The sequence below is a fragment of the Mytilus galloprovincialis genome, chromosome 12 (genome assembly GCF_965363235.1).
Source record: "Mytilus galloprovincialis chromosome 12, xbMytGall1.hap1.1, whole genome shotgun sequence".
Classification (NCBI taxonomy): Eukaryota; Metazoa; Mollusca; class Bivalvia; order Mytilida; family Mytilidae; genus Mytilus; species Mytilus galloprovincialis.
The window spans coordinates 15,361,105-15,433,193 of NC_134849.1; the positions used below are offsets into that span (position 1 = coordinate 15,361,105).

Sequence of the window (72,089 nt, forward strand, 5' to 3'; positions counted from 1 at the left end):
ATTGTTTTGCATGAAACTGATATTTAATAGTAAATATCATAATTTTAAGCATACATTCGCCAGTTTGTTTTCAAGTTGTTGACAAGTAAATTTCAACTTATGCGTTTCTTCTATTGTTTTGTCAAAAAACACAGATTTGAATATATACATGATATTACATATTCCCTTGATGAAGTCGCCTTGTGACGTTACATCGATACATTTCATCTTTAAATGTCGTGTTAAAAGATTTCAAGCGATCGAAATGTTAATTCTGATGGTTGTTTCAATAGAGAATAATACATGGCAAAATCCGTATCATATGCCGTGTCATCCCGATATACCAATATCAGCCAGAGGGTCTTTAGGCCTGAGGAATAATATTGGTCGAGGGTGATACGGCATGTGATACAGATTTTACCATGTTTCATACGCTTTATCATAATAAACAAAATATTTTTAAAATAACAGCATGCAAATACTAAGGTAACCCAGGTGCTTTGGATGAGTAATTGAGCAGTTCTTTTAAAGCTTTTAAAACAAGACAAAACAAGAAATGAAGTTACATAACTTGGATCACGTGACACCCGACATCGTTTGTTTATTAACAACAAGATGGACGGCGCCAGATTCAATGCCTTTAAAGTTCCTCAGTTGCAGGAATATCTCAAAGAACGGGGTATAAGTGTTACTAATATTAACAAACTGAAACTAACCAAGTTATGTGAGGCCGTGGATAAGCTAAATTTACCATTGGATCCAGATATGAGGAAAAATGAATCAGTAACCAGTGTTAAGCATAATTTAAAACAATTGTTCGGGTTTTGTGATCCTTTTAGCCTTGACGGGTATACGTCAGACTTATCGTTTATTCCAAGCTTTAGCTTGTATGACCTTTTTAACTATCTGATTCATAGTACTGCTAGCTATGACCGACGAAAATTAAAGGCCTACAAATCCAGTAAGGACTACAGACTTTATTTTGATCGGTATGTAGAGGAGTTACAATATACAGAAGTGCCAAGTCAGGACATCTGTGTTTTCAAAGCCAAAGTGAAACCTACACAGAAAGACAAGACATATCTGAACAAGGCAACATATGATGTGTGGGTCATCATGGACAAGAAAAATGGAGAGGTTAAAACTGCTTACTGTACATGCATTGGCGGGTAACTATACATATATATTATTAGGAGAAAAATATAGCATTTGTTTTGGAACCTGATTGTTTGTAAAAAGTTGACAACTTAATATTTATAATTGTTGATCTCTCCCTAATTAATGATTGACTCTAGCATGTTTAGGGTTTAAACAGACAAAAAATGACAAATTTTAATGTACTTGCATAACTCAGTTATTTTGTACATGTACAATGTATGTACTAATTATATATATAATGAACATGCATGTACAGACAAACCTATGCACCTGGGATTTTTTAACATGGCCTCTGACTACATGAAATTTGTATTTCAAGCAAAACACTGATTCTATAAGATTCTATAAGAGGAAACATTATAATTTCTTGCAAACTTTTCATTAGTGCACATATTGTGTGAGCAAAACCAGAAAAGGAATAAGCAAGTGCTATGAAATTACAACGACAATATTTGGAAATCTCTTAGTTTTCTAGGCTTAACTTTGACTCTTAAATATTACAAAGTGACCTCATTACTAGTTGGTCAGAGAGAAGCTGGACTTTGCTAGTGTATGTATAATGTATATAGTGCTAGACAAAGAACTAAAGAACAAGAAATCACAAATTCAAAAAACATAACAACAAAAAAATAAGACTTAAAATTACCCTTTAAGAAATTGAATACTTATAATACACATGTACAATGTATACATAATCATTGCATAAAAATTAACATGTTTTAATATCACATTGTGATTAATCCTTATTATAACTTTTAGGGCAGATGGTGCTTGTAGGCATGTTGGAGCCACTTTGTATGAAATAGAAGCATTTGAGGTTAAATCTGTAACAGATGGAGAAAACCAATGGAAGAAAAGGCCAAGAAGCCATGACTGTCCAGTCCCAATTAAATAATGAAAGCAAGGTATGCGTCATAAATTTTAGGGGTTGAAGTTAGACAAATATTATATGATTTTTCATTTCATGAACCCATTTTACTGGAATTTATATATTGATCCCTAAAAAAAATTACATTGAAATAGTGAACCATTGTGAAGGACAAAAGACCTAAATAATTAATAATGTCCATTATTTATTAAATCTATTTTGTTTTATCATCAGTTTATGGAAAAATGATAAAAAATGTAACCTGAATTACCTAATGAGTTTAATATTGTGGCTTTGATGGACAATTTTCTCCTTTGCACTCAAACCGCATCTTATTTATATTGATCAACATATTTTCAGTATCAAATTCTTAACTAGAATTGTTTATAGTTTGCTTTTTTTTAATTACAGGTACAATGAAGAACCTACCATGGATTTCAGTGGCCTACAAAACTTTGACCCCAGAAGTGTGGATCAGAGGGCAACGTAGATACTAGTATCTTGTCTTAGGGAGGGATAAATCCTACTTTGTAAAGAATCACTCTGATTCAAACAAAAAATTCTCTGAAACTGATATTATCAAGATGCTTGATTTCTTGATTGACAACATATTTGTTACGTTCGGAGGACGTGTTTTTCAACAGACTGTCGGCATTCCAATGGGAACAAACTGTGCCCCTCTACTCGCCGACTTGTTTCTTTATTATTATGAGGCTGACTTCATGCAGGAACTTCTTAGGAAGAAAGATAAGAAGTTAGCAATATCCTTTAACTCTACTTTCCGCTATATAGATGATGTTCTTTCACTAAACAATTCAAAATTTGGTGACTATGTGGAAAGCATCTATCCAATCGAACTAGAGATAAAGGATACTACAGATACAGTTAAGTCGGCTTCATATCTTGACTTACATCTAGAAATTAACAATGAGGGTCGGTTGAAAACAAAACTTTACGACAAAAGAGATGATTTCAGCTTTCCAATTGTGAACTTTCCATTTCTAAGTAGCAACATTCCAGCAGCACCTGCATACGGGGTATATATCTCCCAATTGATACGATATTCCCGTGCTTGCATTTCCTATCATGATTTTCTTGATAGAGGTTTGCTGCTCACAAGGAAGCTATTAAACCAAGAGTTCCAAATGGTGAAGTTGAAATCATCCCTTCGTAAATTTTACGGACGCCATCACGAGTTGGTTGACCGTTATGGAATAACCGTTTCACAAATGATATCGGATATGTTCCTTACGTCGTAACTACAATCCCCTTCCCTTTCATGAATATGACCTACCGAATTAGACTATTTACTGGATTTGTAATCACTTAAGCAACACGACGGGTGCCACATGTGGAGCAGGATCTGCTTACCCTTCCGGAGCACCTGAGATCACCCCTAGTTTTTGGTGGGGTTCGTGTTGTTTATTCTTTAGTTTTCTATGTTGTGTCGTGTGTACTATTGTTTTTCTGTTTGTCTTTTTTATTTTTAGCCATGGCGTTGTCAGTTTGTTTTAGATTTATGAGTTTGACTATCTCTTTGGTATCTTTCGTCCCTCTTTTATTACCACTGGGTCGATGTCTCTGCTGGTGGACATTTTGTCCCCGAGGACATCATCCGCCCAGTAGCAAAACTACAATTGCATGAACTTACGAAGATTAAACAGGAAACTGGCTCGGACGTCGCCCAGTATAAAAAGGTCCGAAACAGACGTCACCATGGACACGGTGTCGTCTGATACGGCAGGTGTCCCCTCATCACCAGACATGACAAATATCTCAAACACGACTCATTCAGATCATCGTCCTAGTGACAATAGCAATATTACACATATACAGCCATGTTCAGTTCTCCTTAAAGACATTTTGGTGTTTGATGACACAGTACAACACTGTCGCATTTCAAAATGTGAGACCAAAGGCTGCAAAACTTGTGCTATTTTAATTACAGATGCTGAATTCACTAGCAATTTGACCAAGAAGTCATATTTTACCAGAAGTTACGATGATCTGAATTGTAAATCGATAAATGTCGTCTACGGATTAGAGTGCAACCTTTGCGGATTGGTATACGTCGGTGAAACGAAAGGAAGGCTTAACAAACGTATGTGCGGGCATAGATCAGACATTAACCTTAATGCTAACGACATTCTATACCAGCATTTCAATCAGCCCGATCATTCCATCGTTTCTATGACAGTTCGCATTATCGAAAAGATATACCATAGCTCTAACAATCCTAATCTTTCAACGACTCTCCGTAGACAAAAAGAAGACTACTGGATTAGACAATTGGGAACTGCAACACCTTATGGCTGCAATGACAAAATTGATGGTATAGGTATTCTATCTAGTCCTTCGTGTAACTCGGTGAATGTGATGAATATTTTCAACTCGACTCCTCGACGTAGACGCAGTCATGGTCATCGTCATTATACATCACCTTCTCTGCATGATGTCTCTATTAATGACTTGCTGCCATTCATACAAAAGCCGTTAGGTATTCATCACATTCGCACGAAACTTTATTCATTACCCCTTTCGAAACTTCAGTCTCTGTTCAATTTATGTTTGGAATCCACTGTTACAAACCCTCATTCAAACCAATACAAACTTGAAGCTATAATTTCGGATATTGCAAGTCACAGACTTTTCAAGCCAGTTCGCATTGGAAAAGATGAAAAAGAGAAAAGATCTTTTCTTAATCTTTGCTTTGCCAACAAAGGTCTCGATGGCGTTAACCTAGGCAATATCCTTCATCATAAATTAGTGCAATCGAAAATACCTCCTTATTTCAAAGACCAGTCTGTACCAATAATTTCTTATATCTATACCAAACCTATTGCAACTAAAATTTTCAATTACAAACGCGTTTTGCAGGATCTCGATATTGACGACTTCAAGTCTAAACCTCCTGATTGCACTTGTGCTAGTTCCAAATTCACATATAATCCTGCTGGCCACGTTATTACCGGTGACCTTAACATTGTTAATAACACTTCTCTACGAAATGTGTTATCGAAAGGTCCCAAATATCGTGAGCCTAAATCCATCAATTGGAAATACAACTTTAAAATTTTGATGGATTCAGTCGAGGATTATGCCAGGCAATGGGCTAAGCGCGAGAAGGAAGACGTAGACACTCTTTCCGAATGGATTAAGGCAGTGAGGTCGTTGATACAAATCAGAATTAAGAAACTGAATGGGTCCATCAATGCCCATGCTACGTCAATCTTTAAAGACCCAAATGTTGCAAAACACCTATCCGACCTCCATGACAAATATGTTGTTGTCCCTGCAGATAAAGCCCCAAATAACATCGTTTTTGTGTGTAAAAGTCACTACATCAACTGCTTGATAAACGAATTAGGTATTGACAATTCACTTGGTAACTCAACATATACCCTCACGACACTTACCAAAGAGGAAATCCTGGATAATCATAGGTCTGTTCTATGGTCATTTGGAATTTCAACCAAAGATGAAGAACTGGATCTTCCATCACTGTATTGGATACCTCAACTACATAAGTGTCCTTACAAACAACGGTATATTGCTGGGTCTTCCAAGTGCTCCACGAAACCTCTTTCTAAATTATTAACATCTATTTTATCAGCAATCAAAGACGGGCTTCAAAGTTATTGTGAAACTGCCTATTCTAGAGGTGGCGTGAATCAGATGTGGATACTTAAAAATTCAAAAGATCTTTTAGAGTACATACAATCTAACTCTCTTTCATCTTGTAACAGTATTAAAACATTTGACTTTTCTACCCTGTACACAAGTATTCCACATTCCAAACTAAAAGACAAATTGAAAGAGTTGATATTACTTTGCTTCATAAAAAAGAATGGCCAACGTAGATACAAGTATCTTGTCTTAGGGAGGGATAAATCCTACTTTGTAAAGAATCACTCTGATTCAAACAAAAAATTCTCTGAAACTGATATTATCAAGATGCTTGATTTCTTGATTGACAACATATTTGTTACGTTCGGAGGACGTGTTTTTCAACAGACTGTCGGCATTCCAATGGGAACAAACTGTGCCCCTCTACTCGCCGACTTGTTTCTTTATTATTATGAGGCTGACTTCATGCAGGAACTTCTTAGGAAGAAAGATAAGAAGTTAGCAATATCCTTTAACTCTACTTTCCGCTATATAGATGATGTTCTTTCACTAAACAATTCAAAATTTGGTGACTATGTGGAACGCATCTATCCAATCGAACTAGAGATAAAGGATACTACAGATACAGTTAAGTCGGCTTCATATCTTGACTTACATCTAGAAATTGACAATGAGGGTCGGTTGAAAACAAAACTTTACGACAAAAGAGATGATTTCAGCTTTCCAATTGTGAACTTTCCATTTCTAAGTAGCAACATTCCAGCAGCACCTGCATACGGGGTATATATCTCCCAACTGATACGATATTCCCGTGCTTGCATTTCCTATCATGATTTTCTTGATAGAGGTTTGCTGCTCACAAGGAAGCTATTAAACCAAGAGTTCCAAATGGTGAAGTTGAAATCATCCCTTCGTACATTTTACGGACGCCATCACGAGTTGGTTGACCGTTATGGAATAACCGTTTCACAAATGATATCGGATATGTTCCTTACGTCGTAACTACAATCTCCTTCCCTTTCATGAATATGACCTACCGAATTAGACTATTTACCGGATTTGTAATCACTTAAGCAACACGACGGGTGCCACACGTGGAGCAGGATCTGCTTACCCTTCCGGAGCACCTGAGATCACCCCTAGTTTTTGGTGGGGTTCGTGTTGTTTATTCTTTAGTTTTCTATGTTGTGTCGTGTGTACTATTGTTTTTCTGTTTGTCTTTTTTATTTTTAGCCATGGCGTTGTCAGTTTGTTTTAGATTTATGAGTTTGACTATCCCTTTGGTATCTTTCGTCCCTCTTTTACAACTTGGAAAGAATACAAGCTATAGCAAGAGACCTTAAAAAGGTATACACTGCTAGCGCTCGTCACTTTCGTAATTTACGAAAGGGTTTTCTCATTGACGAAAGTATTTTAAATCAATTTCGTCACTTAAATTTTGAATGAAAAAATATTCTCGCATTAAAAACTATAAATCTACCTGTCTTTTTGTTTTTGACAAGTTTATGACCCCAGGTAATTAACATTTTCAACAGGTGTAACAAGTTGTGATTACAACTAATCTGTTTTTCGCCATCCGATGGGTCACTAATCCGTTAATTATTAATAAATCCTCATAATTGACCATTATAATTATTTCCCCAGGAAAATCAGTCAGTTGGCATTTCAACAACCAGGAGTATAGTTTCCTCATTTGATCGAACTAATTTGTTCACCCCGGACAGTTCGCATTTCAATTTCATTATTTCTCAAACGATCACAATTTGAAGTTCGTTTGTCGTAGATTCGTCATTTGAACTTGTAACTTGTATTGCATAACTTCCTCCAATGAAGCTAAAGGAGCACCTCAATCAATGAGTATTCCACCACCAGTTCAAAAGTACATATATCTGAAATTTTAAAATATAAAAGTCCCACAGGTAGTGATACTTAAGTAAAATTGAACTTGATCATGCATCTCAAATCCACTTATGCATATCTAGGAGCTTATGGTACAATTGTCGCACATATTGTCACAATTATTACATATATTTCAATGGGTGTGTGGGGTCCACTTTTATTAATCAAGCATTAGAATACGCATTCATTACGGGCTTGAGATGTCCACATACGTTGAAACGGTACTCGATGTGTCAGGGGAGGGAAAAAGAGTAATCATGTCTCAAAGTGCCAATTTTAAATTTCAAAATCTCATTTTCCAATATTAAAATTTCTCACATACTTATACATTTATATATAAAGACTTTTTAAAAAGTAAAATATGAAAAGTCTATTAGGACTAAAGGAGGTAATATACCCAAGGACTGAGAGTTTCGTATAAAAAACTAGGGGTGTTTCCTCGATAAAATCTAATAATAGCACTAACTAATAGGATATCTGTATTATGGAGCGCCCGAATACCGAAAACGGCCAACACGTTATGATCGAATTTTGAACCCTTGAATCCCCTAATTACAGGTATATCCTATATATCCTAAGAAAGGTAATAGAAGGGGGAACAAAACCTATATAGTGAATATAGTGCACAGATGCGGTTTAAGGGAGTATGGAGGTCCCGAATGTCAAAAACGGCTGATTTGAAGAAAACATGCTTCCCCCAGGACCTTATGATCGAATTTTGAACCCTTGAATCCCCTAATTACAGGTATATCCTATATATCCTAAGAAAGGTAATAGAAGGTAATAATTAGGGGATTCGAGGGTTCAAAACTTGATCGCAACGTCCTTTGGAAGTAATTTTTCTTGATTTTGACCGTTTGTTATTTTCGGGCGCCCCAATACTCCTTAAACCGAATCTGTGCACTATATTCACTATATAGCTTGTGTTTCTTATTATATAAGCTTTCTTATGGTATATAGGATATACCTGCAATTAGGGGATTCGAGGGTTCAAAACTTGATCGCAACGTCCTTTGAAAGTAATTTTTCTTAATTTTGGCCGTTTTTTATTTTCGGGCGCCTCGATACCCCTTAAACCGAATCTGTGCACTATATTCACTATATAGCTTATGTTCCTTATTTTATAAGCTTTCTTGTGGTATATAGGATATACCTGCAATTAGGGGATTCGAGGTTTTAAAACTCGATCGTGACATGTCCTTTGGAATTATTTTTCTTGATTTTGGCCGTTTTTTATTTTTGAGCGCCGTAATATCCCTTAAACCAAATCCGTGCACTATATTCATAAAATAGCTTGTGTTCCTCATTTTATAAGCTTTCTTATGGCATATAGGATATACCTGAAATTAGGGGATTCGAGGGTTCAAAACTCGATCGTAACGTCCTTTGGAAGTATTTTTTCTTGTTTTATGATTCAAGGGTTTACGGTATCCTCTTTTTTAGTGCGACTATTAGATTTTTCTCTGAGAAAATACCCCTTGTTTTTTATACGAAACTTTTGTTACCTGTATATATATATTTATAGTTTTTATATTTTCCATGTTTTATGCATAAATGTGAAAAAATGAGATTAGAGTATTTATATTAAATTGGATAATGAGATTTAGAAAAGAATTATTGGCACTTTGAGACATTATAATTAGTTTGCCCTCCCCGGTGGTTGTTATGTTACAACTTAAGTGCGACAATTGTACCGTAAGCTTGTAGATATGCATAGAATGTATTATACATGTATCAGTAGCTGCGAGTACTCTCAGAACTGTACTTAGTGTCTATGAGTTTAGTTTAGCCTTACACAAATCATTTTAGAAGGTCGTTCTTATGTTGCACTGTTTCACCACTGTCCTAGGTTAGGGTGGGGGGGGGGGGGGTCACGCTAATATATTTAACCCCCGCCACATTCTGTATACATGTATGTACCTGTCCCAATTATGGAGTGTGTAATCAAGTGGTTGTCGTTTTTTGCTGTGTTAAATACTTTATTGTTTTTCGTGAATTTTTTGTACATTAATAAGGCCGTTCTTATTCGGTGACTAACTATGGTGTATGAGCTTTTCTTATAGTTGAAGGCTGTACAATGACCTGTAGCTGTTAATTGCTGTGTAATTTAGTCTCTTGTGAAGTTTTGTCTCATTGGCAATCATACAACATCTTCTTTTTATATATCCAGGACATACAAGAAGATATTAAAGTTATTCAATAATAAACTTGAATAGTGAATAGTGCACAAAAACACAATTCACTATTCATGAATTTTGAATAGTGAAAAGTGAATAGTGAATAGTGAACGTACTTCAGCCCGGTCAATTAATAAGGGTATTTACAATAATGTTATAAGGCATTGTTGGAGTATTGACAAAGATGACCAATCTTATTTAAAAAGATTTAATTCACATAACGCCTTGAACTCAGAACAGTGATTATTCGCAGTAAAGAAACAAAAGTTATATAGATGTCAGGGTATATTGAATTTGTCTGTAATTTTTTATCTTTACGTTGGATGTTTTCATATTAGAATAGTGGAAATATTATTCTGCATTATCTTAACTACTAAACAGCAACTAGCATTATGTGTTACTATTGTTTAAATTTATGTAGTCTTAATGCATGAACTATGGTAACAGATAAACGTTTACTTTGAGAAAAATGCACCCTATAAATTAAGACAATATTTCTTAAAAATAAAACATATATTGAATATTTTAAAATATGCAGCCAGACAAATACTATTTTCTTTTTTGAGACGCTTCTTTTAAAAGTTTCATCAATAAATAGAAGAAGGATGAGCACTTTTGGTTCAACTAGGAAGGCCTATTGTTTATCTTGAAACAGGATATCTGTGTCTACAGTGGCCGAAGCTTGTTTGCCATCTGAATTCCTTATTATATTCACTTACTGTTTTTATTTATATACAAGGAATTATATTTTGATAAACAAGCCACGAAATATAAATAAATATACTTAAGCAGTGAGAAGATGCTTAGGCTCTTTGAAAAAGGGACTAACGACTTGTTTCCTGTTTTCGACAGCTTCCATGCAAAATCCTGCATTATAGACCATTACATTCCAATTGAAAAAAGCAGCTCTTCGAACAAACATGTATTATTATTCCTTTTCTTCGGAAAGAAAATATAAAATTAACTTTTAAAAATGCAAACCTCTCAAAGATATACATTGCGGAATACTCTATTTTTAATCATACTAGAACACACCCGCGAAATCGCGGGCATATACAGCTTGTAAACTGTTGTAGGATGATTTTTTGTAAAAAGATATTATTAATGGAGAATTTCATAAAAGGTATCAAAAGACCTCTCCCTTTTTCCAAAGTCCTATATTTGTTTCCCTTCTGTTAAAATCAATTATTTTCGTGTTTCTGGCCTCAGACCACAATTATTCTTCTACTTTGCTACAATGCATCTTTTGTTATAAGTCAAATTAAATTAAAAATTTGCACCGCTTCAAACATAAAATAAACCTAACTGCTTATATATAGACCATTATTAGTCTAATAAAATATGCTTCTAGGACAATCAATCAGTGTTTTTTTTTCTTTTGAGAGCCTTATTAACATGCCAATGGTAGGATATGAATCTTATATAAATGACTAAGACCGATTAAGGCTAATTTGAGGGGTGGTCGGAGGGGTCCTGATCCCGAAATCCCGGGCTAAAAAATATGAAATCCCAAGATGATATCCAAGATGCAGAATTTAAAGAAACTCGTATCCCGAAATACCGAAATCAAAAATTATATTCCCGGATCCCGTAAGGATCAATCCCCAAATCCCGAGCTTAAAAACACCCGATCCCGACGTCCCGAAAAAGGTCTTGCCTCCCTCTAATCGCTACCCTACTTTCATTTTGCCAAATCACTACTTTCACTTTCAACAATAAATTTGTATGCCCCGTTTATGGGCATTTCTAGTCTGTGAATCCGTTGGTTCGTTCGTTCGTTCGTTCGTCCGTCCGTCTGTCCCGCTTCAGGTTAAAGTTTTTGGTCGAGGTATTTTTTGATGAAGTTGAAGTCCAATCAACTCGAAACTTAATAAATATAGTGCCGATACTATGGACACATTCTTGTTTCCACATGTTTTGATATATGCAACTGGTATGACCGCTTAAATAGTAAACATTTCAAAGAAAACAGTAGACAGTATAATAGTAGTTTACATGTAGTTAAACGCGAAAAATAATTGTCCTCTCTTAGAAGGTATAATTGTTGTGGTTCTTGCGATCTAAAAACCATGATATAGAGAACGCTCCGATTGGCTCATTTATTTTTCATTTTGGTTATCTATCATACGATTGGTTGTACTTGTGCAGGTTTTAAACCGGAAGTCTTATATATGACTAAAATTCAGTCTGATGACGGAATCAATATCCGGACTCCTTTTTTTGTCGTTTTTCTCCAAAAATAACTCAATCTGAATAATCATAAGAATGGATGACAAATGCGACTATGCATGTTACCTATATAACACAGAGACATGATGATTAATTTATCTTGGAAGGAAGAGAAGCGACACACAAAATGAGGTCTTCTCGTTTAATAGACAAAGTATAGATATTTTGTGATTGGAAAAGAAGCAATATTTTCGTCAAATCTAAAAAAAATCTTTTCAACGGAATATATCCTCTGGTTTATATGATTCGTTCATCCTATATTGACTCAAGAGTCGATCTGAAATTGAGGGTAAATTATATGGCCTTCCAGATACCGTTTCGATCCCTAACATCACTGAAGAGACATATATTGTCGAAATCTAGATCTGGTGTACAAAAAAAATATTGACACCTTCTGTTTGTGGCATGACATCTTGGTCACAAGTTTATCGTTTTCTGTTTAGTATTAAATTTATATTAAGATCTATTTTGTTACATCTCGTGATCAATTTTATTTGACAATCGCCGATGGCAGTCAGCAGGGTTTAAGAACATCAGTTGTTCGACCTGTTAGTCAAATGCGTTTTGTTTAAATATACTTTTTCACTTTTTTGGTCTTTTGGAAAATGTTGTTTGTGCTGTTTTTAGACCCTTCTACAACGAAATTTGTTTTACATGCACACGTATAAAAATTGCGGTTTTTATCCAACGCAATCATAGGTTTGAACGTAGTTTTCAATTGAGACTCGTATATATATAATGAAAAAACATAGAAGAGTCACTCTTTTTCCCTACCATCACTTATTTCCTGCCATTACTTGTGTCCAGTAACTCCGGCTTCCGTACTGGACTCTTACACTTGCCAGGAATTTTTGAATTATACTAGTTTTAATTACAGTTGTCAGGGATGTGTAAATACGCAGCCACGTTCTATTACTTAACCTTAGTAAAAATTTATTACTCATTTTTCTTATCATCTAATTACTATAATTTTTTGGATGTTTAAATACGCAGTCTCTGTTGCAATTGCTCTACCGTTGTCATATTTTAAATATTATACCAGCTTAGATCGGTCAGGACTGTTTATTGGGACTGTATTTCCACGCAGTTGTTTAACATCTCAACTATCACCACCTTTGAGAATTTAGACTTGTGCCAGTTCACATCGTAAATAACTATTTTTATTTTGGCATATCTTTGTAGTCTTTGCGCCGTGTTTGGAAATTTTAAAATTGTTCCAGCGTTCGCTCAATTTGTATAAATTTCAAGATTTTGATAGAGTCTTAATTTGAATTGACATGATTCATTTGTCATCGTGCAATTACCGAGGAAGGATATCTGTTATCCGAAATATCTAACATATTGTTCGTTTTATTGTGTTTTTGGTGATGTTGTACCCTTTTAGACTTGTTATATATTATATTTTGTAGTGTACTGAATCATGATTATATGATCCATCGCCCCGTAAGATTTATCGTTGACTATTTATTCATTCATTTAATATATATATATATATATATATATATATATATATATATATATATATATATATATATATATATATAATAGTTAATCCAATGATAACGTAATATCGCTTATATAACAAAGTAACACAACGATATTTATTTTGCAAATATTTTAGACATGGCACAAGTATTGGCAGTACCAGGTGATGTTAGACATAGCTTTTCTTATATCGGCAAATTCAACCATGACTTCGGCCGGATTACTGGGATAGCAGCTACAATTAAGGGGAACATTTTGTTATGTGACTATGATAAAAAGAATCTGATATTAGTTGATCCACTTGGAAATTATTTAAAGAAGCTTAACGTAGACAGTGAACCATACGATGTGGCTATAACGAGTCAAAATATAGGCTATATTACACAACCAAAATCTAGATCCGTCCTACAAGTTGACCCTGATAGAATGGTAGAACTTTTCCAAGCAACATGCAACGACCTTTGCACTACCGTATTTTGTGTTTCAGCAGTACCAAGTACAGGACGGGATTTTTCGGCGAAAGTTCCATGTTTTCTTGGCGTTAAAAGACAAGGTTATTCGTATGCATTTCCTGTCAATCACAATCAAATGTAAGTTTATTCATGATAAATATGTAGATTTTCTCAAACAATATTATATAAAAAGTATAAAGAATGTTGAGAACTTCCAATTAAATAACTAAGCAATAGTTCATCCTTTGGTGTAATTGTTTGATTGAGTTAAGCCATTCTAATTGATATTTAATAGTGTGCCTTTCTATGTTGTGAAGTTACATTATTATTTCATATAAGGGAGAAGGTTTGATACCATTAAAAAGTTTAAACCTGCTGCAATTGTGTGCACCTGTCAAAGTCAGCAGTCTGATGTTCAGTAGTTGACGTTTTTCGTTTCTTGTTTTTTATATAGATTAGACCGTTGGTTTTACAGTTTGAATGGTTTTACACTAGTAATTTTTCAAATGAGCCCTTTACAGCTTGCTGCTTAGTGTGAGCCAAGTTCCGTGTTGAAGCCCGTACCTCGGATCATATTGGTTTACTTTTATAAATTGTGACTTAAATGGAGAGTTGTCTTATTGGCACTAAAATGCAATTTTCCAATATGACAACATATAAGGAAGAATTAAAACACAAGGTTGTCCTGTCAATTCCAATGCAATGTAAGCTTATTTTCTCAAACAATATCATAGAACATGTAAAAAAATGTATAGAACTCCCAATTAAATAACTAAGCAATAAGTTATCCTTTTAAATGGTGTAAGGAAGAATTAAAGAGGCATGAACCAAATGAGTTGAAATGGCTTATCCTTACACATTGTTACACGATTACTAGGACATTTATAAGGTTCACTTAGAAATATAGAAATGATCCACTCAAAGACTAGAAAATTTGGTAAAACCTATGTTTCTTGCTAAAAGTTAGGAAGCAGTCATTCGACGAATTGTCATTCTCACCTGTTTCTTCCTGTCCCAAGCCAGGAGCCTGTAGTTCCTTTGTTACCGTTGGTTTATGTCCCTAATACATTTTTTTCGTAAATTCTTTCGATATAAATTACGCCAATTAAATTGATTCTTATCGTTCGTGTCAGGGCCTTTTATAGCCGACTATACTGTATTGGGTTTTTTTTCATCATCATAAGACAAATGGTTGCATATAATTTGGTACATCCACTTCACTTATACTTTGGTGGATAGTTGCCTACTTGGCAATCTTACAACATCTTCTTATTGTTATAAAGATACATGGATTGAATGTTGTATATCGGACGGGCCTTATGTCTATTTAATGCCGGCGTCACAAATTACCGTATAGACCGATGTTCACCAGACAAACATAGAAAGTTTACCAAGTCCGAATATGTTAGGTGCACGCAAGATGAACACTAAGCAATCGTTAGACGCGCGTTCAATAAGTTAAGAGTACGCCGAAATGCAAAGGTATACACTTGGTGAAGTCCAGAAAATGTTAATGCAGCATAACAATTTTCATATAGATGTAGTTTCTTCAAGCGTATAGCTGTTCGCTAAACGCACATACGTTGGAACACGCTACAGATAAGTTTGAGATATGTTTAGGGCACGTTTTATACGCTTCAAGATCGTTCGACTACTATACCGGCGTCACACATTGGCGTATAGACCGACGTGCACCAGACGTACATAGAAACTTTAAAAAGTCCGTATACGTTAGGTGCACGAAGGAGTAACGCTAAACAATCGTTAGACGCGCGTTGCATAAGTTTGAAGAACGTCCAAATGCGTGGTACACGTTTGGTGAACTATAACTCCAGGAAATGTTATGCCGCAAAAAAAATTCATTTAGCTCTAGCGTGTGTCAAGCGTTTACGTGTTCCCTACACGTATGTGATACATGCGTTACAAGCGCGTTTGAAAACGCTACAGATAAGTTTGAGACCCGTTTATGGTACGTTCTATACGCCCAAAGAACGTTTAATTTTTACTTGAACGTATGCGGGGTGTGTTTGTTACATACACCTGCCGTAATTTCAGCGCATTGTGGACGTACAAAACGCACCCGTTGCGTATTAAAAACGTATTCTGACATTAAACGAATCTTGCTCTGATATTTATAGCGGCATATGTCCGTGAATTTACAAGACCATGTATATTCAGAATGGTTTACTTTTATAAATTAACACCTTGATGGTGAGTTGTGAGTTGTTGTATTGACACTTCTACCATATCTTCCTATATCTATAAAGGTAGCACTACATATATAGAAAATTACAATGAATTCTACCACCAAATGTTTTATCATCTTCCGTTCCTGTTTTTCTAATACATAAACCCAATTGTTTTTGTCATACATGTGCATTTGTATGTTATCAGTAGCTTCCATAGATTAGATTTTCAAAAAGTAAAATTGTGTAAAAATAAATCGGTTTTTTTTGTATCCATGGTAACATTCTGCATCAAATTTTGCAAAAAGAGGCATGAACATGTCATATGTTCATCAACAATTTAGGGTTAACTAGAAATGCAATGCCCTTGAGTGATACCTTTTCTGAAACTGTTAACATTTATCTACCAATTGATCAAATAAAAATTAGGTATCTTTTGCTTCATTATTTCGTAAAATTTAATCACAATGTTCGTACGACAATAAATTTAAAAAACAAATTTACAACAATTTCCGCATCAATTTCTAGTATGTCTTACAAAAAACCCCGCATAATACATAAATAACACAATCTTGATGTTTCTATAAACCCACCATGGAGGCTATATTAATCCTCAGCTATCAAAAAATCAATTGTATTGCACACTAGCTCTCATATTTAAAAAATCCATGAGGGTAATTACGCGAAACTTCACGCCTATCTGTGGAGTATTACCCAAACAACCCATAACTACATGTATAAAACACGCCGAAAGCATGGATAATCGAACAAGACGCGCCTTAGATACGTTCAAGGGACTTTTTTTGTTTTTTCTAGCGTGCATTTCACTTACGTAATACAAACGCCAGACATACGCCAACATACTTTAGTTGAACGCCCGATAAAAACTAATATAAGCTTCTGGTACGCCTTAAACACGCACAAAGCTAGTTGTGCACACGATACAGATGTGATTGAAAATTTGAATGCGTCCAAAATTACCAGCTTATTAGCAGCGTACATAGCTTTTGACCACATCGGCGTACGCCAGTATTATACGTATGCATATGACGTATGCGGGGCGTGATTTTAACATACGCCTAGTGTTGTTTCAGCACTCCGTTAACGTATAAATCGCACCCTTGGTGTATCAAAAACGCATTCTGTCATTGAAGAAACTTGCTCTGACATGTATATAGCGGCATGTGTTCGTTAATTTACAATAATTATCAAATGTTCTAGGCTTATAAATTGATGCACCAAGACGTGCGATTCATCTTCATAAGAATCATCAGTGATGCTCAGGTCAAAATAAGTAGAAAGCCAATTTACAATTATAAAGATTTATAACGTGGTGAAAACAAATTCAAAAATGTTGTACAAAATACGACAAAGGTAATTTATGCCTGGGATAAGAAAATCCTTAGTGTTTCGAATAATTCATACTTTTGCAAACAGTTAAATTAAAAAAAAATACCATGTGTATCATATACATAGTAGTGAAAACAATAAAATTGAGAATGAAAATGGGGAATTTGTCAAAAAGACAACAACCCGATCAAAAAGCACATTAGAGCCGAAGGACACCTATGGGTCTTCAATGTAGGGAGAAAATCCCCAGCCCATGAGGTGGTCCTCAGTTGGCCCTGAATAAAAATGTGCACTAGTTTAATGACACACCCGAGAATTACATGTCCCATACATGCCTAAAGCACGGAATATCCAAAAGGCGTCTCAAGTACGTTCAAGGGAAGGTTTTTCTTCGTAGCGTACATTGCATTTACGTTAGACAAACGCCAGACATATGGTTAAAAACGTTACTTGATTGGTCGATAAACGCTTATTGTACGCCCTAAACACTAAAGCTCGCTGTGCACACAATACAATTATAATTTACAAGTTGAATGGGTCCAAAATTACTAGCGTATTAGTGGGTTTTGTTTTATGTTTTTGGCCATGCCCGGTGTACGTCATTGATGATTTTGACGCCGGTATAATACTCATGAGTAACACTTGAATAAAATTATTACATTGGGCGAATAAAGTATGAAGTTGTAGTGCATCAAGGACCAACAATTGCATTCATATGAAAATACAAATGTATGACCATATCAATAATAACTGATGTAAACATAAAAGTACTGACTCCTTGATTTATGAAACCTTCGGGGGGAAAAAAACATCAACTATTAGTGGCATCGACAAAGTGGTTGTAAATAAACTCATCATATTTTGTTTATAATGAGAGAATCAATTATCTAGAGAGATAACCTTAATTTTAGTAATGTATTAATGAACGGTTTTAAAATTGGCATAACACCGATCTTAATTATGTACACGCTTTTCCATACAAACAACTGTTAGAAGACGGTGTTCAATAGTTTAATGTAACTACAAAGTCAATATTGTCGATTCACAATCTTTAAAACATTTATATTTTGACTTGTTCAACATGTCATGACTTGATTTAAGTAGAAATAAAGAGATATGGTTGCGTTTGAGACAATGATGTAACGATTTTTTTTTGTAACGGAGTTGAAAAAAAAGGTTTGTGGTATAAAAGATTAACCAATCCAGAGACATGGTAATGCTTTGCTACATCTTAATAAGAATATACATTGTGTATTATGTATAATCAAAAATGTGATCAATAAACTAAATGTTCTCTTAAAACAAAGACATCGATGTAATGAACATGACATCGGACATGCACATAAAGAATCTGGTTGGGTACAGTATGTTTTAGGGCCTTTACCACCTTTTAGTGTAGCAGCAAATCATTCAGAACTAACAAAAATAGAAGAATATGACTTAACTCATAAGTTAGGCACGCATCACAAACTACCTACAACTTTTAATTCAAATGTAAAGCAAGATCAGTAACTAAACTTAGATTTGTGTACGTTGTGTGTGTTGAGTACTAGTATTGTTGTATGTGTGTTTTTTTAAGCCATAGCGTTATCAGTTTGTTTTTCTACTAATGAGTTTGAATGTCATTTATCTTTTGTACTAAACACAATAACACACAGTGCCAATCTAAGAGTAATTAGATTCACTTAAAACTAGTTCAACGCTGATTACACGTAATCAATAATCTGACTGACTACTCCAGTTGTTACAGAATTGTTGTTTAATTGGCCTCACACGTTCAGCTGCATTTTTTTCTTTTATTTATTTAGCCTGACAGTCGTATTTCAAGATGGAGGACGACATATTGGTCCATGTGTTATAAAGTTCCATGCAGTTGATGAACAGTCTTTTTTATCTTGTACCGGAGGCCAACATTATATAACGTATAACGGAAAATATGGAAATAATAAAAAGATAGATAATATTGCCACAATGGATACACCCACTGATATATGCTCTGACGACAACGGACACATCTACGTCAGTGGACAGGGGTCGAACAACATACACAGATTGGTGTGGGAATTAAAAAGCACTAAGATAGACGATGGCTGGGGCCATCCAATGTATAGAAAGGAACAGGATTTGAAAGTATTAGACATACCATTGGATGCGCATAATGGAATCAAGGAACCTATCGCCCTGTGCTTCAACCAGGATTATAGTAAATTGTATATTGTCAATGAATGGGGGAAATCAGTATTGGTTTTTGATGTAATTTGATCAAAATTAGTGTTTGTTATACAGCTATAAATCCAATGAAATTTGTCCTGTTCATTATGTAGTTCAAGTTTATTTTGTAAATTTGTGAAAAGTTCAATATTAATATTTTTTTCATTTGTAACCAAATATTAGTATATTTTAGTTTAAGTGTAGTGTACTCTTTATTCGTGTTTATGATAATTAAACTTAGAATATTTTTTTTTTATTTTTGTTAAATCAATCATATACAAAACTATAGGTGTGATATAAAGCAATGTATAGTATATGTGCAGGGTAGTCAGAAACTAGCAAATACAAGCGTTCAAACCGATGTAATGGCCGTCTTACACTTTAGTGAGATGAAGACCTACAAATAATGTTTAAAGCCTCGATTAAAGTTCCTGTGGTTTTGCATTTATCATGTGAATATAACTTTTGCGTCATTAACTAATACAAAGTATCCCTTCTTTTCCAAACGATTCAATCATACCACATCTCCTTTTATTTACATATATCACTCTCAGCAAAGTGTTAATAAAAGAAAAAAACACTGTTTCTTATTGCTTCTAATTGTTGAAATTAAAAATAAATTATTTATTCATTTTTCGAATCGCTATGAATTAGGACTAGACAGTATTTGATATTGATTATAAGGTGTTCAACTAAAAAAATGGTTTGAGACAGTAGTAATAAGTTTTTACATACGCTTGGTGTTGTTGCATCGTTAACGTATAAAACGCACCCTTGGTGTATCAAAAAAAAGCATTCTGTCATTCCAGAAACTTGCTCTGACATGTATATAGTGGCATATGTTCGTTAATTTACAATAGTTATCAAAGGTACTAGGCTTATAATTTGATACACCAAGACGCGCAATTCATCTTCATAAGAATCATCAGTGACCCTCAGGTCAAAATAAGTAAAAAGCCAATAGACCTTTTTCGTATTGTTTGTTCCGTTAGACCGTTCCGTCTTTTTTCCCGCTTTTACATAACTTGGATCACGTGACACCCGACATCGTTTGTTTATTAACAACAAGATGGACGGCGCCAGATTCAATGCCTTTAAAGTTCCTCAGTTGCAGGAATATCTCAAAGAACGGGGTATAAGTGTTACTAATATTAACAAACTGAAACTAACCAAGTTATGTGAGGCCGTGGATAAGCTAAATTTACCATTGGATCCAGATATGAGGAAAAATGAATCAGTAACCAGTGTTAAGCATAATTTAAAACAATTGTTCGGGTTTTGTGATCCTTTTAGCCTTGACGGGTATACGTCAGACTTATCGTTTATTCCAAGCTTTAGCTTGTATGACCTTTTTAACTATCTGATTCATAGTACTGCTAGCTATGACCGACGAAAATTAAAGGCCTACAAATCCAGTAAGGACTACAGACTTTATTTTGATCGGTATGTAGAGGAGTTACAATATACAGAAGTGCCAAGTCAGGACATCTGTGTTTTCAAAGCCAAAGTGAAACCTACACAGAAAGACAAGACATATCTGAACAAGGCAACATATGATGTGTGGGTCATCATGGACAAGAAAAATGGAGAGGTTAAAACTGCTTACTGTACATGCATTGGCGGGTAACTATACATATATATTATTAGGAGAAAAATATAGCATTTGTTTTGGAACCTGATTGTTTGTAAAAAGTTGACAACTTAATATTTATAATTGTTGATCTCTCCCTAATTAATGATTGACTCTAGCATGTTTAGGGTTTAAACAGACAAAAAATGACAAATTTTAATGTACTTGCATAACTCAGTTATTTTGTACATGTACAATGTATGTACTAATTATATATATAATGAACATGCATGTACAGACAAACCTATGCACCTGGGATTTTTTAACATGGCCTCTGACTACATGAAATTTGTATTTCAAGCAAAACACTGATTCTATAAGATTCTATAAGAGGAAACATTATAATTTCTTGCAAACTTTTCATTAGTGCACATATTGTGTGAGCAAAACCAGAAAAGGAATAAGCAAGTGCTATGAAATTACAACGACAATATTTGGAAATCTCTTAGTTTTCTAGGCTTAACTTTGACTCTTAAATATTACAAAGTGACCTCATTACTAGTTGGTCAGAGAGAAGCTGGACTTTGCTAGTGTATGTATAATGTATATAGTGCTAGACAAAGAACTAAAGAACAAGAAATCACAAATTCAAAAAACATAACAACAAAAAAATAAGACTTAAAATTACCCTTTAAGAAATTGAATACTTATAATACACATGTACAATGTATACATAATCATTGCATAAAAATTAACATGTTTTAATATCACATTGTGATTAATCCTTATTATAACTTTTAGGGCAGATGGTGCTTGTAGGCATGTTGGAGCCACTTTGTATGAAATAGAAGCATTTGAGGTTAAATCTGTAACAGATGGAGAAAACCAATGGAAGAAAAGGCCAAGAAGCCATGACTGTCCAGTCCCAATTAAATAATGAAAGCAAGGTATGCGTCATAAATTTTAGGGGTTGAAGTTAGACAAATATTATATGATTTTTCATTTCATGAACCCATTTTACTGGAATTTATATATTGATCCCTAAAAAAAATTACATTGAAATAGTGAACCATTGTGAAGGACAAAAGACCTAAATAATTAATAATGTCCATTATTTATTAAATCTATTTTGTTTTATCATCAGTTTATGGAAAAATGATAAAAAATGTAACCTGAATTACCTAATGAGTTTAATATTGTGGCTTTGATGGACAATTTTCTCCTTTGCACTCAAACCGCATCTTATTTATATTGATCAACATATTTTCAGTATCAAATTCTTAACTAGAATTGTTTATAGTTTGCTTTTTTTTAATTACAGGTACAATGAAGAACCTACCATGGATTTCAGTGGCCTACAAAACTTTGACCCCAGAAGTGTGGATCAGAGGGCAACGTAGATACTAGTATCTTGTCTTAGGGAGGGATAAATCCTACTTTGTAAAGAATCACTCTGATTCAAACAAAAAATTCTCTGAAACTGATATTATCAAGATGCTTGATTTCTTGATTGACAACATATTTGTTACGTTCGGAGGACGTGTTTTTCAACAGACTGTCGGCATTCCAATGGGAACAAACTGTGCCCCTCTACTCGCCGACTTGTTTCTTTATTATTATGAGGCTGACTTCATGCAGGAACTTCTTAGGAAGAAAGATAAGAAGTTAGCAATATCCTTTAACTCTACTTTCCGCTATATAGATGATGTTCTTTCACTAAACAATTCAAAATTTGGTGACTATGTGGAACGCATCTATCCAATCGAACTAGAGATAAAGGATACTACAGATACAGTTAAGTCGGCTTCATATCTTGACTTACATCTAGAAATTGACAATGAGGGTCGGTTGAAAACAAAACTTTACGACAAAAGAGATGATTTCAGCTTTCCAATTGTGAACTTTCCATTTCTAAGTAGCAACATTCCAGCAGCACCTGCATACGGGGTATATATCTCCCAATTGATACGATATTCCCGTGCTTGCATTTCCTATCATGATTTTCTTGATAGAGGTTTGCTGCTCACAAGGAAGCTATTAAACCAAGAGTTCCAAATGGTGAAGTTGAAATCATCCCTTCGTACATTTTACGGACGCCATCACGAGTTGGTTGACCGTTATGGAATAACCGTTTCACAAATGATATCGGATATGTTCCTTACGTCGTAACTACAATCCCCTTCCCTTTCATGAATATGACCTACCGAATTAGACTATTTACCGGATTTGTAATCACTTAAGCAACACGACGGGTGCCACATGTGGAGCAGGATCTGCTTACCCTTCCGGAGCACCTGAGATCACCCCTAGTTTTTGGTGGGGTTCGTGTTGTTTATTCTTTAGTTTTCTATGTTGTGTCGTGTGTACTATTGTTTTTCTGTTTGTCTTTTTTATTTTTAGCCATGGCGTTGTCAGTTTGTTTTAGATTTATGAGTTTGACTATCCCTTTGGTATCTTTTATTACCACTGGGTCGATGTCTCTGCTGGTGGACATTTTGTCCCCGAGGACATCATCCGCCCAGTAGCAAAACTACAATTGCATGAACTTACGAAGATTAAACAGGAAACTGGCTCGGACGTCGCCCAGTATAAAAAGGTCCGAAACAGACGTCACCATGGACACGGTGTCGTCTGATACGGCAGGTGTCCCCTCATCACCAGACATGACAAATATCTCAAACACGACTCATTCAGATCATCGTCCTAGTGACAATAGCAATATTACACATATACAGCCGTGTTCAGTTCTCCTTAAAGACATTTTGGTGTTTGATGACACAGTACAACACTGTCGCATTTCAAAATGTGAGACCAAAGGCTGCAAAACTTGTGCTATTTTAATTACAGATGCTGAATTCACTAGCAATTTGACCAAGAAGTCATATTTTACCAGAAGTTACGATGATCTGAATTGTAAATCGATAAATGTCGTCTACGGATTAGAGTGCAACCTTTGCGGATTGGTATACGTCGGTGAAACGAAAGGAAGGCTTAACAAACGTATGTGCGGGCATAGATCAGACATTAACCTTAATGCTAACGACATTCTATACCAGCATTTCAATCAGCCCGATCATTCCATCGTTTCTATGACAGTTCGCATTATCGAAAAGATATACCATAGCTCTAACAATCCTAATCTTTCAACGACTCTCCGTAGACAAAAAGAAGACTACTGGATTAGACAATTGGGAACTGCAACACCTTATGGCTGCAATGACAAAATTGATGGTATAGGTATTCTATCTAGTCCTTCGTGTAACTCGGTGAATGTGATGAATATTTTCAACTCGACTCCTCGACGTAGACGCAGTCATGGTCATCGTCATTATACATCACCTTCTCTGCATGATGTCTCTATTAATGACTTGCTGCCATTCATACAAAAGCCGTTAGGTATTCATCACATTCGCACGAAACTTTATTCATTACCCCTTTCGAAACTTCAGTCTCTGTTCAATTTATGTTTGGAATCCACTGTTACAAACCCTCATTCAAACCAATACAAACTTGAAGCTATAATTTCGGATATTGCAAGTCGCAGACTTTTCAAGCCAGTTCGCATTGGAAAAGATGAAAAAGAGAAAAGATCTTTTCTTAATCTTTCCTTTGCCAACAAAGGTCTCGATGGCGTTAACCTAGGCAATATCCTTCATCATAAATTAGTGCAATCGAAAATACCTCCTTATTTCAAAGACCAGTCTGTACCAATAATTTCTTATACCTATACCAAACCTATTGCAACTAAAATTTTCAATTACAAACGCGTTTTGCAGGATCTCGATATTGACGACTTCAAGTCTAAACCTCCTGATTGCACTTGTGCTAGTTCCAAATTCACATATAATCCTGCTGGCCACGTTATTACCGGTGACCTTAACATTGTTAATAACACTTCTCTACGAAATGTGTTATCGAAAGGTCCCAAATATCGTGAGCCTAAATCCATCAATTGGAAATACAACTTTAAAATTTTGATGGATTCAGTCGAGGATTATGCCAGGCAATGGGCTAAGCGCGAGAAGGAAGACGTAGACACTCTTTCCGAATGGATTAAGGCAGTGAGGTCGTTGATACAAATCAGAATTAAGAAACTGAATGGGTCCATCAATGCCCATGCTACGTCAATCTTTAAAGACCCAAATGTTGCAAAACACCTATCCGACCTCCATGACAAATATGTTGTTGTCCCTGCAGATAAAGCCCCAAATAACATCGTTTTTGTGTGTAAAAGTCACTACATCAACTGCTTGATAAACGAATTAGGTATTGACAATTCACTTGGTAACTCAACATATACCCTCACGACACTTACCAAAGAGGAAATCCTGGATAATCATAGGTCTGTTCTATGGTCCTTTGGAATTTCAACCAAAGATGAAGAACTGGATCTTCCATCACTGTATTGGATACCTCAACTACATAAGTGTCCTTACAAACAACGGTATATTGCTGGGTCTTCCAAGTGCTCCACGAAACCTCTTTCTAAATTATTAACATCTATTTTATCAGCAATCAAAGACGGGCTTCAAAGTTATTGTGAAACTGCCTATTCTAGAGGTGGCGTGAATCAGATGTGGATACTTAAAAATTCAAAAGATCTTTTAGAGTACATACAATCTAACTCTCTTTCATCTTGTAACAGTATTAAAACATTTGACTTTTCTACCCTGTACACAAGTATTCCACATTCCAAACTAAAAGACAAATTGAAAGAGTTGATATTACTTTGCTTCATAAAAAAGAATGGCCAACGTAGATACAAGTATCTTGTCTTAGGGAGGGATAAATCCTACTTTGTAAAGAATCACTCTGATTCAAACAAAAAATTCTCTGAAACTGATATTATCAAGATGCTTGATTTCTTGATTGACAACATATTTGTTACGTTCGGAGGACGTGTTTTTCAACAGACTGTCGGCATTCCAATGGGAACAAACTGTGCCCCTCTACTCGCCGACTTGTTTCTTTATTATTATGAGGCTGACTTCATGCAGGAACTTCTTAGGAAGAAAGATAAGAAGTTAGCAATATCCTTTAACTCTACTTTCCGCTATATAGATGATGTTCTTTCACTAAACAATTCAAAATTTGGTGACTATGTGGAAAGCATCTATCCAATCGAACTAGAGATAAAGGATACTACAGATACAGTTAAGTCGGCTTCATATCTTGACTTACATCTAGAAATTAACAATGAGGGTCGGTTGAAAACAAAACTTTACGACAAAAGAGATGATTTCAGCTTTCCAATTGTGAACTTTCCATTTCTAAGTAGCAACATTCCAGCAGCACCTGCATACGGGGTATATATCTCCCAATTGATACGATATTCCCGTGCTTGCATTTCCTATCATGATTTTCTTGATAGAGGTTTGCTGCTCACAAGGAAGCTATTAAACCAAGAGTTCCAAATGGTGAAGTTGAAATCATCCCTTCGTAAATTTTACGGACGCCATCACGAGTTGGTTGACCGTTATGGAATAACCGTTTCACAAATGATATCGGATATGTTCCTTACGTCGTAACTACAATCCCCTTCCCTTTCATGAATATGACCTACCGAATTAGACTATTTACTGGATTTGTAATCACTTAAGCAACACGACGGGTGCCACATGTGGAGCAGGATCTGCTTACCCTTCCGGAGCACCTGAGATCACCCCTAGTTTTTGGTGGGGTTCGTGTTGTTTATTCTTTAGTTTTCTATGTTGTGTCGTGTGTACTATTGTTTTTCTGTTTGTCTTTTTTATTTTTAGCCATGGCGTTGTCAGTTTGTTTTAGATTTATGAGTTTGACTATCTCTTTGGTATCTTTCGTCCCTCTTTTATTACCACTGGGTCGATGTCTCTGCTGGTGGACATTTTGTCCCCGAGGACATCATCCGCCCAGTAGCAAAACTACAATTGCATGAACTTACGAAGATTAAACAGGAAACTGGCTCGGACGTCGCCCAGTATAAAAAGGTCCGAAACAGACGTCACCATGGACACGGTGTCGTCTGATACGGCAGGTGTCCCCTCATCACCAGACATGACAAATATCTCAAACACGACTCATTCAGATCATCGTCCGAGTGACAATAGCAATATTACACATATACAGCCATGTTCAGTTCTCCTTAAAGACATTTTGGTGTTTGATGACACAGTACAACACTGTCGCATTTCAAAATGTGAGACCAAAGGCTGCAAAACTTGTGCTATTTTAATTACAGATGCTGAATTCACTAGCAATTTGACCAAGAAGTCATATTTTACCAGAAGTTACGATGATCTGAATTGTAAATCGATAAATGTCGTCTACGGATTAGAGTGCAACCTTTGCGGATTGGTATACGTCGGTGAAACGAAAGGAAGGCTTAACAAACGTATGTGCGGGCATAGATCAGACATTAACCTTAATGCTAACGACATTCTATACCAGCATTTCAATCAGCCCGATCATTCCATCGTTTCTATGACAGTTCGCATTATCGAAAAGATATACCATAGCTCTAACAATCCTAATCTTTCAACGACTCTCCGTAGACAAAAAGAAGACTACTGGATTAGACAATTGGGAACTGCAACACCTTATGGCTGCAATGACAAAATTGATGGTATAGGTATTCTATCTAGTCCTTCGTGTAACTCGGTGAATGTGATGAATATTTTCAACTCGACTCCTCGACGTAGACGCAGTCATGGTCATCGTCATTATACATCACCTTCTCTGCATGATGTCTCTATTAATGACTTGCTGCCATTCATACAAAAGCCGTTAGGTATTCATCACATTCGCACGAAACTTTATTCATTACCCCTTTCGAAACTTCAGTCTCTGTTCAATTTATGTTTGGAATCCACTGTTACAAACCCTCATTCAAACCAATACAAACTTGAAGCTATAATTTCGGATATTGCAAGTCACAGACTTTTCAAGCCAGTTCGCATTGGAAAAGATGAAAAAGAGAAAAGATCTTTTCTTAATCTTTGCTTTGCCAACAAAGGTCTCGATGGCGTTAACCTAGGCAATATCCTTCATCATAAATTAGTGCAATCGAAAATACCTCCTTATTTCAAAGACCAGTCTGTACCAATAATTTCTTATATCTATACCAAACCTATTGCAACTAAAATTTTCAATTACAAACGCGTTTTGCAGGATCTCGATATTGACGACTTCAAGTCTAAACCTCCTGATTGCACTTGTGCTAGTTCCAAATTCACATATAATCCTGCTGGCCACGTTATTACCGGTGACCTTAACATTGTTAATAACACTTCTCTACGAAATGTGTTATCGAAAGGTCCCAAATATCGTGAGCCTAAATCCATCAATTGGAAATACAACTTTAAAATTTTGATGGATTCAGTCGAGGATTATGCCAGGCAATGGGCTAAGCGCGAGAAGGAAGACGTAGACACTCTTTCCGAATGGATTAAGGCAGTGAGGTCGTTGATACAAATCAGAATTAAGAAACTGAATGGGTCCATCAATGCCCATGCTACGTCAATCTTTAAAGACCCAAATGTTGCAAAACACCTATCCGACCTCCATGACAAATATGTTGTTGTCCCTGCAGATAAAGCCCCAAATAACATCGTTTTTGTGTGTAAAAGTCACTACATCAACTGCTTGATAAACGAATTAGGTATTGACAATTCACTTGGTAACTCAACATATACCCTCACGACACTTACCAAAGAGGAAATCCTGGATAATCATAGGTCTGTTCTATGGTCCTTTGGAATTTCAACCAAAGATGAAGAACTGGATCTTCCATCACTGTATTGGATACCTCAACTACATAAGTGTCCTTACAAACAACGGTATATTGCTGGGTCTTCCAAGTGCTCCACGAAACCTCTTTCTAAATTATTAACATCTATTTTATCAGCAATCAAAGACGGGCTTCAAAGTTATTGTGAAACTGCCTATTCTAGAGGTGGCGTGAATCAGATGTGGATACTTAAAAATTCAAAAGATCTTTTAGAGTACATACAATCTAACTCTCTTTCATCTTGTAACAGTATTAAAACATTTGACTTTTCTACCCTGTACACAAGTATTCCACATTCCAAACTAAAAGACAAATTGAAAGAGTTGATATTACTTTGCTTCATAAAAAAGAATGGCCAACGTAGATACAAGTATCTTGTCTTAGGGAGGGATAAATCCTACTTTGTAAAGAATCACTCTGATTCAAACAAAAAATTCTCTGAAACTGATATTATCAAGATGCTTGATTTCTTGATTGACAACATATTTGTTACGTTCGGAGGACGTGTTTTTCAACAGACTGTCGGCATTCCAATGGGAACAAACTGTGCCCCTCTACTCGCCGACTTGTTTCTTTATTATTATGAGGCTGACTTCATGCAGGAACTTCTTAGGAAGAAAGATAAGAAGTTAGCAATATCCTTTAACTCTACTTTCCGCTATATAGATGATGTTCTTTCACTAAACAATTCAAAATTTGGTGACTATGTGGAACGCATCTATCCAATCGAACTAGAGATAAAGGATACTACAGATACAGTTAAGTCGGCTTCATATCTTGACTTACATCTAGAAATTGACAATGAGGGTCGGTTGAAAACAAAACTTTACGACAAAAGAGATGATTTCAGCTTTCCAATTGTGAACTTTCCATTTCTAAGTAGCAACATTCCAGCAGCACCTGCATACGGGGTATATATCTCCCAACTGATACGATATTCCCGTGCTTGCATTTCCTATCATGATTTTCTTGATAGAGGTTTGCTGCTCACAAGGAAGCTATTAAACCAAGAGTTCCAAATGGTGAAGTTGAAATCATCCCTTCGTACATTTTACGGACGCCATCACGAGTTGGTTGACCGTTATGGAATAACCGTTTCACAAATGATATCGGATATGTTCCTTACGTCGTAACTACAATCTCCTTCCCTTTCATGAATATGACCTACCGAATTAGACTATTTACCGGATTTGTAATCACTTAAGCAACACGACGGGTGCCACACGTGGAGCAGGATCTGCTTACCCTTCCGGAGCACCTGAGATCACCCCTAGTTTTTGGTGGGGTTCGTGTTGTTTATTCTTTAGTTTTCTATGTTGTGTCGTGTGTACTATTGTTTTTCTGTTTGTCTTTTTTATTTTTAGCCATGGCGTTGTCAGTTTGTTTTAGATTTATGAGTTTGACTATCCCTTTGGTATCTTTCGTCCCTCTTTTACAACTTGGAAAGAATACAAGCTATAGCAAGAGACCTTAAAAAGGTATACACTGCTAGCGCTCGTCACTTTCGTAATTTACGAAAGGGTTTTCTCATTGACGAAAGTATTTTAAATCAATTTCGTCACTTAAATTTTGAATGAAAAAATATTCTCGCATTAAAAACTAGAAATCTACCTGTCTTTTTGTTTTTGACAAGTTTATGACCCCCAGGTAATTAACATTTTCAACAGGTGTAACAAGTTGTGATTACAACTAATCTGTTTTTCGCCATCCGATGGGTCACTAATCCGTTAATTATTAATAAATCCTCATAATTGACCATTATAATTATTTCCCCAGGAAAATCAGTCAGTTGGCATTTCAACAACCAGGAGTATAGTTTCCTCATTTGATCGAACTAATTTGTTCACCCCGGACAGTTCGCATTTCAATTTCATTATTTCTCAAACGATCACAATTTGAAGTTCGTTTGTCGTAGATTCGTCATTTGAACTTGTAACTTGTATTGCATAACTTCCTCCAATGAAGCTAAAGGAGCACCTCAATCAATGAGTATTCCACCACCAGTTCAAAAGTACATCTATACTATTAAACGAGAAGACCTCATTTTTGGTGTCGCTTCTCTTCTTTCCAGAATAAATTAATCAACACGCCTCTGTGTCCTATAGGTACAGTGCATAGTTGCATTTGTCATCCATTCATATGATTATTCAGATTGAGTTATTTTAGGAGAAAAACGAGAAAAAAGGCATCCGGATATTGTCCCGTCATTGTACGAAATTTTAAGTCAGATTAGACTTCCGGTTTGCGTTTTTCTGTATACTTTGAACATACATATACTACGAATAAAGTGTATTTTCAGAATTTTATCTGCTATCATTTTCAAGTTTACTATCCACGGCGGTCACAGAGTTTATTAAATAGAGAGGGTCTGTATACTATATCAATGATCACCATGGATCGATTAGTAAACTTAGAATTGAAAGTAAATACGCTTTATTTATATAGTAATGAATGTTCATAATATACAGATAAGCGCTAAAATTATTCATGTGAACTTTTGATACTTTTTCTGAAATTCTCCACTCATTAAATCTTTTACAAAATTCATTGATTACATAAAAAAAAGAAGATGTGGTATGATTGCCATGTTAAGACAGTGGCGGATCCAGAGGGGGGGGGGGGTTCCGGGGGTGCCCACCCCCCTTTATTTTTGCCGATCAATGCATTTGTATCGGGACATATGTTTTGCACCCCCCTTTGCCCTGGGTGCCCTGGGTTAGCACCCCCCTTTCGAAAATTCCTGCATCCGCCCCTGTAAGACAACTCTCCCCAAGAGACCAACATGACACAGATATTAACAACTATAGGTCACCGTACGGCCTTCAACAAAGAGCAAAGCCCATACCGCATACTCAGCTTCAAAAGGCCCGAAATGACAATGTAAAACAATGCAAACGAGAAAACTAGCGGCCTTATTTATGTACAAAAAATGAACGAAAAACAAATATGTAACACATCATAAACAAACGACAACCACTGAATTACAGGCTCCTTACTTAAATAAATGTTCATAACATACTAAATGTATGTTCATATTGAAATTGATAGAAAACCAAAAATTGGGATCTTTGGAAATAAAGGTGGAGGGTAAAAAAACATTTTCCTGTCCCCAATAACCTATGACTTATGATACTTTTGCTGAAATTCTCCAGTCATTCTGTATTTTACAAACTTCTTCCAACAACACTTTACATACTTTAAACTACGCTCTGAATGCCCGCGATTTCGCGGGTGTGTTCTAGAAAGTAAATACACTTTATTTATATAGTGAATGTTCATATAAATATACAGATAAGCGCTAAAATTATCCATGTGCACTTTTGATACCTTTTCTGAAATTCTCCAGTCATTAAATCTTTTACAAAATTCATTGATTACAAAAAAAGAAGATGTGGTATGATTGTCAGTACGCTCTGAATGCCCGCGATTTCGCGGGTGTGTTCTAGTATATCTGAAATTTTAAAATATAAAAGTCCCACAGGTAGACATCTATCAACGCATTTTCGTCACAATTGATATAAATTAATTGCATCAAAAACTTTTGACAATTTCCATTTAAAAAATATTATATAGAACTTTATTCAAAACGTTCAAATTGTCTTCACGAGTTAAACAGGTGCTTCCTGTACTTTGTGCTACGCATGCGTGAAAGTAGTCCTATAACTATTTATAGACCCTGATAAAAAAAAAACGTAAAATACGAAAAATCATTTAGAAGCAATTAAACGAGAGAGACAAATACATATCTCTCACTAAAGGAATTAAAACAGAAAAATGACAATTTCCTGATGAATCCGGACTCGTTTTGAATTTACTATCCACGTGTCACTTCCGGTTTTCGTTTCATTTTAAAACCGAAAGTAGTAAACGTTATCTATTCTTGGTTTGTTTACAACCTCCTTTCAGTCGTTATACTCGTTCCAAAAAGGATTTTATACAGTACCAACTTAATAGAAATGATTTCCAGATATCGATTTAGACGATTTATAAAGATAATGATTATGCAGTGATAAAATCAAGGATTTATATACATTTGTAGTAAGAAGGTCTTACTATACAAATCCTTGATAAAATCATTGCAAGTTAATTTCTACTGTGATTCCTTGTTTAAACAAAAATGAATCCAACTTGTGTTGTTCAGGAATGTCCTCTGGAACAAACTGAAGAGAAATTGTGAACTAAGTTTCCACATCCCATGTCAGAATCTTTCATAATAAGGGCCAATACAGTCAAATCATACAATACCAGTCATGCCTACAAGTCCTTTAAAATCTGACAAAGTCAAAGATGAAGCTAGTAACATATTATATCCTTGGTCCCTTGCTGTAACACAAAAAAAAGTTAATTTTCATGGCGCGCAAAAGTGACTAGAGCCCTCAAAATCCTAGCTTAAACCCTGAGTCATTACTATGTTCTTTTTAATTTGGTATTAATGTCAGAAAGACAAAATTACATGTATAAAAGCCTGACATGCAAACTTTCACTTGACTTTGTTCAAATGAATTTTAATACTGAGTCTATTAACTTAGGTATTATATAACCCTTACATGCCTTCAGTAATTAAGTACTATGCCAAAAGAAAATATTTCAAAGGAAACACATATTTACATCAAACTATGAAACTTGTGATCTACATAATATTGTTTTTCTAGGAGTTGTGCCCCTTTGACCTTATAATTTTGGCCTTAAAATATTACTTCAAGTTTGTCATTTCAACCTTTCTGAAACAACACAGCATAATGACATGACACTTTTAACATAATAAGGATATGCTATGTGTACATTTGTATATAATAATGACAGGAAATTGTGATTAAAGTAGGAGTTATATCATTAAGAATTTAGTTTGTAAGTCCATGTATAGCAGTTGTATAGTACACTTTCAATTAATTTAAGTTTGTTCCTATATTTTGCATTGATGTTTATTGTAACTTAAGATATAGGAAGATGTGGTGTGAGTGCCAATGAGACAACTCTCCATCCAAATAACAATTTTAAAAAGTAAACCATTATATGTCAATGTACGGCCTTCAACACGGAGCCTTTGCTCACACCGAACAACAAGCTATAAAGGGTCCCAAAAATTACTAGTGTAAAACCATTCAAACGGGAAAACCAACGGTCTAGTCTATAAAAAAAATATTTGCATATTTATGATTACCCACAGAAACCAATTTGAACTTTTGAAACTTAAATCATCATCAGTACTTATTTATTTCTTCTTACAAAAAATGTAAATATTGTATAAATGTATTTTCTATATACTGTATTTCAGATTTCTCCAAATTTGCAGGCACTTGACATTTTAGGAGACCCTAATGATCATGTAGAGGAAGCGAATAACATTGATTTCAATTGTGATAATTTGAAAGTACATAAAAGAGTAATGGTCCATTCCAACGAGTCCGGATTCATCAGGAAATTGTCATTTTTCTGTTTTAATTCCTTTAGTGAGAGATATGTATTTGTCTCTCTCGTTTAATTGCTTCTAAATGATTTTTCGTATTTTACGTTTTTTTTTTTGTCAGGGTCTATAAATAGTTATAGGACTACTTTCACGCATGCGTAGCACAAAGTACAGGAAGCACCTGTTTAACTCGTGAAGACAATTTGAACGTTTTGAATAAAGTTCTATATAATATTTTTTAAATGGAAATTGTCAAAAGTTTTTGATGCAATTAATTTATATCAATTGTGACGAAAATGCGTTGATAGATGTCTACCTGTGGGACTTTTATATTTTAAAATTTCAGATATATGTACTTTTGAACTGGTGGTGGAATACTCATTGATTGAGGTGCTCCTTTAGCTTCATTGGAGGAAGTTATGCAATACAAGTTACAAGTTCAAATGACGAATCTACGACAAACGAACTTCAAATTGTGATCGTTTGAGAAATAATGAAATTGAAATGCGAACTGTCCGGGGTGAACAAATTAGTTCGATCAAATGAGGAAACTATACTCCTGGTTGTTGAAATGCCAACTGACTGATTTTCCTGGGGAAATAATTATAATGGTCAATTATGAGGATTTATTAATAATTAACGGATTAGTGACCCATCGGATGGCGAAAAACAGATTAGTTGTAATCACAACTTGTTACACCTGTTGAAAATGTTAATTACCTGGGGGTCATAAACTTGTCAAAAACAAAAAGACAGGTAGATTTATAGTTTTTAATGCGAGAATATTTTTTCTTTCAAAATTTAAGTGACGAAATTGATTTAAAATACTTTCGTCAATGAGAAAACCCTTTCGTAAATTACGAAAGTGACGAGCGCTAGCAGTGTATACCTTTTTAAGGTCTCTTGCTATAGCTTGTATTCTTTCCAAGTTGTAAAAGAGGGACGAAAGATACCAAAGGGATAGTCAAACTCATAAATCTAAAACAAACTGACAACGCCATGGCTAAAAATAAAAAAGACAAACAGAAAAACAATAGTACACACGACACAACATAGAAAACTAAAGAATAAACAACACGAACCCCACCAAAAACTAGGGGTGATCTCAGGTGCTCCGGAAGGGTAAGCAGATCCTGCTCCACGTGTGGCACCCGTCGTGTTGCTTAAGTGATTACAAATCCGGTAAATAGTCTAATTCGGTAGGTCATATTCATGAAAGGGAAGGAGATTGTAGTTACGACGTAAGGAACATATCCGATATCATTTGTGAAACGGTTATTCCATAACGGTCAACCAACTCGTGATGGCGTCCGTAAAATGTACGAAGGGATGATTTCAACTTCACCATTTGGAACTCTTGGTTTAATAGCTTCCTTGTGAGCAGCAAACCTCTATCAAGAAAATCATGATAGGAAATGCAAGCACGGGAATATCGTATCAGTTGGGAGATATATACCCCGTATGCAGGTGCTGCTGGAATGTTGCTACTTAGAAATGGAAAGTTCACAATTGGAAAGCTGAAATCATCTCTTTTGTCGTAAAGTTTTGTTTTCAACCGACCCTCATTGTCAATTTCTAGATGTAAGTCAAGATATGAAGCCGACTTAACTGTATCTGTAGTATCCTTTATCTCTAGTTCGATTGGATAGATGCGTTCCACATAGTCACCAAATTTTGAATTGTTTAGTGAAAGAACATCATCTATATAGCGGAAAGTAGAGTTAAAGGATATTGCTAACTTCTTATCTTTCTTCCTAAGAAGTTCCTGCATGAAGTCAGCCTCATAATAATAAAGAAACAAGTCGGCGAGTAGAGGGGCACAGTTTGTTCCCATTGGAATGCCGACAGTCTGTTGAAAAACACGTCCTCCGAACGTAACAAATATGTTGTCAATCAAGAAATCAAGCATCTTGATAATATCAGTTTCAGAGAATTTTTTGTTTGAATCAGAGTGATTCTTTACAAAGTAGGATTTATCCCTCCCTAAGACAAGATACTTGTATCTACGTTGGCCATTCTTTTTTATGAAGCAAAGTAATATCAACTCTTTCAATTTGTCTTTTAGTTTGGAATGTGGAATACTTGTGTACAGGGTAGAAAAGTCAAATGTTTTAATACTGTTACAAGATGAAAGAGAGTTAGATTGTATGTACTCTAAAAGATCTTTTGAATTTTTAAGTATCCACATCTGATTCACGCCACCTCTAGAATAGGCAGTTTCACAATAACTTTGAAGCCCGTCTTTGATTGCTGATAAAATAGATGTTAATAATTTAGAAAGAGGTTTCGTGGAGCACTTGGAAGACCCAGCAATATACCGTTGTTTGTAAGGACACTTATGTAGTTGAGGTATCCAATACAGTGATGGAAGATCCAGTTCTTCATCTTTGGTTGAAATTCCAAAGGACCATAGAACAGACCTATGATTATCCAGGATTTCCTCTTTGGTAAGTGTCGTGAGGGTATATGTTGAGTTACCAAGTGAATTGTCAATACCTAATTCGTTTATCAAGCAGTTGATGTAGTGACTTTTACACACAAAAACGATGTTATTTGGGGCTTTATCTGCAGGGACAACAACATATTTGTCATGGAGGTCGGATAGGTGTTTTGCAACATTTGGGTCTTTAAAGATTGACGTAGCATGGGCATTGATGGACCCATTCAGTTTCTTAATTCTGATTTGTATCAACGACCTCACTGCCTTAATCCATTCGGAAAGAGTGTCTACGTCTTCCTTCTCGCGCTTAGCCCATTGCCTGGCATAATCCTCGACTGAATCCATCAAAATTTTAAAGTTGTATTTCCAATTGATGGATTTAGGCTCACGATATTTGGGACCTTTCGATAACACATTTCGTAGAGAAGTGTTATTAACAATGTTAAGGTCACCGGTAATAACGTGGCCAGCAGGATTATATGTGAATTTGGAACTAGCACAAGTGCAATCAGGAGGTTTAGACTTGAAGTCGTCAATATCGAGATCCTGCAAAACGCGTTTGTAATTGAAAATTTTAGTTGCAATAGGTTTGGTATAGATATAAGAAATTATTGGTACAGACTGGTCTTTGAAATAAGGAGGTATTTTCGATTGCACTAATTTATGATGAAGGATATTGCCTAGGTTAACGCCATCGAGACCTTTGTTGGCAAAGCAAAGATTAAGAAAAGATCTTTTCTCTTTTTCATCTTTTCCAATGCGAACTGGCTTGAAAAGTCTGTGACTTGCAATATCCGAAATTATAGCTTCAAGTTTGTATTGGTTTGAATGAGGGTTTGTAACAGTGGATTCCAAACATAAATTGAACAGAGACTGAAGTTTCGAAAGGGGTAATGAATAAAGTTTCGTGCGAATGTGATGAATACCTAACGGCTTTTGTATGAATGGCAGCAAGTCATTAATAGAGACATCATGCAGAGAAGGTGATGTATAATGACGATGACCATGACTGCGTCTACGTCGAGGAGTCGAGTTGAAAATATTCATCACATTCACCGAGTTACACGAAGGACTAGATAGAATACCTATACCATCAATTTTGTCATTGCAGCCATAAGGTGTTGCAGTTCCCAATTGTCTAATCCAGTAGTCTTCTTTTTGTCTACGGAGAGTCGTTGAAAGATTAGGATTGTTAGAGCTATGGTATATCTTTTCGATAATGCGAACTGTCATAGAAACGATGGAATGATCGGGCTGATTGAAATGCTGGTATAGAATGTCGTTAGCATTAAGGTTAATGTCTGATCTATGCCCGCACATACGTTTGTTAAGCCTTCCTTTCGTTTCACCGACGTATACCAATCCGCAAAGGTTGCACTCTAATCCGTAGACGACATTTATCGATTTACAATTCAGATCATCGTAACTTCTGGTAAAATATGACTTCTTGGTCAAATTGCTAGTGAATTCAGCATCTGTAATTAAAATAGCACAAGTTTTGCAGCCTTTGGTCTCACATTTTGAAATGCGACAGTGTTGTACTGTGTCATCAAACACCAAAATGTCTTTAAGGAGAACTGAACACGGCTGTATATGTGTAATATTGCTATTGTCACTAGGACGATGATCTGAATGAGTCGTGTTTGAGATATTTGTCATGTCTGGTGATGAGGGGACACCTGCCGTATCAGACGACACCGTGTCCATGGTGACGTCTGTTTCGGACCTTTTTATACTGGGCGACGTCCGAGCCAGTTTCCTGTTTAATCTTCGTAAGTTCATGCAATTGTAGTTTTGCTACTGGGCGGATGATGTCCTCGGGGACAAAATGTCCACCAGCAGAGACATCGACCCAGTGGTAATAAAAGATACCAAAGGGATAGTCAAACTCATAAATCTAAAACAAACTGACAACGCCATGGCTAAAAATAAAAAAGACAAACAGAAAAACAATAGTACACACGACACAACATAGAAAACTAAAGAATAAACAACACGAACCCCACCAAAAACTAGGGGTGATCTCAGGTGCTCCGGAAGGGTAAGCAGATCCTGCTCCACATGTGGCACCCGTCGTGTTGCTTAAGTGATTACAAATCCGGTAAATAGTCTAATTCGGTAGGTCATATTCATGAAAGGGAAGGGGATTGTAGTTACGACGTAAGGAACATATCCGATATCATTTGTGAAACGGTTATTCCATAACGGTCAACCAACTCGTGATGGCGTCCGTAAAATGTACGAAGGGATGATTTCAACTTCACCATTTGGAACTCTTGGTTTAATAGCTTCCTTGTGAGCAGCAAACCTCTATCAAGAAAATCATGATAGGAAATGCAAGCACGGGAATATCGTATCAATTGGGAGATATATACCCCGTATGCAGGTGCTGCTGGAATGTTGCTACTTAGAAATGGAAAGTTCACAATTGGAAAGCTGAAATCATCTCTTTTGTCGTAAAGTTTTGTTTTCAACCGACCCTCATTGTCAATTTCTAGATGTAAGTCAAGATATGAAGCCGACTTAACTGTATCTGTAGTATCCTTTATCTCTAGTTCGATTGGATAGATGCGTTCCACATAGTCACCAAATTTTGAATTGTTTAGTGAAAGAACATCATCTATATAGCGGAAAGTAGAGTTAAAGGATATTGCTAACTTCTTATCTTTCTTCCTAAGAAGTTCCTGCATGAAGTCAGCCTCATAATAATAAAGAAACAAGTCGGCGAGTAGAGGGGCACAGTTTGTTCCCATTGGAATGCCGACAGTCTGTTGAAAAACACGTCCTCCGAACGTAACAAATATGTTGTCAATCAAGAAATCAAGCATCTTGATAATATCAGTTTCAGAGAATTTTTTGTTTGAATCAGAGTGATTCTTTACAAAGTAGGATTTATCCCTCCCTAAGACAAGATACTAGTATCTACGTTGCCCTCTGATCCACACTTCTGGGGTCAAAGTTTTGTAGGCCACTGAAATCCATGGTAGGTTCTTCATTGTACCTGTAATTAAAAAAAAGCAAACTATAAACAATTCTAGTTAAGAATTTGATACTGAAAATATGTTGATCAATATAAATAAGATGCGGTTTGAGTGCAAAGGAGAAAATTGTCCATCAAAGCCACAATATTAAACTCATTAGGTAATTCAGGTTACATTTTTTATCATTTTTCCATAAACTGATGATAAAACAAAATAGATTTAATAAATAATGGACATTATTAATTATTTAGGTCTTTTGTCCTTCACAATGGTTCACTATTTCAATGTAATTTTTTTTAGGGATCAATATATAAATTCCAGTAAAATGGGTTCATGAAATGAAAAATCATATAATATTTGTCTAACTTCAACCCCTAAAATTTATGACGCATACCTTGCTTTCATTATTTAATTGGGACTGGACAGTCATGGCTTCTTGGCCTTTTCTTCCATTGGTTTTCTCCATCTGTTACAGATTTAACCTCAAATGCTTCTATTTCATACAAAGTGGCTCCAACATGCCTACAAGCACCATCTGCCCTAAAAGTTATAATAAGGATTAATCACAATGTGATATTAAAACATGTTAATTTTTATGCAATGATTATGTATACATTGTACATGTGTATTATAAGTATTCAATTTCTTAAAGGGTAATTTTAAGTCTTATTTTTTTGTTGTTATGTTTTTTGAATTTGTGATTTCTTGTTCTTTAGTTCTTTGTCTAGCACTATATACATTATACATACACTAGCAAAGTCCAGCTTCTCTCTGACCAACTAGTAATGAGGTCACTTTGTAATATTTAAGAGTCAAAGTTAAGCCTAGAAAACTAAGAGATTTCCAAATATTGTCGTTGTAATTTCATAGCACTTGCTTATTCCTTTTCTGGTTTTGCTCACACAATATGTGCACTAATGAAAAGTTTGCAAGAAATTATAATGTTTCCTCTTATAGAATCTTATAGAATCAGTGTTTTGCTTGAAATACAAATTTCATGTAGTCAGAGGCCATGTTAAAAAATCCCAGGTGCATAGGTTTGTCTGTACATGCATGTTCATTATATATATAATTAGTACATACATTGTACATGTACAAAATAACTGAGTTATGCAAGTACATTAAAATTTGTCATTTTTTGTCTGTTTAAACCCTAAACATGCTAGAGTCAATCATTAATTAGGGAGAGATCAACAATTATAAATATTAAGTTGTCAACTTTTTACAAACAATCAGGTTCCAAAACAAATGCTATATTTTTCTCCTAATAATATATATGTATAGTTACCCGCCAATGCATGTACAGTAAGCAGTTTTAACCTCTCCATTTTTCTTGTCCATGATGACCCACACATCATATGTTGCCTTGTTCAGATATGTCTTGTCTTTCTGTGTAGGTTTCACTTTGGCTTTGAAAACACAGATGTCCTGACTTGGCACTTCTGTATATTGTAACTCCTCTACATACCGATCAAAATAAAGTCTGTAGTCCTTACTGGATTTGTAGGCCTTTAATTTTCGTCGGTCATAGCTAGCAGTACTATGAATCAGATAGTTAAAAAGGTCATACAAGCTAAAGCTTGGAATAAACGATAAGTCTGACGTATACCCGTCAAGGCTAAAAGGATCACAAAACCCGAACAATTGTTTTAAATTATGCTTAACACTGGTTACTGATTCATTTTTCCTCATATCTGGATCCAATGGTAAATTTAGCTTATCCACGGCCTCACATAACTTGGTTAGTTTCAGTTTGTTAATATTAGTAACACTTATACCCCGTTCTTTGAGATATTCCTGCAACTGAGGAACTTTAAAGGCATTGAATCTGGCGCCGTCCATCTTGTTGTTAATAAACAAACGATGTCGGGTGTCACGTGATCCAAGTTATGTAAAAGCGGGAAAAAAGACGGAACGGTCTAACGGAACAAACAATACGAAAAAGGTCTATTGGCTTTTTACTTATTTTGACCTGAGGGTCACTGATGATTCTTATGAAGATGAATTGCGCGTCTTGGTGTATCAAATTATAAGCCTAGTACCTTTGATAACTATTGTAAATTAACGAACATATGCCACTATATACATGTCAGAGCAAGTTTCTGGAATGACAGAATGCTTTTTTTTGATACACCAAGGGTGCGTTTTATACGTTAACGATGCAAAAACACCAAGCGTATGTAAAAACTTATTACTACTGTCTCAAACCATTTTTTTAGTTGAACACCTTATAATCAATATCAAATACTGTCTAGTCCTAATTCATAGCGATTCGAAAAATGAATAAATAATTTATTTTTAATTTCAACAATTAGAAGCAATAAGAAACAGTGTTTTTTTCTTTTATTAACACTTTGCTGAGAGTGATATATGTAAATAAAAGGAGATGTGGTATGATTGAATCGTTTGGAAAAGAAGGGATACTTTGTATTAGTTAATGACGCAAAAGTTATATTCACATGATAAATGCAAAACCACAGGAACTTTAATCGAGGCTTTAAACATTATTTGTAGGTCTTCATCTCACTAAAGTGTAAGACGGCCATTACATCGGTTTGAACGCTTGTATTTGCTAGTTTCTGACTACCCTGCACATATACTATACATTGCTTTATATCACACCTATAGTTTTGTATATGATTGATTTAACAAAAATAAAAAAAAAATATTCTAAGTTTAATTATCATAAACACGAATAAAGAGTACACTACACTTAAACTAAAATATACTAATATTTGGTTACAAATGAAAAAAATATTAATATTGAACTTTTCACAAATTTACAAAATAAACTTGAACTACATAATGAACAGGACAAATTTCATTGGATTTATAGCTGTATAACAAACACTAATTTTGATCAAATTACATCAAAAACCAATACTGATTTCCCCCATTCATTGACAATATACAATTTACTATAATCCTGGTTGAAGCACAGGGCGATAGGTTCCTTGATTCCATTATGCGCATCCAATGGTATGTCTAATACTTTCAAATCCTGTTCCTTTCTATACATTGGATGGCCCCAGCCATCGTCTATCTTAGTGCTTTTTAATTCCCACACCAATCTGTGTATGTTGTTCGACCCCTGTCCACTGACGTAGATGTGTCCGTTGTCGTCAGAGCATATATCAGTGGGTGTATCCATTGTGGCAATATTATCTATCTTTTTATTATTTCCATATTTTCCGTTATACGTTATATAATGTTGGCCTCCGGTACAAGATAAAAAAGACTGTTCATCAACTGCATGGAACTTTATAACACATGGACCAATATGTCGTCCTCCATCTTGAAATACGACTGTCAGGCTAAATAAATAAAAGAAAAAAATGCAGCTGAACGTGTGAGGCCAATTAAACAACAATTCTGTAACAACTGGAGTAGTCAGTCAGATTATTGATTACGTGTAATCAGCGTTGAACTAGTTTTAAGTGAATCTAATTACTCTTAGATTGGCACTGTGTGTTATTGTGTTTAGTACAAAAGATAAATGACATTCAAACTCATTAGTAGAAAAACAAACTGATAACGCTATGGCTTAAAAAAACACACATACAACAATACTAGTACTCAACACACACAACGTACACAAATCTAAGTTTAGTTACTGATCTTGCTTTACATTTGAATTAAAAGTTGTAGGTAGTTTGTGATGCGTGCCTAACTTATGAGTTAAGTCATATTCTTCTATTTTTGTTAGTTCTGAATGATTTGCTGCTACACTAAAAGGTGGTAAAGGCCCTAAAACATACTGTACCCAACCAGATTCTTTATGTGCATGTCCGATGTCATGTTCATTACATCGATGTCTTTGTTTTAAGAGAACATTTAGTTTATTGATCACATTTTTGATTATACATAATACACAATGTATATTCTTATTAAGATGTAGCAAAGCATTACCATGTCTCTGGATTGGTTAATCTTTTATACCACAAACCTTTTTTTTCAACTCCGTTACAAAAAAAATCGTTACATCATTGTCTCAAACGCAACCATATCTCTTTATTTCTACTTAAATCAAGTCATGACATGTTGAACAAGTCAAAATATAAATGTTTTAAAGATTGTGAATCGACAATATTGACTTTGTAGTTACATTAAACTATTGAACACCGTCTTCTAACAGTTGTTTGTATGGAAAAGCGTGTACATAATTAAGATCGGTGTTATGCCAATTTTAAAACCGTTCATTAATACATTACTAAAATTAAGGTTATCTCTCTAGATAATTGATTCTCTCATTATAAACAAAATATGATGAGTTTATTTACAACCACTTTGTCGATGCCACTAATAGTTGATGTTTTTTTCCCCCCGAAGGTTTCATAAATCAAGGAGTCAGTACTTTTATGTTTACATCAGTTATTATTGATATGGTCATACATTTGTATTTTCATATGAATGCAATTGTTGGTCCTTGATGCACTACAACTTCATACTTTATTCGCCCAATGTAATAATTTTATTCAAGTGTTACTCATGAGTATTATACCGGCGTCAAAATCATCAATGACGTACACCGGGCATGGCCAAAAACATAAAACAAAACCCACTAATACGCTAGTAATTTTGGACCCATTCAACTTGTAAATTATAATTGTATTGTGTGCACAGCGAGCTTTAGTGTTTAGGGCGTACAATAAGCGTTTATCGACCAATCAAGTAACGTTTTTAACCATATGTCTGGCGTTTGTCTAACGTAAATGCAATGTACGCTACGAAGAAAAACCTTCCCTTGAACGTACTTGAGACGCCTTTTGGATATTCCGTGCTTTAGGCATGTATGGGACATGTAATTCTCGGGTGTGTCATTAAACTAGTGCACATTTTTATTCAGGGCCAACTGAGGACCACCTCATGGGCTGGGGATTTTCTCCCTACATTGAAGACCCATAGGTGTCCTTCGGCTCTAATGTGCTTTTTGATCGGGTTGTTGTCTTTTTGACAAATTCCCCATTTTCATTCTCAATTTTATTGTTTTCACTACTATGTATATGATACACATGGTATTTTTTTTTAATTTAACTGTTTGCAAAAGTATGAATTATTCGAAACACTAAGGATTTTCTTATCCCAGGCATAAATTACCTTTGTCGTATTTTGTACAACATTTTTGAATTTGTTTTCACCACGTTATAAATCTTTATAATTGTAAATTGGCTTTCTACTTATTTTGACCTGAGCATCACTGATGATTCTTATGAAGATGAATCGCACGTCTTGGTGCATCAATTTATAAGCCTAGAACATTTGATAATTATTGTAAATTAACGAACACATGCCGCTATATACATGTCAGAGCAAGTTTCTTCAATGACAGAATGCGTTTTTGATACACCAAGGGTGCGATTTATACGTTAACGGAGTGCTGAAACAACACTAGGCGTATGTTAAAATCACGCCCCGCATACGTCATATGCATACGTATAATACTGGCGTACGCCGATGTGGTCAAAAGCTATGTACGCTGCTAATAAGCTGGTAATTTTGGACGCATTCAAATTTTCAATCACATCTGTATCGTGTGCACAACTAGCTTTGTGCGTGTTTAAGGCGTACCAGAAGCTTATATTAGTTTTTATCGGGCGTTCAACTAAAGTATGTTGGCGTATGTCTGGCGTTTGTATTACGTAAGTGAAATGCACGCTAGAAAAAACAAAAAAAGTCCCTTGAACGTATCTAAGGCGCGTCTTGTTCGATTATCCATGCTTTCGGCGTGTTTTATACATGTAGTTATGGGTTGTTTGGGTAATACTCCACAGATAGGCGTGAAGTTTCGCGTAATTACCCTCATGGATTTTTTAAATATGAGAGCTAGTGTGCAATACAATTGATTTTTTGATAGCTGAGGATTAATATAGCCTCCATGGTGGGTTTATAGAAACATCAAGATTGTGTTATTTATGTATTATGCGGGGTTTTTTGTAAGACATACTAGAAATTGATGCGGAAATTGTTGTAAATTTGTTTTTTAAATTTATTGTCGTACGAACATTGTGATTAAATTTTACGAAATAATGAAGCAAAAGATACCTAATTTTTATTTGATCAATTGGTAGATAAATGTTTACAGTTTCAGAAAAGTTATCACTCAAGGGCATTGCATTTCTAGTTAACCCTAAATTGTTGATGAACATATGACATGTTCATGCCTCTTTTTGCAAAATTTGATGCAGAATGTTACCATGGATACAAAAAAAACCGATTTATTTTTACACAATTTTACTTTTTGAAAATCTAATCTATGGAAGCTACTGATAACATACAAATGCACATGTATGACAAAAACAATTGGGTTTATGTATTAGAAAAACAGGAACGGAAGATGATAAAACATTTGGTGGTAGAATTCATTGTAATTTTCTATATATGTAGTGCTACCTTTATAGATATAGGAAGATATGGTAGAAGTGTCAATACAACAACTCACAACTCACCATCAAGGTGTTAATTTATAAAAGTAAACCATTCTGAATATACATGGTCTTGTAAATTCACGGACATATGCCGCTATAAATATCAGAGCAAGATTCGTTTAATGTCAGAATACGTTTTTAATACGCAACGGGTGCGTTTTGTACGTCCACAATGCGCTGAAATTACGGCAGGTGTATGTAACAAACACACCCCGCATACGTTCAAGTAAAAATTAAACGTTCTTTGGGCGTATAGAACGTACCATAAACGGGTCTCAAACTTATCTGTAGCGTTTTCAAACGCGCTTGTAACGCATGTATCACATACGTGTAGGGAACACGTAAACGCTTGACACACGCTAGAGCTAAATGAATTTTTTTTGCGGCATAACATTTCCTGGAGTTATAGTTCACCAAACGTATACCACGCATTTGGACGTTCTTCAAACTTATGCAACGCGCGTCTAACGATTGTTTAGCGTTACTCCTTCGTGCACCTAACGTATACGGACTTTTTAAAGTTTCTATGTACGTCTGGTGCACGTCGGTCTATACGCCAATGTGTGACGCCGGTATAGTAGTCGAACGATCTTGAAGCGTATAAAACGTGCCCTAAACATATCTCAAACTTATCTGTAGCGTGTTCCAACGTATGTGCGTTTAGCGAACAGCTATACGCTTGAAGAAACTACATCTATATGAAAATTGTTATGCTGCATTAACATTTTCTGGACTTCACCAAGTGTATACCTTTGCATTTCGGCGTACTCTTAACTTATTGAACGCGCGTCTAACGATTGCTTAGTGTTCATCTTGCGTGCACCTAACATATTCGGACTTGGTAAACTTTCTATGTTTGTCTGGTGAACATCGGTCTATACGGTAATTTGTGACGCCGGCATTAAATAGACATAAGGCCCGTCCGATATACAACATTCAATCCATGTATCTTTATAACAATAAGAAGATGTTGTAAGATTGCCAAGTAGGCAACTATCCACCAAAGTATAAGTGAAGTGGATGTACCAAATTATATGCAACCATTTGTCTTATGATGATGAAAAAAAACCCAATACAGTATAGTCGGCTATAAAAGGCCCTGACACGAACGATAAGAATCAATTTAATTGGCGTAATTTATATCGAAAGAATTTACGAAAAAAATGTATTAGGGACATAAACCAACGGTAACAAAGGAACTACAGGCTCCTGGCTTGGGACAGGAAGAAACAGGTGAGAATGACAATTCGTCGAATGACTGCTTCCTAACTTTTAGCAAGAAACATAGGTTTTACCAAATTTTCTAGTCTTTGAGTGGATCATTTCTATATTTCTAAGTGAACCTTATAAATGTCCTAGTAATCGTGTAACAATGTGTAAGGATAAGCCATTTCAACTCATTTGGTTCATGCCTCTTTAATTCTTCCTTACACCATTTAAAAGGATAACTTATTGCTTAGTTATTTAATTGGGAGTTCTATACATTTTTTTACATGTTCTATGATATTGTTTGAGAAAATAAGCTTACATTGGATTGGAATTGACAGGACAACCTTGTGTTTTAATTCTTCCTTATATAGATATATTGGAAAATTGCATTTTAGTGCCAATAAGACAACTCTCCATTTAAGTCACAATTTATAAAAGTAAACCAATATGATCCGAGGTACGGGCTTCAACACGGAACTTGGCTCACACTAAGCAGCAAGCTGTAAAGGGCTCATTTGAAAAATTACTAGTGTAAAACCATTCAAACTGTAAAACCAACGGTCTAATCTATATAAAAAACAAGAAACGAAAAACGTCAACTACTGAACATCAGACTGCTGACTTTGACAGGTGCACACAATTGCAGCAGGTTTAAACTTTTTAATGGTATCAAACCTTCTCCCTTATATGAAATAATAATGTAACTTCACAACATAGAAAGGCACACTATTAAATATCAATTAGAATGGCTTAACTCAATCAAACAATTACACCAAAGGATGAACTATTGCTTAGTTATTTAATTGGAAGTTCTCAACATTCTTTATACTTTTTATATAATATTGTTTGAGAAAATCTACATATTTATCATGAATAAACTTACATTTGATTGTGATTGACAGGAAATGCATACGAATAACCTTGTCTTTTAACGCCAAGAAAACATGGAACTTTCGCCGAAAAATCCCGTCCTGTACTTGGTACTGCTGAAACACAAAATACGGTAGTGCAAAGGTCGTTGCATGTTGCTTGGAAAAGTTCTACCATTCTATCAGGGTCAACTTGTAGGACGGATCTAGATTTTGGTTGTGTAATATAGCCTATATTTTGACTCGTTATAGCCACATCGTATGGTTCACTGTCTACGTTAAGCTTCTTTAAATAATTTCCAAGTGGATCAACTAATATCAGATTCTTTTTATCATAGTCACATAACAAAATGTTCCCCTTAATTGTAGCTGCTATCCCAGTAATCCGGCCGAAGTCATGGTTGAATTTGCCGATATAAGAAAAGCTATGTCTAACATCACCTGGTACTGCCAATACTTGTGCCATGTCTAAAATATTTGCAAAATAAATATCGTTGTGTTACTTTGTTATATAAGCGATATTACGTTATCATTGGATTAACTATTATATATATATAGAAATCTAAAAAGAATATATATATATATATATATATATATTAAATGAATGAATAAATAGTCAACGATAAATCTTACGGGGCGATGGATCATATAATCATGATTCAGTACACTACAAAATATAATATATAACAAGTCTAAAACGGTACAACATCACCAAAAACACAATAAAACGAACAATATGTTAGATATTTCGGATAACAGATATCCTTCCTCGGTAATTGCACGATGACAAATGAATCATGTCAATTCAAATTAAGACTCTATCAAAATCTTGAAATTTATACAAATTGAGCGAACGCTGGAACAATTTTAAAATTTCCAAACACGGCGCAAAGACTACAAAGATATGCCAAAATAAAAATAGTTATTTACGATGTGAACTGGCACAAGTCTAAATTCTCAAAGGTGGTGATAGTTGAGATGTTAAACAACTGCGTGGAAATACAGTCCCAATAAACAGTCCTGACCGATCTAAGCTGGTATAATATTTAAAATATGACAACGGTAGAGCAATTGCAACAGAGACTGCGTATTTAAACATCCAAAAAATTATAGTAATTAGATGATAAGAAAAATGAGTAATAAATTTTTACTAAGGTTAAGTAATAGAACGTGGCTGCGTATTTACACATCCCTGACAACTGTAATTAAAACTAGTATAATTCAAAAATTCCTGGCAAGTGTAAGAGTCCAGTACGGAAGCCGGAGTTACTGGACACAAGTAATGGCAGGAAATAAGTGATGGTAGGGAAAAAGAGTGACTCTTCTATGTTTTTTCATTATATATATACGAGTCTCAATTGAAAACTACGTTCAAACCTATGATTGCGTTGGATAAAAACCGCAATTTTTATACGTGTGCATGTAAAACAAATTTCGTTGTAGAAGGGTCTAAAAACAGCACAAACAACATTTTCCAAAAGACCAAAAAAGTGAAAAAGTATATTTAAACAAAACGCATTTGACTAACAGGTCGAACAACTGATGTTCTTAAACCCTGCTGACTGCCATCGGCGATTGTCAAATAAAATTGATCACGAGATGTAACAAAATAGATCTTAATATAAATTTAATACTAAACAGAAAACGATAAACTTGTGACCAAGATGTCATGCCACAAACAGAAGGTGTCAATATTTTTTTTGTACACCAGATCTAGATTTCGACAATATATGTCTCTTCAGTGATGTTAGGGATCGAAACGGTATCTGGAAGGCCATATAATTTACCCTCAATTTCAGATCGACTCTTGAGTCAATATAGGATGAACGAATCATATAAACCAGAGGATATATTCCGTTGAAAAGATTTTTTTTAGATTTGACGAAAATATTGCTTCTTTTCCAATCACAAAATATCTATACTTTGTCTATTAAACGAGAAGACCTCATTTTGTGTGTCGCTTCTCTTCCTTCCAAGATAAATTAATCATCATGTCTCTGTGTTATATAGGTAACATGCATAGTCGCATTTGTCATCCATTCTTATGATTATTCAGATTGAGTTATTTTTGGAGAAAAACGACAAAAAAAGGAGTCCGGATATTGATTCCGTCATCAGACTGAATTTTAGTCATATATAAGACTTCCGGTTTAAAACCTGCACAAGTACAACCAATCGTATGATAGATAACCAAAATGAAAAATAAATGAGCCAATCGGAGCGTTCTCTATATCATGGTTTTTAGATCGCAAGAACCACAACAATTATACCTTCTAAGAGAGGACAATTATTTTTCGCGTTTAACTACATGTAAACTACTATTATACTGTCTACTGTTTTCTTTGAAATGTTTACTATTTAAGCGGTCATACCAGTTGCATATATCAAAACATGTGGAAACAAGAATGTGTCCATAGTATCGGCACTATATTTATTAAGTTTCGAGTTGATTGGACTTCAACTTCATCAAAAAATACCTCGACCAAAAACTTTAACCTGAAGCGGGACAGACGGACGGACGAACGAACGAACGAACGAACCAACGGATTCACAGACTAGAAATGCCCATAAACGGGGCATACAAATTTATTGTTGAAAGTGAAAGTAGTGATTTGGCAAAATGAAAGTAGGGTAGCGATTAGAGGGAGGCAAGACCTTTTTCGGGACGTCGGGATCGGGTGTTTTTAAGCTCGGGATTTGGGGATTGATCCTTACGGGATCCGGGAATATAATTTTTGATTTCGGTATTTCGGGATACGAGTTTCTTTAAATTCTGCATCTTGGATATCATCTTGGGATTTCATATTTTTTAGCCCGGGATTTCGGGATCAGGACCCCTCCGACCACCCCTCAAATTAGCCTTAATCGGTCTTAGTCATTTATATAAGATTCATATCCTACCATTGGCATGTTAATAAGGCTCTCAAAAGAAAAAAAAACACTGATTGATTGTCCTAGAAGCATATTTTATTAGACTAATAATGGTCTATATATAAGCAGTTAGGTTTATTTTATGTTTGAAGCGGTGCAAATTTTTAATTTAATTTGACTTATAACAAAAGATGCATTGTAGCAAAGTAGAAGAATAATTGTGGTCTGAGGCCAGAAACACGAAAATAATTGATTTTAACAGAAGGGAAACAAATATAGGACTTTGGAAAAAGGGAGAGGTCTTTTGATACCTTTTATGAAATTCTCCATTAATAATATCTTTTTACAAAAAATCATCCTACAACAGTTTACAAGCTGTATATGCCCGCGATTTCGCGGGTGTGTTCTAGTATGATTAAAAATAGAGTATTCCGCAATGTATATCTTTGAGAGGTTTGCATTTTTAAAAGTTAATTTTATATTTTCTTTCCGAAGAAAAGGAATAATAATACATGTTTGTTCGAAGAGCTGCTTTTTTCAATTGGAATGTAATGGTCTATAATGCAGGATTTTGCATGGAAGCTGTCGAAAACAGGAAACAAGTCGTTAGTCCCTTTTTCAAAGAGCCTAAGCATCTTCTCACTGCTTAAGTATATTTATTTATATTTCGTGGCTTGTTTATCAAAATATAATTCCTTGTATATAAATAAAAACAGTAAGTGAATATAATAAGGAATTCAGATGGCAAACAAGCTTCGGCCACTGTAGACACAGATATCCTGTTTCAAGATAAACAATAGGCCTTCCTAGTTGAACCAAAAGTGCTCATCCTTCTTCTATTTATTGATGAAACTTTTAAAAGAAGCGTCTCAAAAAAGAAAATAGTATTTGTCTGGCTGCATATTTTAAAATATTCAATATATGTTTTATTTTTAAGAAATATTGTCTTAATTTATAGGGTGCATTTTTCTCAAAGTAAACGTTTATCTGTTACCATAGTTCATGCATTAAGACTACATAAATTTAAACAATAGTAACACATAATGCTAGTTGCTGTTTAGTAGTTAAGATAATGCAGAATAATATTTCCACTATTCTAATATGAAAACATCCAACGTAAAGATAAAAAATTACAGACAAATTCAATATACCCTGACATCTATATAACTTTTGTTTCTTTACTGCGAATAATCACTGTTCTGAGTTCAAGGCGTTATGTGAATTAAATCTTTTTAAATAAGATTGGTCATCTTTGTCAATACTCCAACAATGCCTTATAACATTATTGTAAATACCCTTATTAATTGACCGGGCTGAAGTACGTTCACTATTCACTATTCACTTTTCACTATTCAAAATTCATGAATAGTGAATTGTGTTTTTGTGCACTATTCACTATTCAAGTTTATTATTGAATAACTTTAATATCTTCTTGTATGTCCTGGATATATAAAAAGAAGATGTTGTATGATTGCCAATGAGACAAAACTTCACAAGAGACTAAATTACACAGCAATTAACAGCTACAGGTCATTGTACAGCCTTCAACTATAAGAAAAGCTCATACACCATAGTTAGTCACCGAATAAGAACGGCCTTATTAATGTACAAAAAATTCACGAAAAACAATAAAGTATTTAACACAGCAAAAAACGACAACCACTTGATTACACACTCCTTAATTGGGACAGGTACATACATGTATACAGAATGTGGCGGGGGTTAAATATATTAGCGTGACCCCCCCCCCCCCCACCCTAACCTAGGACAGTGGTGAAACAGTGCAACATAAGAACGACCTTCTAAAATGATTTGTGTAAGGCTAAACTAAACTCATAGACACTAAGTACAGTTCTGAGAGTACTCGCAGCTACTGATACATGTATAATACATTCTATGCATATCTACAAGCTTACGGTACAATTGTCGCACTTAAGTTGTAACATAACAACCACCGGGGAGGGCAAACTAATTATAATGTCTCAAAGTGCCAATAATTCTTTTCTAAATCTCATTATCCAATTTAATATAAATACTCTAATCTCATTTTTTCACATTTATGCATAAAACATGGAAAATATAAAAACTATAAATATATATATACAGGTAACAAAAGTTTCGTATAAAAAACAAGGGGTATTTTCTCAGAGAAAAATCTAATAGTCGCACTAAAAAAGAGGATACCGTAAACCCTTGAATCATAAAACAAGAAAAAATACTTCCAAAGGACGTTACGATCGAGTTTTGAACCCTCGAATCCCCTAATTTCAGGTATATCCTATATGCCATAAGAAAGCTTATAAAATGAGGAACACAAGCTATTTTATGAATATAGTGCACGGATTTGGTTTAAGGGATATTACGGCGCTCAAAAATAAAAAACGGCCAAAATCAAGAAAAATAATTCCAAAGGACATGTCACGATCGAGTTTTAAAACCTCGAATCCCCTAATTGCAGGTATATCCTATATACCACAAGAAAGCTTATAAAATAAGGAACATAAGCTATATAGTGAATATAGTGCACAGATTCGGTTTAAGGGGTATCGAGGCGCCCGAAAATAAAAAACGGCCAAAATTAAGAAAAATTACTTTCAAAGGACGTTGCGATCAAGTTTTGAACCCTCGAATCCCCTAATTGCAGGTATATCCTATATACCATAAGAAAGCTTATATAATAAGAAACACAAGCTATATAGTGAATATAGTGCACAGATTCGGTTTAAGGAGTATTGGGGCGCCCGAAAATAACAAACGGTCAAAATCAAGAAAAATTACTTCCAAAGGACGTTGCGATCAAGTTTTGAACCCTCGAATCCCCTAATTATTACCTTCTATTACCTTTCTTAGGATATATAGGATATACCTGTAATTAGGGGATTCAAGGGTTCAAAATTCGATCATAAGGTCCTGGGGGAAGCATGTTTTCTTCAAATCAGCCGTTTTTGACATTCGGGACCTCCATACTCCCTTAAACCGCATCTGTGCACTATATTCACTATATAGGTTTTGTTCCCCCTTCTATTACCTTTCTTAGGATATATAGGATATACCTGTAATTAGGGGATTCAAGGGTTCAAAATTCGATCATAACGTGTTGGCCGTTTTCGGTATTCGGGCGCTCCATAATACAGATATCCTATTAGTTAGTGCTATTATTAGATTTTATCGAGGAAACACCCCTAGTTTTTTATACGAAACTCTCAGTCCTTGGGTATATTACCTCCTTTAGTCCTAATAGACTTTTCATATTTTACTTTTTAAAAAGTCTTTATATATAAATGTATAAGTATGTGAGAAATTTTAATATTGGAAAATGAGATTTTGAAATTTAAAATTGGCACTTTGAGACATGATTACTCTTTTTCCCTCCCCTGACACATCGAGTACCGTTTCAACGTATGTGGACATCTCAAGCCCGTAATGAATGCGTATTCTAATGCTTGATTAATAAAAGTGGACCCCACACACCCATTGAAATATATGTAATAATTGTGACAATATGTGCGACAATTGTACCATAAGCTCCTAGATATGCATAAGTGGATTTGAGATGCATGATCAAGTTCAATTTTACGTAAAATTAAATAATTCTAGATATTTAATTTTTGGGATAGGCATAACAAATACCCTATCTGTTTATACCTTAATACTATATATTACACAGACCTCGTATTCTAATCGAATTCCTATAGCAATTCATTACAGACATTACACTTAACAAATCAACTTAACGATCTTTTAAATAAACTTATTCTAAAAGGTTACGAATTCAACCCTGATAAAATAATAATGCCGTTAGCTTTCTCGTTTGAATTGTTTTACATTGTCATTTCGGGGCCTTCAAAGCTGACTGTGCGGTAGGGACTTTGTGCATTGTTGAAGGCCGTACGGTGAGTAGCTGTTTTAAATGTCTGTGCCGGTCATTTGGTCTCTTGTAGAGAGTTGTCTCATTGGCAAGCATAGCATATCTGGGTTTTTTCTCACATTTTTACATATACAAGTTGATACTAAATTTATTCAATTTCATAAACTTGAATAGTGAATAGTGCAAAAAAACACAGTTCACTATTCATGAATTTTGAATAGTGAAAAGTGAATAGTGAATAGTGAACGTACTTCAGCCCGGTTATTAATTGTGACACATTCTGACATAAATTGAACTAACATTTTGGCTATAAACTAAGGGACATTTAAATCAGCTAATACTACGTACATACCTTATTTTGTATCGTCACAAGTCGTGTTAATTACTTCCTTGTTTATTTATAGCTATTGATTTTATGTGATATAGATAACACTGAAATGTATGACTGTTAAGAACACGAAGAAAGGCTAAAACACTCTTAAGGTCTGTGAGTCGTAAAAGGAAATTTACTTTGTTTGATCATTTTTTGTTTTTTTTAATTAAACAATCCATTCATGCACGGTTGAGTAAAACTCTGGCATGTAAGAATTATAACTGCTTGGATTTGAACACTTGCCAACGTCTTTTTTATACACAACAGCCGAATGATCCGAGTTTCGACTCCATAATCTAGGCCGTTAGTATTTTACGTTGGTGAAGGCTTCTTGTCAGATTTACTCTCACTTACCATAACTGTTTTTGCGTCTTTGTTTATTTGTATGTTCGTTTCAGTGGCGGATCCAGAGGGGGGGTTCCGGGGGTCCGCACCCCCCCTTTATTTTGGCCGATCAATGCATTTGAATCGGGACATATGTTTGCACCCCCCCTTTGCCCTGGGCTAGCACCCCCCCTTTCGAAAATTCCTGCATCCGCCACTGCGTTTGAATTCTTTATCATCTATGTATTTTGAAATTGTGTACGCACGCTTATTTTATTTTTGCGCTAAAATTAGTTTTTACTTTTTGTTACCTTTAATTTGTTTTTCAGAAACTTGATTTTCTATTTGTCTTATACAAGAACCAGGCAGAAGCTAGCGAACAATAGCTAGCGAACAATAAGCCAGCGAACAATAAGGCGATATATCGAGAAACCAAAAAAATGAATAAGACAGCAACGGCCGTTAAATCAAAAAATGTTTAAAAAGGCAGAAAATCAGTCCAAATATTGCAATTTAAACTCAAGCTTGAAATGGTTTTTATCCCATCCATTGATAAAACAAGTCACATCTCTTTTAAGGCTAATATTCAGTACCATAGTAAATCTGCATCTATCAACGGATTATTTGTAGGTGTAGGGCCACCAATGTACCAAATCAATTTAGAACGTATGTAAAAGTAGTCCTACATGTACCCTGTAAATTATCGCACCTGTGATGTCTAGTTTAATTAAACTAACATACACATTTGAAGAAATGAGGGTTGCCCTATTCCAGGGCTCCTAGAGAAAAATAATGAGGGGTGTCACGGGGTATGACTATATAGGTCTTGTAGAGGAGAAACAGGCGCTTCTTTTGCGCAAGGTATCGAAGGGAGCTATGTTCAAAAATCTGAAACTAGAGCCCAAAATTTGAAAAAAATGGTCCAAAAATAGGGAGGTCGACCTATTCCAGGGCTCCTAGAGAAAAATAATGAGGGGTGTCACGGGGTATGACTATAAAGGTCTTGTAGAGGAGAAACAGGCGCTTCTTTTGCGCAAGGTATCGAAGGGCGCTATGTTCAAAAATCTGAAACTAGAGCCCAAAATTTGAAAAAAAATGGTCCAAAATAGGGGGGTCGACCTATTCCACGGCTCCTAGAGAAAAATAATGAGGGGTGTCACGGGGTATGACTATATAGGTCTTGTAGAAGAGAAACAGGCGCTTCTTTTGCGCAAGGTATCGAAGGGCGCTATGTTCAAAAATCTGAAACTAGAGCCCAAAATTTGAAAAAAATGGTCCAAAATAGGGGGGTCGACCTATTCCACGGCTCCTAGAAAAAAATAATGAGGGGTGTCACGGGGTATGACTATATAGGTCTTATAGAAGAGAAACAGGCGCTACTTTTGCACAAGGTATCGAAGGGCGCTATGTTCAAAAATCTGAAACTAGAGCCCAAAATTTGAAAAAAATGGTCCAAAATAGGGGGGTCGACCTATTCCACGGCTCCTAGAGAAAAATAATGAGGGGTGTCACGGGGTATGACTATATAGGTCTTGTAGAGGAGAAACAGGTGCTTCTTTTGCGCAAGGTATCGAAGGGCGCTATGTTCAAAAATCTGAAACTAGAGCCCAAAATTTGAAAAAAATGGTCCAAAAATAGGGGGGTCGACCTATTCCAGGGCTCCTAGAGAAAAATAATGAGGGGTGTCACGGGGTATGACTATATAGGTCTTGTAGAGGAGAAACAGGCGCTTCTTTTGCGCAAGGTATCGAAGGGAGCTATGTTCAAAAATCTGAAAGTAGAGCCCAAAATTTGAAAAAAATGGTCCAAAAATAGGGAGGTCGACCTATTCCAGGGCTCCTAGAGAAAAATAATGAGGGGTGTCACGGGGTATGACTATATAGGTCTTGTAGAGGAGAAACAGGCGCTTCTTTTGCGCAAGGTATCGAAGGGCGCTATGTTCAAAAATCTGAAACTAGGGCCCAAAATTTGAAAAAAAATGGTCCAAAATAGGGGGGTCGACCTATTCCACGGCTCCTAGAGAAAAATAATGAGGGGTGTCACGGGGTATGACTATATAGGTCTTGTAGAGGAGAAACAGGTGCTTCTTTTGCGCAAGGTATCGAAGGGCGCTATGTTCAAAAATCTGAAACTAGAGCCCAAAATTTGAAAAAAATGGTCCAAAAATAGTGGGGTCGACCTATTCCAGGGCTCCTAGAGAAAAATAATGAGGGGTGTCACGGGGTATGACTATATAGGTCTTGTAGAGGAGAAACAGGCGCTTCTTTTGCGCAAGGTATCGAAGGGCGCTATGTTCAAAAATCTGAAACTAGAGCCCAAAATTTGAAAAAAATGGTCCAAAATAGGGGGGTCGACCTATTCCACGGCTCCTAGAGAAAAATAATGAGGGATGTCACGGGGTATGACTATATAGGTCTTGTAGAGGAGAAACAGGCGCTTCTTTTGCGCAAGGTATCGGGGCGCTATGTTCAAAAATCTGAAACTAGGGCCCAAAATTTGAAAAAAATTGGTCCAAAATAGGGGGGTCGACCTATTCCACGGCTCCTAGAGAAAAATAATGAGGGGTGTCACGGGGTATGACTATATAGGTCTTGTAGAGGAGAAACAGGTGCTTCTTTTGCGCAAGGTATCGAAGGGCGCTATGTTCAAAAATCTGAAACTAGAGCCCAAAATTTGAAAAAAATGGTCCAAAAATAGTGGGGTCGACCTATTCCAGGGCTCCTAGAGAAAAATAATGAGGGGTGTCACGGGGTATGACTATATAGGTCTTGTAGAGGAGAAACAGGCGCTTCTTTTGCGCAAGGTATCGAAGGGCGCTATGTTCAAAAATCTGAAACTAGAGCCCAAAATTTGAAAAAAATGGTCCAAAATAGGGGGGTCGACCTATTCCACGGCTCCTAGAGAAAAATAATGAGGGGTGTCACGGGGTATGACTATAAAGGTCTTGTAGAGGAGAAACAGGCGCTTCTTTTGCACAAGGTATCGAAGGGCGCTATGTTCAAAAATCTGAAACTAGAGCCCAAAATTTGAAAAAAATGGTCCAAAATAGGGGGGTCGACCTATTCCACGGCTCCTACAGAAAAATAATGACGGGTGTCACGGGGTATGACTATATAGGTCTTGTAGAGGAGAAACAGGCGCTTTTTTTTCGCAAGGTATCGAAGGGCGCTATGTTCAAAAATCTGAAACTAGAGCCCAAAATTTGAAAAAAATGATCCAAAATAGGGGGGTCGACCTATTCCACGGCTCCTAGAAAAAAATAATGAGGGGTGTCACGGGGTATGACTATATAGGTCTTGTAGAGGAGAAACAGGCGCTTCTTTTGCACAAGGTATCGAAGGGCGCTATGTTCAAAAATCTGAAACTAGAGCCCAAAATTTGAAAAAAAATGGTCCAAAATAGGGGGGTCGACCTATTCCACGGCTCCTAGAGAAAAATAATGAGGGGTGTCACGGGGTATGACTATATAGGTCTTGTAGAAGAGAAACAGGTGCTTCTTTTGCGCAAGGTATCGAAGGGCGCTATGTTCAAAAATCTGAAACTAGAGCCCAAAATTTGAAAAAATGGTCCAAAAATAGGGGGGTCGACCTATTCCAGGGCTCCTAGAGAAAAATAATGAGGGGTGTCACGGGGTATGACTATATAGGTCTTGTAGAGGAGAAACAGGCGCTTCTTTTGCGCAAGGTATCGAAGGGCGCTATGTTCAAAAATCTGAAACTAGAGCCCAAAATTTGAAAAAAATGGTCCAAAATAGGGAGGTCGACCTATTCCACGGCTCCTAGAGAAAAATAATGAGGGGTTTCACGGGGTATGACTATATAGGTCTTGTAGAGGAGAAACAGGCGCTTCTTTTGTGCAAGGTATTGAAGGGCGCTATGTTAAAAAATCTGAAACTAGAGCCCAAAATTTGAAAAAAATGGTCCAAAATAGGGGGGTCGAACTATTCCACGGCTCCTAGAGAAAAATAATGAGGGGTGTCACGGGGTATGACTATATAGGTCTTGTAGAGGAGAAACAGACGCTTCTTTTGCGCAAGGTATCGAAGGACGCTATGTCCAAAAATAGGGGGGTCGACCTATTCCAGGGCTCCTAGAGAAAAATAATGAGGGGTGTCACGGGGTATGACTATATAGGTATTGTAGAGGAGATACAGATGCATATGTTGCGAAAGGTTTTGAGTGGCGCTATAATTTAAACTCACATTTTGAAATTTTTACATGATTTCCATTCTCAGTACAGTAAAATGATATGAAAAATAAGCCATAGAAACCAAGAAATTAACAATGTTGTTATAGGTAAAATAGCGATAAACAAATTATAATAGATTCATTTCAAAGTCTGGTTGGTAGTGTTTTTGTTGGCCAACGTGATAACCCAAAGGACCAATCATGCTTTGTGTACTACTTCGAATTCTCCTTCATGATGTGGTTATGACGGTCGGCTACACTCGACTTCCCTAGCTACATTGGGATAGGTAGAGTAGACAACAACGTCGTTTTTTTTTAATATCACCTTGACCTCTTTGTTGTGTATTTTAACCGTCCATAGTTTTGTGGGAATGCGTGACTTAAATACATTTTAAAAAGCATCCTTGATCGTCACACCTGTCTTATTCTTTGGCGGCGAAACCTGGCAACCGTATTTTGAGAATGTAAACACACCTTTCAGTGGACGAAAGAAGTTAGTGTACAAACAGCAGAATTCACGAAGATATGCAGCTTGAACCACGTATTGGTATGGTCCAAAGTTTTAGGATTTTGTAGTAATCGTTTGTTCGACGTAGTTCCAGGTCCCGCAAAGTTGTGCTTCAAACGATGCATCTCTACCGGGGAGTTTTTATTTAGTTTGTTTATCAACCATCAACTGGTAGTACCCATAAGGTGGAATTTCCTCGATCCACTCTCCGTCGTCGCCCGTTAAAAGATTTAAATGTAAAAAAACTAATTGTCTCTGTACTTCTCTTCTACTTCAGACTGCCGTAAAACGACGTTGCTAAAATTTTACTGCTCCGATTGGATTGTTTATGTCACGATAGTTTGTACGTCTTTGGTAAATCTCTTCCTCCACCTATGTATCAACTCCTAGAAACAACACTGGGGAAGATATTCTTAAAAGAGGGAGACACACGCAACCTCCTGTTTGGTAAAACTAAAAGAGGGACAAAAGTTACCAGAGGGATATAGTCAAACTCATAAATCGAAAATAAACTGACAATGTCATGGCTGAAAATGAAAAAGACTAACAGACAAACAATAGTACACATGACACATCAAAGAAAACTAAAGAATAAGCAATACGAACCCCACCAAAAACTAGGGTTGATCTCAGGTGCTCCGGAAGGGTAAGCAAATCCTGTTCCACATTTGGCACCCGTCGTGTTGCTGATCTTATAACAAATCCGGAAAAATAGTCTAATTCGGTAGGTTACATTCATAAAAGGGAAGGGGATTGTAGTTACGATGTAAGGAACATATCCGATATTATCTGTGAAACGCTTATTCCATAACGTTCAACCAACTCGTGATGGGGTGCGAAAAACTTACGAAGGGATGAGTGTCCCCCATCACTGATCATTCTCATTGATGTATTTCCCCAACAATAGCAGTATGGCAGCGTCGAGGCTTTCGTCTACGAACACTATTAGGAGAATGTTATATGCTAGACCCTCAAGGGCATTCACATCCACTGTAAAATCTATGATGACTTGGTGATGAGTAGATAGATTCAGTGCAAAGACTGTTACGTCTGAGTTGGATGTAACAACGCTGAATGATTCTGTCTCTGTCAATTCTACCCCACACTCTCGCGCAAGTCGATCCAACTTTGTTTGTCAATTTAGTTTTTAGGAAGACAACACGAATATCCAACACATTCACGGTGATCATTGTTCGGACATAGCCTTCAAAGAGTTCAAAACCTCATGCAACAGCTGTTAGTGTTAGCCTTACGTATTGTTACCTTCAATTTATTAGAACCAAGGATATTTGGATATATAGAGAGCTAAAAAATAGAACCAGATGTTATCTTTTATAAAGAAAGTATCTATACAAATACTTCTTCGTAGAAAACCAGTGATGGTCGAACCATAGGTGGTCCTCCAAATGTATGTTCGTATGTGAGTTCGATCCCTTCATGGGGTTGTCCCAGGTTTTAAATTTGTAGTATATACTACAATGCTGGAAAGATCACACGGGTAGTCTTAAATAACCAAATTAAGTATAAAGTTGAAAAACATTGGAAACTCGAAATTCATAAAGGTTTTACCAAAAATAGTTAGGGTAATTCATTCCTTAAGCCTTGGTCACACCTGAACGGGTAGGTCGAACGGATGCCTAACGGATAACTTTTTTTCAATCCGTTCATGTCCGTTAGACGTCCGTTCTTATCCGTTAGACGTCCGTCCATATCCGTTGCATGTCCGTTAAGCGTACGTTTTATCCGTCGACGTCCGTTCTGTCCGGTGGAAAATTTTGAACATGTTCAAAACTTTGAACGGACGTCCAACGGATAAAATGTTCGTTGAACGTCCGTAAGGCTTCCGTTTTGTACGGTACTCGTCCGTTTCGTTTCCGTTTTGTATCCGTTACGTGTCCGTTATACATCCGTTGAAGGTCTGGAGGATAACTAAAGCATCTGTCACACCTTACCGGATAGCACTAACGGACGCCTAATGGATGAAAATAAAGGTTGTCCGTTGACGAAATTGTTATCCGTTGGGAGTCCGTTGATGTACTGACCGAATAAAACGGACGTGTAACGGATGCCTAACGGACACACACCGGATATGAAACGTACGAGAAACGGAAACGTACCGGACAGAACGGATGTCGAACGTACATCCAACGGACGAGTACCGCATAAAACGGACACCTAACGGAAGCGTACCGGATAAAAGGGATGAACATTATATACGGAAAAATTAAAGGCGACAATAATAGTACATGTACATCGCATAAAAATGTTTAGGTGTAACTGGTTTCGGTTTATTCTTCAAAATACCGCAAAAGGTCAGTGTCTGACCTGAATAAGAGCTGCTTGATTGTGAAGAATCGCCCTTACTCTAAGGTCGATTATGAATAATATGAATTCATGAACCTTAAGAAATCTGACATACCAATAATTGGCATTTCTGACGCGAAATTTTCAATTGGCATTTATCCGTTTCAGATCCGTTCATCATCCGTTTTATCCGTTATACGTCCGGTAGAAGTCCGTTTCTCATTCGTTCAACATCCGTTTTAACCGTTACACGTCCGGTAGAAGTCCGTTGGTGAATTTATCTTCCAGACCTCCAACGGATGTATAACGGACACGTAACGGATTCAAAACGGAAACGAAACGGACGAGTACCGTACAAAATGGACGCCTAACGGACGTTCAACGGACATTTTATCCGTTGGACGTCCGTTCAAAGTTTTGAACATGCTCAAAATTTTCCACCGGACAGAACGGACGTCGACGGATAAAACGTACGCTTAACGGACATGCAACGGATATGGACGGACGTCTAACGGATAAGAACGGACGTCTAACGGACATGAACGGATTGAAAAAAAGTTATCCGTTAGGCGTCCGTTCGAGCTATCCATTAGGCGTCCGTTCGAGCTATCCAGTAAGGTGTGACCGAGGCTTTACCAACGGACTTATACTGGTCGTTTAACGGATAAAACGGATATTGAACGAATGAGAAACGGACTTCTATCGGACGTATAACGGATAAAACGGATGATGAACGGATCTGAAACGGATAAATGCCAATTGAAAAATTCGTGTCAGAAATGCCAATTATTGGTTTGTCAGATTTCTTAAGGTTCATGAATTCTTTTTATTCATAATCGATCTTAGAGTATGGGGACGCCTTCACAATCAAGCAGCTCTTATTCAGGCCAGACACTGCACTTAAAAATTCGTGTCAGAAATGCCAATTATTGGTTTGTCAGATTTCTTAAGGTTCATGAATTCTTTTTATTCATAATCGATCTTAGAGTATGGGGACGCCTTCACAATCAAGCAGCTCTTATTCAGGCCAGACACTGGTGGCATTTTGAAGAGCAAACCAAAACCAGTTACACAGAATCATTTGGAATATTTATGAGATTTACATGTATTATTATTGTCGCCTTTAATTTTTCCGTATATCTTAATCATCCGTTTTAATCGGTACGCTTCCGTTAGGTGTCCGTTTTATGCGGTACTCGTCCGTTGGATGTACGTTCGACAGCCGTTCTGTCCGGAACGTTTCCATTTCTCGTACGTTGCATATCCGATGTTAGTCCGTTATGCATTCGTTAAACGTCCGTTTTATTCGGTCAGTACATCAACGGACTCCCAACGGATAACAATTTTGTCAACGGACAACTTTTATGTTCATCCGTTAGGCGTCCGTTCATGCGTAAGGTGTGACCGATGCTTAAATGGTATTGATTCCTTAGTAATTCGAAAACTTCGTAAGTTAATCGAAAGCTGAACGACCATTCTGTAGCGATACAAGGACATCAATGCAATCATCGGAAGTTCGGAAATAATATACTGTTACTAATACCATAGTAACCAGTATGAACGTCATTGTTTTAAACTCCTCGTCGTCGTTTTTTCTTGTAATTGTCAATACTGTTTTACTTGTAGAAGTTATTTCTGGTCATTTTGTCCGATTCGTTAACCAATTCGGTCTTTTTTACAAAATGACGCTATTGATGTATTAATCGGCGTCAATTCTTCGTGTTAAGAGATCTGTTGGATTGCATTCTTTTGGACAATATCTCCATTCATATTGATTTGTAGATTCCGTAATTACTCGCACTCAAATCGCATTTAAATCGTTTCAACGGTTTCGACGATTTGAACCAGTGTAATATTATGCAGCTATCCGACCAGAAAACTACTTTTTTACATTCAAAAGTTGATTTTACATGTGACGATTGTCTAGTTCCGATAGCTGCGACCATAAGTTCTAGTTGCTGTAGTGTTAGGTTTTTTCGTTTCCGTTGTTCAGATATGCAGTCGCTTCATACGCTTTTAGACTCGCATCGCAAAATTCGTGTAGTTCAAGTCGTTCCGAAGTAGAATTACTGGAAGATTATATCTCGGAAATACGATTTGTGTCCCTTTCTGTAAGTCGCTTGCAACATTAATCCAAGTAGCCTTCAAGTTTTCCGGAACTTGTTCATACCAATCAAGTTTACTTTTCCATAGATCCTGTATGAGCGTCTTTGCTCGTACTAGTATTATTAACGGACTCATTATTCCTAGTGATTCACATATTTTCGAAGAATGTTTCAAAATCTCCCTTACAATGTCTCGTAATAGAATCTCACATTTCTGGTACATCAGATCATCGGATTTGCTGTTCCATAACATACCAAGCACTTTTGTGTTCATGTCCGTATCTTTTTTCCGTACATTTTCGGTCTTCGCTATATATATATATATATATCTGGCGTACATTCTCACTGTTCATAGGTTGAATCCGGCTTTCTTCAACATTGCTCTCGCTTCCTTATAATACGTATTAGCCTCATCCTCGTTCTGTAAACTTGTCAACATATTGTCCACGTAAAAGTCTCTTTCCATAAATGTAGCTGCTGTAATGTTGTAATGTTGTAAATGCTTCAGTATCGTGTCGTTGAGCATAAACGGCGAACAAGTCGCTCCGAACAGAACGGATATGAACCTGTAAGTTTGTAGATAACGTGTTTGGTCGGATGGGTTACTGAGCCACAAGAAACGTGTAGCGTATGGGTCATCCTCGTTTAATCCTTCATGCAATAAGGCTTTTTCAATATCCGTTGTTATGACGACAGGGTTGGCTCTAAATCTCATTAGAATTTTTGTCAGGTCATTTAGCTTCGACGGCGTATCAAAGAGGCAGCCATACAACTTGGTGAATTAGGCAACTGGCGACAACTGCAGTCATTAACAATTCTGATAGGCGTAATGCTTGATTCCTTCTGTACTGGATGATGAGGAATATAGTTTTTTTTCTTGAGTGTAAGCTGTTTCATCCACTCTCTCTATGAATCCAGTTCGTTCCTGTTCTTGTATTATGTTCCCATACTTCTTTAATATATCAGATTTTAGAGTATGCCTTTTAATGGTGTTTTCTGTCCTTCTTTTCATGACTGCTTTTGAAGGCAATTCATCATGATCCTGTTTCCATGGTTACTAAGCGAATATTTATTTTTTCTGAAATCAATTGATCTGTCTTGATATGCTTTAATATAGGCATCGTCGTCTTTATCTAACTCCTTACTATTTATACCTATTGATTCTAATTTCCAAAATATCTCTAGATTGTTTTATTCATCTTTGTGTGATATTAAAACATTAAACATGCTAGTTTCCGACGTGTGAGTTTTCTTACCGTTTGTATGTCCCGAAAGCAAATATCCGATATTGGATATTTCACGGCGGTTGGACCGTTTCTCCGTAGAATATGCTCTTCTGCAATATCCCTGTAGTGATCTGCGCCTACAAGTAACGATATCTCGAATGAATCTTGCTGTGTCATCGTGTGCGCTAACTTTAAACCACGCAAATAACTGTTCTGTGTATCATTATTACGTATGTGATTCTGTAGAGGCGTGGCGATCATCGGAACTATCAGTACTTTGGCAATACGTGTTCTGCATCGGTTTTCAGATAGATTGTTATCTTTTCTTATTAGTGTCTCATGTTTTTCTCTTCACCTCCAAATGTCGGTAAATGTTTTACCTCTGTTCCTTCTATCTATAAATTGAGATTTTTCGCAAAGTTCTGCGTCAAAAACGATCTTTGAGCTCCTTCGTCAAAAAGAATATTCGTATCGATAAAGTGCTGATTCGAGCCTACTTGAGCTACGGCGGTTTTCAAAAGTATCGATTGAGAATACAAAATGGTAGTATCTTCTTCCGTATCATGAATGTCATTTACAAGGTGAACGTTAGGCGGGTTGCTGGTCTGATTATCTTTTTTCGCGAAAATTCATATGCGCTGAATAAATAAAGTCAACAGTAGTATACCGCTGTTCGAAACTCATAGATCGATAGAAAAAAAAAATCCGAGTTACAAACTAAAACTGAGGGAAACTCATTAATTGTAAGAGGAAAACAACGACACAACATTAAAATGCAACACACAGAGAAACGAACTAAGCATTAGACAAAATTCAATGAGAATAACAAATATAACATCAAAACTAAATACATGAATTTTGGATAGAAAAGTACCGTGACACGTCTAATAGTAATGTGAATGCACACTCAAATATATGAGGTAACAAACGACACAACATAAACACAACGTTATAATGTATCACACACGGAAAAGAATTATAATAAAACAATGGCCATATTCCTGACGAGCTGCTATTCCCGTTTCTATGGCTTACCTCATTCGCTGGTTTTATGTTGTTTGTTGGACGTGCATTACACAAGCTTGTATGGTGTTTCTTATTACAATGTCTTCATGTGTGTTTAGATTAACATTCATTTATTCTGTGTTTACCAACGCAGTTAAAGCATAACTTATCACGTTTTACTATGATCATATGGGATTCTGCGTCGGTTATTTAACTGCAATGAGTAGGTTCGTGTATTTCATGACAGAGAGCGCAAGATCTAGTCTCAATATTCTTGTAATTTTCCGGCAAAAGAAAGACAGTGTTGCGGGCAAATCGTATGTCGACTCCATCTCTTGTCCTGCGTCAATTATATTGATCTCATCTAATATGCTTTTACGGAGGTCCCGTAATAGCCATGTTTTTGTTCTGTGTTCTCATGCGAGATGGTGTCTGACTTCCCCGGGTAATTTGTTCATGATAATGGGAACAAGTAGAGGGCCGTATGTTTCCTGTGTCTGACCCAAAGCTTCTAATCCCCTGACGTAACCTTCCATTTTATCGTAAAAACTTTGTAAGCTTGATAGTTGATTCTAAGCAAAGGGATTTCTAATAATGGCTACATGTATGCATTTATTATTTTGTCTTGTTGACAGAACCTCTCTTTAAAAAATTACGGCGTCATCGTAGTTTACATTTGTGAGTGCAAAACCTGCTATTGATGCTAGGGCTTCATGTTCTAGCTGTGCTTTCAAGTAATTCAATTTTTGTATATTTGCAAGTGACAGGTTAAGATGTACGGCCGACTCATATGAGTCCCAGAAGGTTGCCATTCTAAAATGTTACCTGAGAATGTTGGAGGCGAAAGTTTTGGTAGGCGGTGACTCTGATTACTAGCTGACGAAAACGTACTTTGCTGCATGTTGAATGTGTAACTGGGTTTTACAGATGGGTTTTCAAACGACTATGCGTTGTTCGGGTTGGCTATGTTGTGCGTTGGAACAAACGTTATAGTTTCTGGATTAAAATAGTGTGGGTTGTTGTATGTGATTCAATATGACTGGACTGCGGGGTTTGGACATTTTTTATGAACTTACGTATGTGTCGAATCTTCGTTTCCATAGTCACTGAATCTATTACCTCATTTTCCACATTTTCCGGTTCTGTTAACTTTAAAATTTGTTCGTTTAAGTCCTCAAACAATGTTTGTTTTTGCATCAGTTTTGCAAGCGTTGCAATGATTTCTATTTAATTGAAATTCGAATTCTCTTTTGCTTTATCTAATCTTCTGAATAATCTGGTAACAGCACTCCTGTTCCCCGATATGAATGATTTCTATTTTTCGAGATCCATCGGTCACGGCACCATACATATAGATGATAGTTAAGTCAATGTGTACTACAACAACAGCCATTACATTAAATCTACAAGTACTTATTTCCACCAAAGGCGACGTCACTGACAAAACGACGTCGATCATGAGAAAGTACAATAGTTTAGACGGTATGTTCCCGCGATAGTTTCAACATCAACATTGGTGATGATATCATCATGTAGGCCGATCTGTAGAGTTCAAGAAATCTACAGACTACCACAGCAACCGAATAAGAGAGAATCGAACTTTAAATTACCTTCACTTATATTCAACTACATTATGGGGTATGTGTTTAAAAGCTTCGAAACATCTTTAACATTTGACATGAAACAGAGACAGTCAGTTGCATCGAATTTTTTTTTTCAAATGCTATCAAACACTAAGGGATGTTTTCTAAAACATTTTCAAACGTTTAAGGGAGTTTTTACAAACGATTTACATAAAATGATGTTTGTAATACTAGTAATTGTCGATCCCAAACATCATGAAACTCTTTAATTGCAAGAAGTCCCGGATAAAAGCACACCATCAAGTCTAGTAACTTACAATAAAGACTTAGCAAACAAGGTTGAGTAAAGAACTCAACAAGTCTTCCAACCATTCGTAGGTTGTCCAGAGAAAACAACTGCTTCTCAGACCACCAACACGAATGACGACCTTTTTGCGATCTTACCGCTACATGCATTGGCTTCTCCAACATCTGATTTGCAGATGCATAACCTATCAAATCAGCTGAACATGCTATCCTCAGACATCGTGAACAGGAGTATCTACATTTAAATATATCTAATGATGTAGACTTAACCTTCGGACAACGATCTGAAAACAATGATAAATACATCGGATATGCACCCTTTAACTTTGAACACAACATAGAAAACTAATGACTAACCAACACGAACATCACCAAAAAATCTGGTTGATCTCAGGTGATTCGGAAGGGAAAGCAGATATGCTCCACATGCGGCACCCGTCGTGTTGATAGTGTTATTACAAACCCCGTAAATAGTCTAATTCGGAAGGTCACATTCGTTGTTTATGGGGGAATGGGTTGAAGTTACGACGTAAGGAACATATCCGATTTCATCTGTGAAACGGTTATTCCGTAACTGTCAACCAACTCGGGACGTCCGTTAACATTACGATAGGATAATTTCAACTTTATATTTTCGAACTCTTGATTTAATAGCTTCGTTGTGATCACCAACACTCTTTCAAGGAAATCATGATAGGAAATACAAGCCTGGGCAATAGTATCGATTTGGAGATATGTACTCAGTATGTAGGCGCTGTTGGAATGTTGCTACATAGAAATAGAAAGTTCAAAATTGGGAAGCTGAAATCATCTCTTTTGTCGGAAATTTTTTCAACCGACCCTCATTGTCAATTTCTAGATGAAAGTTAAGATATGAGGCAGACTTAACTGTATCTGTTAATCCTTTATATCTAGTTTTGAGCAATTAAGTTTCAGATTTTCGAACATAGCGCCACTAAAATACTTACGCAAAAGATGCGCCTGTTTCTCTTCTATATGACTTATTAAAGTCATACCCCATGACACCCCTCATTCGACCCCCCTATTTTTTCACCATTTTTTTCAAATTTTGGGCTCTAGTTTCAGATTTTTGAACATAGCGCCCTTCGATACCTTGTGCAAAAGAAGCGCATGTTTCTCTTCTACAAGACCTATATAGTCATACCCCGTGACACCCCTCATTATTTTTCTCTAGGAGCCGTGGAATAGGTCAACCCCCCTATTTTTGGACCATTTTTTTCAAATTTTGGGCTCTAGTTTCAGATTTTTGAACATAGCGCCCTTCGATACCTTGCGCAAAAGAAGCGCCTGTTTCTCCTCTACAAGACCTATATAGTCATACCCCGTGACACCCCTCATTATTTTTCTCTAGGAGCCGTGGAATAGGTCGACCCCCCTATTTTGGACCATTTTTTTCAAATTTTGGGCTCTAGTTTCAGATTTTTGAACATAGCGCCCTTCGATACCTTGCGCAAAAGAAGCGCCTGTTTCTCCTCTACAAGACCTATATAGTCATACCCCGTGACACCCCTCATTATTTTTCTCTAGGAGCCCTGGAATAGGTCAACCTCCTATTTTTGGACCATTTTTTTTCAAATTTTGGGCTCTAGTTTCAGATTTTTGAACATAGCTCCCTTCGATACCTTGTGCAAAAGTAGCGCCTGTTTCTCCTCTACAAGACCTATATAGTCATACCCCGTGACACCCCTCATTATTTTTCTCTAGGAGCCGTGGAATAGGTCGACCCCCCTATTTTTGGACCATTTTTTTCAAATTTTGGGCTCTAGTTTCAGATTTTTGAACATAGCGCCCTTCGATACCTTGTGCAAAAGAAGCGCCTGTTTCTCCTCTACAAGACCTATATAGTTATACCCCGTGACACCCCTCATTATTTTTCTCTAGGAGCCCTGGAATAGGTCGACCCCCCTATTTTTGGACAATATTTTTCAAATTTTGGGCTCTAGTTTCAGATTTTTGAACATAGCGCCCTTCGATACCTTGTGCAAAAGAAGCGCCTGTTTCTCCTCTACAAGACCTATATAGTCATACCCCATGACACCCCTCATTATTTTTCTCTAGGAGCCGTGGAATAGGTCGACCCCCCTATTTTGGACCATTTTTTTCAAATTTTGGGCTCTAGTTTCAGGTTTTTTAACATAGCGCCCTTCGATACCTTGCGCAAAAGAAGCGCCTGTTTCTTCTCTACAAGACCTATATAGTCATACCCCGTGACACCCCTTATTATTTTTCTCTAGGAGCCCTGGAATAGGTCAACCCCCCTATTTTTGGACCATTTTTTCAAATTTTGGGCTCTAGTTTCAGATTTTTGAACATAGCGCCCTTCGATACCTTGTGCAAAAGAAGCACCTGTTTCTCCTCTACAAGACCTATATAGTCGTACCCCGTGACACCCCTAATTATTTTTCTCTAGGAGCCCTGGAATAGGTGGACCCCCCTATTTTTGGACCATTTTTTTCAAATTTTGGGCTCTAGTTTCAGATTTTTGAACATAGCGGCCTTCGATACCTTGTGCAAAAGAAGTGCCTGTTTCTCCTCTACAAGACCTATATAGTCATACCCCGTGACACCCCTCATTATTTTTCTCTAGGAGCCCTGGAATAGGTCGACCCCCCTATTTTTGGGCCATATTTTTCAAATTTTGGGCTCTAGTTTCAGATTTTTGAACATAGCGCCCTTCGATACCTTGTGCAAAAGAAGCGCCTGTTTCTCCTCTACAAGACCTATATAGTCATACCCCGTGACACCCCTCATTATTTTTCTCTAGGAGCCGTGGAATAGGTCGACCCCCCTATTTTGGACCATTTTTTTCAAATTTTGGGCTCTAGTTTCAGATTTTTGAACATATCGCCCTTCGATACCTTGCGCAAAAGAAGCGCCTGTTTCTCCTCTACAAGACCTATATAGTCATACCCCGTGACACCCCTTATTATTTTTCTCTAAGAGCCCTCGAATAGGTCGACCCCCCTATTTTTGGACCATTTTTTTCAAATTTTTGGCTCTAGTTTCAGATTTTTGAACATAGCGCCCTTCGATACCTTGTGCAAAAGAAGCGCCTGTTTCTCCTCTACAAGACCTATATAGTCATACCCCGTGACACCCCTTATTATTTTTCTCTAGGAGC

At 36.2% G+C, this 72,089-nt stretch overlaps 2 protein-coding genes across 2 annotated transcripts; both read left to right on the forward strand.

Annotated features, from left to right (window-relative positions):
* Positions 1 to 566: 566 nt before the first annotated feature.
* LOC143054940 (uncharacterized) lies at positions 567 to 2,490 on the forward strand. Its single transcript, XM_076228038.1, has 3 exons — positions 567 to 1,148; positions 1,897 to 2,042; positions 2,417 to 2,490. Exons 1-2 carry the CDS (start codon positions 595 to 597, stop codon positions 2,030 to 2,032), a joined length of 690 nt encoding a protein of 229 aa, XP_076084153.1. The 5' UTR covers positions 567 to 594; the 3' UTR covers positions 2,033 to 2,042; positions 2,417 to 2,490.
* An 18,095-nt stretch (positions 2,491 to 20,585) lies between these two features.
* Positions 20,586 to 22,586, forward strand: LOC143054731 (uncharacterized). The gene is made up of 3 exons (XM_076227762.1): positions 20,586 to 21,244; positions 21,993 to 22,138; positions 22,513 to 22,586. The coding sequence occupies exons 1-2, from the start codon at positions 20,691 to 20,693 to the stop codon at positions 22,126 to 22,128; spliced, it is 690 nt and encodes a 229-aa protein (XP_076083877.1). The 5' UTR covers positions 20,586 to 20,690; the 3' UTR covers positions 22,129 to 22,138; positions 22,513 to 22,586.
* Positions 22,587 to 72,089: the final 49,503 nt, after the last annotated feature.

What these genes read in the sequence shown, in the direction of transcription:
- LOC143054940 (XM_076228038.1), top strand. Translation starts at nt 595, where the DNA reads ATGGACGGCGCCAGATTCAATGCCTTTAAAGTTCCTCAGTTGCAGGAA. An exon ending in TACTGTACATGCATTGGCGG is followed by an intron (nt 1,149 to 1,896) that starts GTAACTATACAT and finishes TATAACTTTTAG; the next exon opens with GGCAGATGGTGCTTGTAGGC.
- LOC143054731 (XM_076227762.1), top strand. Translation starts at nt 20,691, where the DNA reads ATGGACGGCGCCAGATTCAATGCCTTTAAAGTTCCTCAGTTGCAGGAA. An exon ending in TACTGTACATGCATTGGCGG is followed by an intron (nt 21,245 to 21,992) that starts GTAACTATACAT and finishes TATAACTTTTAG; the next exon opens with GGCAGATGGTGCTTGTAGGC.